The sequence below is a fragment of the Salvelinus namaycush genome, chromosome 3, assembly GCF_016432855.1.
Source record: "Salvelinus namaycush isolate Seneca chromosome 3, SaNama_1.0, whole genome shotgun sequence".
Taxonomy (NCBI): domain Eukaryota; kingdom Metazoa; phylum Chordata; class Actinopteri; order Salmoniformes; family Salmonidae; genus Salvelinus; species Salvelinus namaycush.
Genome location: NC_052309.1, coordinates 88,495,368 through 88,567,456, shown reverse-complemented (window position 1 = coordinate 88,567,456; position 72,089 = coordinate 88,495,368). Strand labels below are relative to the sequence as shown.

Genomic DNA, 72,089 nt, shown 5'->3' with positions numbered 1-72,089 from the left:
TCTCCCCTCTGTCCTCTGGCCTATAGACCTTGTCCTGTAGACAGTACCAGTCTCCCCTCTGTCCTCTGGCCTATAGACCTTGTCCTGTAGACAGTACCAGTCTTCCCTCTGTCCTCTGGCCTATAGACCTTGTCCTGTAGACAGTACCAGAGTCTCCCCTCTGTCCTCTGGCCAATAGACCTTGTCCTGTAGACAGTACCAGAGTCTTCCCTCTGTCCTCTGGCCTATAGACCTTGTCCTGTAGACAGTACCAGAGTCTCCCCTCTGTCCTCTGGCCTATAGACCTTGTCCTGTAGACAGTACCAGAGTCTCCCCTCTGTCACCTGGCCTATAGACCTTGTCCTGTAGACAGTACCAGAGTCTTCCCTCTGTCACCTGGCCTATAGACCTTGTCCTGTAGACAGTACCAGAGTCTTCCCTCTGTCCTCTGGCCTATAGACCTTGTCCTGTAGACAGTACCAGAGTCTTCCCTCTGTCCTCTGACCTATAGACCTTGTCCTGTAGACAGTACCAGAGTCTCCCCTCTGTCCTCTGGCCTATAGACCTTGTCCTGTAGACAGTACCAGAGTCTCCCCTCTGTCACCTGGCCTATAGACCTTGTCCTGTAGACAGTACCAGAGTCTCCCCTCTGTCACCTGGCCTATAGACCTTGTCCTGTAGACAGTACCAGAGTCTTCCCTCTGTCCTCTGGCCTATAGACCTTGTCCTGTAGACAGTACCAGTCTGTCCTCTGTCACCTGGCCTATAGACCTTGTCCTGTAGACAGTACCAGAGTCTCCCCTCTGTCCTCTGGCCTATAGACCTTGTCCTGTAGACAGTACCAGAGTCTTCCCTCTGTCACCTGGCCTATAGACCTTGTCCTGTAGACAGTACCAGAGTCTCCCCTCTGTCCTCTGGCCTATAGACCTTATCCTGTAGACAGTACCAGAGTCTCCCCTCTGTCACCTGGCCTATAGACCTTGTCCTGTAGACAGTACCAGTCTGTCCTCTGTCCTCTGGCCTATAGACCTTGTCCTGTAGACAGTACCAGAGTCTCCCCTCTGTCACCTGGCCTATAGACCTTGTCCTGTAGACAGTACCAGTCTTCCCTCTGTCCTCTGGCCTATAGACCTTGTCCTGTAGACAGTACCAGAGTCTTCCCTCTGTCCTCTGGCCTATAGACCTTGTCCTGTAGACAGTACCAGAGTCTTCCCTCTGTCACCTGGCCTATAGACCTTGTCCTGTAGACAGTACCAGAGTCTTCCCTCTGTCCTCTGGCCTATAGACCTTGTCCTGTAGACAGTACCAGAGTCTTCCCTCTGTCCTCTGGCCTATAGACCTTGTCCTGTAGACAGTACCAGAGTCTTCCCTCTGTCACCTGGCCTATAGACCTTGTCCTGTAGACAGTACCAGAGTCTCCCCTCTGTCCTCTGGCCTATAGACCTTGTCCTGTAGACAGTACCAGAGTCTCCCCTCTGTCACCTGGCCTATAGACCTTGTCCTGTAGACAGTACCAGAGTCTTCCCTCTGTCCTCTGGCCTATAGACCTTGTCCTGTAGACAGTACCAGAGTCTTCCCTCTGTCCTCTGGCCTATAGACCTTGTCCTGTAGACAGTACCAGAGTCTCCCCTCTGTCCTCTGGCCTATAGACCTTGTCCTGTAGACAGTACCAGTCTTCCCTCTGTCCTCTGGCCTATAGACCTTGTCCTGTAGACAGTACCAGAGTCTCCCCTCTGTCCTCTGGCCTATAGACCTTGTCCTGTAGACAGTACCAGTCTTCCCTCTGTCCTCTGGCCTATAGACCTTGTCCTGTAGACAGTACCAGAGTCTTCCCTCTGTCCTCTGGCCTATAGACCTTGTCCTGTAGACAGTACCAGAGTCTTCCCTCTGTCCTCTGGCCTATAGACCTTGTCCTGTAGACAGTACCAGAGTCTTCCCTCTGTCCTCTGGCCTATAGACCTTGTCCTGTAGACAGTACCAGAGTCTTCCCTCTGTCCTCTGGCCTATAGACCTTGTCCTGTAGACAGTACCAGAGTCTCCCCTCTGTCCTCTTGCCTATAGACCTTGTCCTGTAGACAGTACCAGTCTTCCCTCTGTCCTCTGGCCTATAGACCTTGTCCTGTAGACAGTACCAGAGTCTCCCCTCTGTCCTCTGGCCTATAGACCTTGTCCTGTAGACAGTACCAGTCTTCCCTCTGTCCTCTGGCCTATAGACCTTGTCCTGTAGACAGTACCAGAGTCTCCCCTCTGTCCTCTGGCCTATAGACCTTGTCCTGTAGACAGTACCAGAGTCTTCCCTCTGTCCTCTGGCCTATTGACCTTGGCTGAATCTCAAACCGAACACTTTGAGCACTTCGAGCCCTTGATCACTTGATATAACCATTCACAAGTCAATCGAGTCAATCTCAAAGGCTAGTTGTCGAGTCATTGAGGGCTCCACTGTGCCCTTCGGAAGCCTCTTTATTGACTGGGCATCCTATGCCAACCTGGTGCCCTTGGCAGCAACTTCTTCCGATGAATCTTATCATGTTACCTAGCAACAACAGTCCCTACTACATCGCCCTCAAAAAATGTCAGAATAAATCAAGTTATATCAAGAAATCTGTAATTCATTTTGAAGTTTAGTTTCGAGGTCTTAGTCGCGCGATTTTACATCTAGCTAAGGAGTTTAGTGTATTTCTGAAGTTTCATCATGTACACCAAAACCGTCCATTATGAACTAGCTAGCTAAGCCTGAGCCCGTCACTTCATATGAAACCAAACAGAATCTAACCAACCAGCTAGCTAGTGCAACACTAAATTCTATGCTCTTCCATAAGCAAGCTAGCTAGTTAGCTAGCTACTGTAGTAATTTTTGGGGGATCACAATGAACATGTTTTAATGATGCAGCAACTGCCTGTTCTACCCCGAATCAGTACAGTATTGAGTCAGCTGCTGCTGCCCTGTCACGGCTATCGTCGGAAGAAGACCAAGGTGCAGCGTTGTGAGCGTACATATTCCTTTCATTTACGAAAATGTCGCCAACAAAACAACAAACGAAAAAAACAACCGTGAAGCTAAGTGCCACTAACAAAAGTCAACTTCCCACAAAGAAAGGAGGGAAAAGGGCTACCTAAGTATGGTTCCCAATCAGAGACAACGATAGACAGCTGTCCCTGATTGAGAACCATACCCGGCCAAAACATAGAAATACAAAATCATAGAAAACAAAAACATAGAATGCTCACCCCAATCACACCCTGACCAAACCAAATAGAGACATAAAAAGGCTCTCTAAGGTCAGGGCGTGACATGCTCCAACGTTACAACTTAGCGATTGGTGCTTTGGAAATATGCTGAAGTACGGACTGACTGCTGGGAAAATGTCTACAACTTCATCAGAAAGCTGTCAAACTATCCTACATAAGTGATAAGCTACATGCTGTTTACCAGTGCAGCGCCCAACATCCTTAGCTAGCTAGCTAACATTACATCCCTATGTTTAACAGTGCAGTGCCCAACATTCTTAGCGAGCGAGTTAACATTACATCCCTATGTTTAACAGTGCAGTGCCCAACATCCTTAGTTAGCTAGCTAACATTACATCCCTATGTTTAACAGTGCAGCGCCCAACATCCTTAGCTAGCTAGCTAACATTACATCCCTATGTTTAACAGTGCAGTGCCCAACATTCTTAGCGAGCTAGTTAACATTACATCCCTATGTTTAACAGTGCAGTGCCCAACATTCTTAGCGAGCTAGCTAACATTACATCCCTATGTTTAACAGTGCAGTGCCCAACATTCTTAGCGAGCTAGCTAACATTACATCCCTATGTTTAACAGTGCAGTGCCCAACATCCTTAGCTAGCTAGCTAACATTACATCCCTATGTTTAACAGTGTAGTGCCCAACATTCTTAGCGAGCTAGCTAACATTACATCCCTATGTTTAACAGTGCAGTGCCCAACATTCTTAGCGAGCAAGCTAACATTACATCCCTATGTTTAACAATGCAGTGCCCAACATCCTTAGCTAGCTAGCTAACATTACATCCATATGTTTAACAGTGCAGTGCTCAACATTCTTAGCGAGCTAGCTAACATTACATCCCTATGTTTAACAGTGCAGTGCCCAACATTTTTAGCAAGCTAGCTAACATTACATCCCTGTGTTTATCAGTGAAGCTAGCTAGCAGCAGACAGGCTACAACAAGCTAAAACCAGCTGATGGAATCACTGGTGACCAATATACTTGCACATATTTTGTGCAGGTGTAACATTAGAGAGAGATGTCATTTTGTTTTCACTGTCAATGGGAGTGTGTGTCTGTGTCTGCTGCAGGTCCCCAGTACCCGTGTTTCATAGCAAGTGAGTCATGCTACAAGACAGGTCGCGGGAGACAATGGATTTAGAATTTTGGAATATTGATAAGTGACAGTTGGGACATCGTCTCAATGCTCATTTTGGCCAAAACACTGTCAGACTGGAGTGATCACTATCGAACACAACAGCAAGAGGCCACTCAATAAAGGGCTTAGGGGCCAAGTGTTGGGTTTGACATTCAGCCCTCGTCCTGTAGTATTATTAATGACCAGACCACTGGGCTGTTTAGGAAACATGTTGTAGCTCATTATGACTGTGGTGCAGCGGGCAGAACAGAGAGAGACACAGCAGGTTGCTGCCACCGTCCCTGCCCAGCCTCCCTCTGAACAGCAGTACACTGTGAAGAGAATACTAGACTAGTACACACACATCAACACACACACAGATGTGCAGGATCAAAACATGCCAATATGCACACACGCACACACACACCCACACACACACCCACACACTCACACACCCACACACAGATAGGGAGATTTAAAACACAATCATATGCACACACACACACACACTAAATGATGAACACTGAAGAGGCAAGGTCAGCTAGGACCCAGCAGTATGTCGGTGATGGACATCTTTTCAGATACTGCACTAACGCTGGCCACCGAGCAGGGGGTGGTAACAACAGCGTCTGTAAGGTAATGTAGGCTACCCCCTTAGTGGCTTGCTGAACAGCATAGGACGTGATATGATGACCAATACCCTGTGTTATAATCCCCTAGTAAGGACCAGCATGGAGCTGGGAGGAGGATGAAGAGGAGGAGGAGGATGAAGAGGATGCGGAGGAGAAGAGGAGCAGCGAAGAGCGCCTTCTGGCCCGATTGATGCGAGGCCTTCTGCAAGACAAGCTGCTCTGCTCTGCTCTCCCAGGAGGAGGGAAAGAAAACAGGGCGAGAGAGAGAGAGCGGGGGCTGAGAGCGGGGGAGAGAAAAATAAAGAGAGAGAGTGGGAGAATGATAGAGAGGGAGGGCACTAGAGAGAGGAGAGAGAGAGATATATAGAGAGAGAGGGGGAGAGAGAGGGGGAGAAGGATAGAGAGAGAGAGAGACAGAGAGCGGGAGACAGGTGAGAGAGGGAAGAGAGAGAGATAGGGCGATGGGAGGAGTGATAAACACATAGCAGAGATGTTAAAGGTCAAATGTAACATATTCCTGTAATACTAGGCTGTCTGTCGGAGGGGGGGGGGTGAAGGCCACACCACATACACTAGTGCAGCAGCAGCATAAGGAGGGGGGACGTGAGAATCATGCTAATGTTGTTTTAATTACAGGTGGATAAACAACATGATGTACCTGACATTACAGGTGGATAAACAACATGATGTACCTGACATTACAGGTGGATAAACAACATGATGTACCTGACATTACAGGTGGATAAACAACATGATGTACCTGACATTACAGGTGGATAAACAACATGATGTACCTGACATTACAGGTGGATAAACAACATGATGTACCTGACATTACAGGTGGATAAACAACACGATGTACCTGACATTACAGGTGGATAAACAACATGATGTACCTGACATTACAGGTGGATAAACAACATGATGTACCTGACATTACAGGTGGATAAACAACATGATGTACCTGACATTACAGGTGGATAAACAACATGATGTACCTGACATTACAGGTGGATAAAACAACACGATGTACCTGACATTACAGGTGGATAAACAACATGATGTACCTGACATTACAGGTGGATAAACAACATGATGTACCTGACATTACAGGTGGATAAACAACATGATGTACCTGACATTACAGGTGGATAAACAACATGATGTACCTGACATTACAGGTGGATAAACAACATGATGTACCTGACATTACAGGTGGAATAAACAACATGATGTACCTGACATTACAGGTGGATAAACAACATGATGTACCTGACATTACAGGTGGAATAAACAACATGATGTACCTGACATTACAGGTGGATAAACAACATGATGTACCTGACATACAGGTGGATAAACACATGATGTACCTGACATTACAGGTGGATAAACAACATGATGTACCTGACATTACAGGTGGATAACAACATGATGTAACCTGACATTACAGGTGGATAAACAACAGATGTACCTGACATTACAGGTGGATAAACAACATGATGTACCTGACATTACAGGTGGATAAACAACATGATGTACCTGACATTACGGTGGATAAACAACACGATTATGTACCTGACTTACAGGTGGATCAACAACATGATGTACTGACATTACAGGTGGATAAACACACGATGTACCTGACAATTACAAAGTTGGATTAAAACAACATGATGTAAACTATGACATTACAGGTGGATAACAACACATGTACCTGACATTACAGGTGGATAAACAACACGATGTACCTGACATTACCTGATGTGGGTGGATAACAACACGATGTACATGACATTACAGGTGGATAAACAACACGATGTACATGACATTACAGGTGGATAAACAACATGATGTACCTGACATTACAGGTGGATAAACAACACGATGTACCTGACATTACAGGTGGATAAACAACATGATGTACCTGACATTACAGGTGGATAAACAACACAATGTACCTGACATTACAGGTGGATAAACAACATGATGTACCTGACATTACAGGTGGATAAACAACATGATGTACCTGACATTACAGGTGGATAAACAACATGATGTACCTGACATTACAGGTGGATAAACAACATGATGTACCTGACATTACAGGTGGATAAACAACACGATGTACCTGACATTACAGGTGGATAAACAACACGATGTACCTGACATTACAGGTGGATAAACAACATGATGTACCTGACATTACAGGTGGATAAACAACATGATGTACCTGACATTACAGGTGGATAACAACATGAGTACCTACATTACAGGTGATAACAACATGATGTACCTGACATTACAGGTGGATAAACAACATGATGTACCTGACATTACAGGTGGATAAACAACATGATGTACCTGACATTACAGGTGGATAAACAACATGATGTACCTGACATTACAGGTGGATAAACAACATGATGTACCTGACATTACAGGTGGATAAACAACATGATGTACCTGACATTACAGGTGGATAAACAACATGATGTACCTGACATTACAGGTGGATAAACAACATGATGTACCTGACATTACAGGTGGATAAACAACATGATGTACCTGACATTACAGGTGGATAAACAACATGATGTACCTGACATTACAGGTGGATAAACAACATGATGTACCTGACATTACAGGTGGATAAACAACATGATGTACCTGACATTACAGGTGGATAAACAACATGATGTACCTGACATTACAGGTGGATAAACAACATGATGTACCTGACATTACAGGTGGATAAACAACATGATGTACCTGACATTACAGGTGGATAAACAACATGATGTACCTGACATTACAGGTGGATAAACAACATGATGTACCTGACATTACAGGTGGATAAACAACATGATGTACCTGACATTACAGGTGGATAAACAACATGATGTACCTGACATTACAGGTGGATAAACAACATGATGTACCTGACATTACAGGTGGATAAACAACATGATGTACCTGACATTACAGGTGGATAAACACCATGATGTACCTGACATTACAGGTGGATAAACACCATGATGTACCTGACATTACAGGTGGATAAACAACATGATGTACCTGACATTACAGGTGGATAAACAACATGATGTACCTGACATTACAGGTGGATAAACAACATGATGTACCTGACATTACAGGTGGATAAACAACATGATGTACCTGACATTACAGGTGGATAAACAACACGATGTACCTGACATTACAGGTGGATAAACACCATGATGTACCTGACATTACAGGTGGATAAACAACATGATGTACCTGACATTACAGGTGGTTAAACAACATGATGTACCTGACATTACAGGTGGATAAACAACATGATGTACCTGACATTACAGGTGGATAAACAACATGATGTACCTGACATTACAGGTGGATAAACAACATGATGTACCTGACATTACAGGTGGATAAACAACATGATGTTCCTGACATTACAGGTGGATAAACAACACGATGTACCTGACATTTGATTTGGTTTGATTACAGGCATCCCAGCACGGGAGTAATAAGGACATCTGTTGTTCAGGCATATCAATATAAATAATTCCCCAATTAAAAAGCTTTCCATAGGTGATAATAAACACATTCCTGTGACACCAGATCCATAACTCCTTTGCTAATTGAGTGGGGCAAAGTGTAGTTGCTAGGTAAACTATGTGGATTGTGGAGGAATATGACACAGGCTACATCCATAGGTTTGAAGGTACCTGATGCAGTGATAAACGACCTTTCCCGGGGCATAGGAGACGACCATGATGCTGCACCTGCAATGTTTCTCATTTCTGACAGGAACCACAGCTCAGATAACTGCGTATTGAAAGCATTGCGAATGTTCCCATTTCCCCTCGTGTCGCAGAGACATCTGTCCGCATCAGCAGTATCTAGCATTCAGAAGGTGGGTGACAGTCATCATTTTACCCCTGATATGAAATGACAGCGTTTAGCCCCAATTTACATGCCCCCCCCCCCCCCCCCCCCCCCTTCCTCCTCTGCCCAATAATGACCCCATATATTGTGACGCTGCTGAACTGAGGATATAAATATTACTATTTCCAGTGGGCTGGGATAAGGGCAATGCGCCTACACGCTCTGCGGTATTCCAAATGCCCATTACGCAAAAGGAGACCACCGGAAATGTGAAATAAATGCATCCTATGCATTATCCCTGTTGGCCATATCAATTCGTTGCGGTGAATCTATATGACAATAATCCCTATATGATTATGAATATTATCTGCTTGGTCCCGTTACCTATTCCCTTCCCATTGGAATGGGACCAAGCGCTGCTCAAGCAGATTTGCAGGCTAGGCTACGTTTCCTGCAAACTCTCACTCACTCTCACTTGCATAACAAGGTGTGGAAAAGGAGGCTGTAAACCGGTTTCCCGTTTTGCTTACCTGCCCACCGTTTGGTTGGCGAGCTGTCGCATTCGGTTGAATTGCTTCTTCATCTTGTATTTTCTGCGTTAACACCTATGGGGAAAAAGACTCCGCATTTCTCTCAAAATAACGGCCCGAACTCCGCAGTGGCACAAGATAAAATCCACCCTCTCATACTTTCTTTCCCTCATCGCAATTGTTAAAACAGTGAAAATGTGCTGAATTACATATTTTCACTGCATTTTCCCGTATCCATTCGCCTTATACACCCAGCGCAGAGATGCTGGATTAATTCGCCGCTATGGGCAGCAGAGAGTGACAGTGTCATGACACGCGTGCGCGGCAAAGCACTGTGGGTAGTGTATTAAATCGTGAACTGTTCCAGCTCATCTCAGCATCAGTTATTATGGATGACCAAGGGAATGAATAATGTTTCCAATTGAATTATCAATAAATGACATGCATACAGTTATGTTGTAGATAGGACATGGGTCGGTAGGTTATGATAAATGTCATAGGGCCAACTTTTCCAATGTTTAGCCTACATCAAGGGGGGCAAAAAGCAATGGCCAACATGTAACAGTAAAGGCCTGACAACAAGTGTCCTATTGACATGGCTGTTTGTGTCAAACTTGGTCTATTGTAATGTGACATTGTTGTTGCCAGGCATGACAAGAAACTCAGAGTGGTTCCCGAGTGGCACAGTGGTCTAAGGCACTCCATCTCAGTGCTTGAGGCGTAACTACAGACACCCTGGTTTGAATCCAGGCTGTATCACAACCAGATGTGATTGGGAGTCCCATAGGGCGGTGCACAATTGGCCCAGCGACATCCGGGTTAGGCTGGTGTAGGCCGTCATTGTAAATAAGAATTTGTTCTTAACTGACTTGCCTAGTTAAATAAAGGTTAAATAAAGGTTAAATAAAGGTTAAATAAAGGTTACATTTAAAATGTCAAAATAGAACTGAATCAGGATGTTATCCAGATTACACCACCGTCATGTGGTTTCTATGTGTCAGTACACCACCATCATGTGGTTTCTATGTGTCAGTACACCACCATCATGTGGTTTCTATGTGTCAGTACACCACCATCATGTGGTTTCTATGTCAGTACACCACCATCATGTGGTTTCTATGTGTCAGTACACCACCATCATGTGGTTTCTATGTCAGTACACCACCGTCATGTGGTTTCTATGTCAGTACACCACCATCATGTGGTTTCTATGTCAGTACACCACCGTCATGTGGTTTCTATGTCAGTACACCACCGTCATGTGGTTTCTATGTCAGTACACCACCATCATGTGGTTTCTATGTCAGTACACCACCATCATGTGGTTTCTATGTCAGTACACCACCATCATGTGGTTTCTATGTCAGTACACCACCATCATGTGGTTTCTATGTCAGTACACCACCATCATGTGGTTTCTATGTGTCAGTACACCACCATCATGTGGTTTCTATGTCAGTACACCACCATCATGTGGTTTCTATGTGTCAGTACACCACCATCATGTGGTTTCTATGTCAGTACACCACCATCATGTGGTTTCTATGTCAGTACACCACCATCATGTGGTTTCTATGTGTCAGTACACCACCATCATGTGGTTTCTATGTCAGTACACCACCATCATGTGGTTTCTATGTCAGTACACCACCATCATGTGGTTTCTATGTGTCAGTACACCACCATCATGTGGTTTCTATGTCAGTACACCACCATCATGTGGTTTCTATGTGTCAGTACACCACCATCATGTGGTTTCTATGTGTCAGTACACCACCATCATGTGGTTTCTATGTGTCAGTACACCACCATCATGTGGTTTCTATGTGTCAGTACACCACCATCATGTGGTTTCTATGTCAGTACACCACCATCATGTGGTTTCTATGTCAGTACACCACCATCATGTGGTTTCTATGTGTCAGTACACCACCATCATGTGGTTTCTATGTGTCAGTACACCACCATCATGTGGTTTCTATGTGTCAGTACACCACCATCATGTGGTTTCTATGTCAGTACACCACCATCATGTGGTTTCTATGTGTCAGTACACCACCATCATGTGGTTTCTATGTGTCAGTACACCACCATCATGTGGTTTCTATGTGTCAGTACACCACCATCATGTGGTTTCTATGTGTCAGTACACCACCATCATGTGGTTTCTATGTCAGTACACCACCATCATGTGGTTTCTATGTCAGTACACCACCATCATGTGGTTTCTATGTGTCAGTACACCACCATCATGTGGTTTCTATGTCAGTACACCACCATCATGTGGTTTCTATGTGTCAGTACACCACCATCATGTGGTTTCTATGTGTCAGTACACCACCATCATGTGGTTTCTATGTCAGTACACCACCATCATGTGGTTTCTATGTGTCAGTACACCACCATCATGTGGTTTCTATGTCAGTACACCACCATCATGTGGTTTCTATGTGTCAGTACACCACCATCATGTGGTTTCTATGTGTCAGTACACCACCATCATGTGGTTTCTATGTGTCAGTACACCACCATCATGTGGTTTCTATGTGTCAGTACACCACCATCATGTGGTTTCTATGTGTCAGTACACCACCATCATGTGGTTTCTATGTCAGTACACCACCATCATGTGGTTTCTATGTCAGTACACCACCATCATGTGGTTTCTATGTGTCAGTACACCACCATCATGTGGTTTCTATGTGTCAGTACACCACCATCATGTGGTTTCTATGTGTCAGTACACCACCATCATGTGGTTTCTATGGTCAGTACACCACCATCATGTGGTTTCTATGTGTCAGTACACCACCATCATGTGGTTTCTATGTGTCAGTACACCACCATCATGTGGTTTCTATGTGTCAGTACACCACCATCATGTGGTTTCTATGTGTCAGTACACCACCATCATGTGGTTTCTATGTGTCAGTACACCACCATCATGTGGTTTCTATGTGTCAGTACACCACCATCATGTGGTTTCTATGTCAGTACACCACCATCATGTGGTTTCTATGTCAGTACACCACCATCATGTGGTTTCTATGTGTCAGTACACCACCATCATGTGGTTTCTATGTCAGTACACCACCATCATGTGGTTTCTATGTGTCAGTACACCACCATCATGTGGTTTCTATGTGTCAGTACACCACCATCATGTGGTTTCTATGTGTCAGTACACCACCATCATGTGGTTTCTATGTCAGTACACCACCATCATGTGGTTTCTATGTGTCAGTACACCACCGTCATGTGGTTTCTATGTCAGTACACCACCATCATGTGGTTTCTATGTCAGTACACCACCATCATGTGGTTTCTATGTCAGTACACCACCATCATGTGGTTTCTATGTGTCAGTACACCACCATCATGTGGTTTCTATGTGTCAGTACACCACCATCATGTGGTTTCTATGTGTCAGTACACCACCATCATGTGGTTTCTATGTGTCAGTACACCACCATCATGTGGTTTCTATGTGTCAGTACACCACCATCATGTGGTTTCTATGTGTCAGTACACCACCATCATGTGGTTTCTATGTGTCAGTACACCACCATCATGTGGTTTCTATGTCAGTACACCACCATCATGTGGTTTCTATGTGTCAGTACACCACCATCATGTGGTTTCTATGTGTCAGTACACCACCATCATGTGGTTTCTATGTGTCAGTACACCACCATCATGTGGTTTCTATGTCAGTACACCACCATCATGTGGTTTCTATGTCAGTACACCACCATCATGTGGTTTCTATGTGTCAGTACACCACCATCATGTGGTTTCTATGTGTCAGTACACCACCATCATGTGGTTTCTATGTGTCAGTACACCACCATCATGTGGTTTCTATGTCAGTACACCACCATCATGTGGTTTCTATGTCAGTACACCACCATCATGTGGTTTCTATGTGTCAGTACACCACCATCATGTGGTTTCTATGTGTCAGTACACCACCATCATGTGGTTTCTATGTGTCAGTACACCACCATCATGTGGTTTCTATGGTCAGTACACCACCATCATGTGGTTTCTATGTCAGTACACCACCATCATGTGGTTTCTATGTGTCAGTACACCACCACCATGTGGTTTCTATGTGTCAGTACACCACCATCATGTGGTTTCTATGTGTCAGTACACCACCATCATGTGGTTTCTATGTGTCAGTACACCACCATCATGTGGTTTCTATGTGTCAGTACACCACCATCATGTGGTTTCTATGTGTCAGTACACCACCATCATGTGGTTTCTATGTCAGTACACCACCATCATGTGGTTTCTATGTCAGTACACCACCATCATGTGGTTTCTATGTCAGTACACCACCATCATGTGGTTTCTATGTGTCAGTACACCACCATCATGTGGTTTCTATGTCAGTACACCACCGTCATGTGGTTTCTATGTCAGTACACCACCATCATGTGGTTTCTATGTCAGTACACCACCATCATGCGGTTTCTATGTGTCAGTACACCACCATCATGTGGTTTCTATGTCAGTACACCACCATCATGTGGTTTCTATGTGTCAGTACACCACCATCATGTGGTTTCTATGTCAGTACACCACCATCATGTGGTTTCTATGTCAGTACACCACCATCATGTGGTTTCTATGTCAGTACACCACCATCATGTGGTTTCTATGTCAGTACACCACCATCATGTGGTTTCTATGTCAGTACACCACCATCATGTGGTTTCTATGTCAGTACACCACCATCATGTGGTTTCTATGTGTCAGTACACCACCATCATGTGGTTTCTATGTGTCAGTACACCACCATCATGTGGTTTCTATGTCAGTACACCACCATCATGTGGTTTCTATGTGTCAGTACACCACCATCATGTGGTTTCTATGTCAGTACACCACCATCATGTGGTTTCTATGTCAGTACACCACCATCATGTGGTTTCTATGTCAGTACACCACCATCATGTGGTTTCTATGTCAGTACACCACCATCATGTGGTTTCTATGTCAGTACACCACCATCATGTGGTTTCTATGTCAGTACACCACCATCATGTGGTTTCTATGTCAGTACACCACCATCATGTGGTTTCTATGTGTCAGTACACCACCATCATGTGGTTTCTATGTCAGTACACCACCATCATGTGGTTTCTATGTCAGTACACCACCATCATGTGGTTTCTATGTGTCAGTACACCACCATCATGTGGTTTCTATGTCAGTACACCACCATCATGTGGTTTCTATGTCAGTACACCACCATCATGTGGTTTCTATGTCAGTACACCACCATCATGTGGTTTCTATGTGTCAGTACACCACCATCATGTGGTTTCTATGTCAGTACACCACCATCATGTGGTTTCTATGTGTCAGTACACCACCATCATGTGGTTTCTATGTCAGTACACCACCATCATGTGGTTTCTATGTGTCAGTACACCACCATCATGTGGTTTCTATGTGTCAGTACACCACCATCATGTGGTTTCTATGTGTCAGTACACCACCATCATGTGGTTTCTATGTCAGTACACCACCATCATGTGGTTTCTATGTCAGTACACCACCATCATGTGGTTTCTATGTGTCAGTACACCACCATCATGTGGTTTCTATGTGTCAGTACACCACCATCATGTGGGTTCTATGTGTCAGTACACCACCATCATGTGGTTTCTATGTGTCAGTACACCACCATCATGTGGTTTCTATGTGTCAGTACACCACCATCATGTGGTTTCTATGTCAGTACACCACCATCATGTGGTTTCTATGTGTCAGTACACCACCATCATGTGGTTTCTATGTGTCAGTACACCACCATCATGTGGTTTCTATGTGTCAGTACACCACCATCATGTGGTTTCTATGTGTCAGTACACCACCATCATGTGGTTTCTATGTCAGTACACCACCACCATGTGGTTTCTATGTGTCAGTACACCACCATCATGTGGTTTCTATGTCAGTACACCACCATCATGTGGTTTCTATGTGTCAGTACACCACCATCATGTGGTTTCTATGTGTCAGTACACCACCATCATGTGGGTTCTATGTGTCAGTACACCACCATCATGTGGTTTCTATGTCAGTACACCACCATCATGTGGTTGCTATGTCAGTACACCACCATCATGTGGTTTCTATGTGTCAGTACACCACCATCATGTGGTTTCTATGTCAGTACACCACCATCATGTGGTTTCTATGTCAGTACACCACCATCATGTGGTTTCTATGTCAGTACACCACCATCATGTGGTTTCTATGTCAGTACACCACCATCATGCAGTTTCTATGTGTCAGTACACCACCATCATGTGGTTTCTATGTGTCAGTACACCACCATCATGTGGTTTCTATGTCAGTACACCACCATCATGTGGTTTCTATGTCAGTACACCACCATCATGTGGTTTCTATGTCAGTACACCACCATCATGTGGTTTCTATGTGTCAGTACACCACCATCATGTGGTTTCTATGTGTCAGTACACCACCATCATGTGGTTTCTATGTGTCAGTACACCACCATCATGTGGTTTCTATGTCAGTACACCACCATCATGTGGTTTCTATGTCAGTACACCACCATCATGTGGTTTCTATGTGTCAGTACACCACCATCATGTGGTTTCTATGTCAATACACCACCATCATGTGGTTTCTATGTCAGTACACCACCATCATGTGGTTTCTATGTGTCAGTACACCACCATCATGTGGTTTCTATGTCAATACACCACCATCATGTGGTTTCTATGTCAGTACACCACCACCATGTGGTTTCTATGTGTCAGTACACCACCATCATGTGGTTTCTATGTCAGTACACCACCATCATGTGGTTTCTATGTCAGTACACCACCATCATGTGGTTTCTATGTGTCAGTACACCACCATCATGTGGTTTCTATGTCAGTACACCACCATCATGTGGTTTCTATGTGTCAGTACACCACCATCATGTGGTTTCTATGTCAGTACACCACCATCATGTGGTTTCTATGTGTCAGTACACCACCATCATGTGGTTTCTATGTCAGTACACCACCATCATGTGGTTTCTATGTCAGTACACCACCATCATGTGGTTTCTATGTGTCAGTACACCACCATCATGTGGTTTCTATGTCAGTACACCACCATCATGTGGTTTCTATGTGTCAGTACACCACCATCATGTGGTTTCTATGTCAGTACACCACCACCATGTGGTTTCTATGTGTCAGTACACCACCATCATGTGGTTTCTATGTCAGTACACCACCATCATGTGGTTTCTATGTGTCAGTACACCACCATCATGTGGTTTCTATGTGTCAGTACACCACCATCATGTGGTTTCTATGTGTCAGTACACCACCATCATGTGGTTTCTATGTGTCAGTACACCACCATCATGTGGTTTCTATGTCAGTACACCACCATCATGTGGTTTCTATGTGTCAGTACACCACCATCATGTGGTTTCTATGTGTCAGTACACCACCATCATGTGGTTTCTATGTCAGTACACCACCATCATGTGGTTTCTATGTGTCAGTACACCACCATCATGTGGTTTCTATGTCAGTACACCACCATCATGTGGTTTCTATGTGTCAGTACACCACCATCATGTGGTTTCTATGTCAGTACACCACCATCATGTGGTTTCTATGTCAGTACACCACCATCATGTGGTTTCTATGTGTCAGTACACCACCATCATGTGGTTTCTATGTGTCAGTACACCACCATCATGTGGTTTCTATGTGTCAGTACACCACCATCATGTGGTTTCTATGTGTCAATACACCACCATCATGTGGTTTCTATGTGTCAGTACACCACCATCATGTGGTTTCTATGTCAGTACACCACCATCATGTGGTTTCTATGTCAGTACACCACCATCATGTGGTTTCTATGTGTCAGTACACCACCATCATGTGGTTTCTATGTCAGTACACCACCATCATGTGGTTTCTATGTGTCAGTACACCACCATCATGTGGTTTCTATGTCAGTACACCACCATCATGTGGTTTCTATGTCAGTACACCACCATCATGTGGTTTCTATGTGTCAGTACACCACCATCATGTGGTTTCTATGTCAGTACACCACCATCATGTGGTTTCTATGTCACTACACCACCATCATGTGGTTTCTATGTCAGTACACCACCATCATGTGGTTTCTATGTGTCAGTACACCTTTTCTTCCTAACAACCGTTTCCAGGAACCGTATTTCGAGTAGTAGTGCTGATCTAGGATCAGATCCTCCTTGTCCATGCAATCTTATTAGTTATGGTATAAAACAAAACTGATCCTAGATCAGCACCCTGAGAGACTATATAGAAAAAGACCCTGATCTTTTCCAGGCTGCATCACATCCGGCCGTGATTGGGAGTCCCATACGGCGGGTGCACAATTGGCCCAGCGTCGTCCGGGTTTGGCCTAGGGTAGGCCGTCATTGTAAATAACAATTTGTTCTTAACTGACTTGCCTAGTTAAATAAAGGTTGAATGAGATCACAGGTAACCTGGTCCCCAGGCTCCAGATAAAGAGCCGGCTGGTGAATGAGATCACAGGTAACCAGTTTCTCAAGAGGGGGTGCCTGAGTAAATACTGAGAGAGACTTTCCACCAGTATAACCAGTGGTATCTGAGAGAGACTTTCCACCAGTATGACCAGTGATATCAGAGAGAGTCTTTCCACCAGTATGACCAGTGGTATCAGAGAGAGTCTTTCCACCAGTATGACCAATGGTATCAGAGAGAGTCTTTCCACCAGTATGACCAGTGGTATCAGAGACAGTCTTTCCACCAGTATGACCAGTGGTATCAGAGAGAGACTTTCCACCAGTATGACCAGTGGTATCTGAGAGAGACTTTCCACCAGTATAACCAGTGGTATCAGAGAGAGTCTTTCCACCAGTATGACCAGTGGTATCAGAGAGAGTCTTTCCACCAGTATAACCAGTGGTATCAGAGAGAGTCTTTCCACCAGTATAACCAGTGGTATCTGAGAGAGTCTTTCCACCAGTATAACCAGTGGTATCAGAGAGAGACTTTCCACCAGTATAACCAGTGGTATCAGAGAGAGTCTTTCCACCAGTATGACCAGTGGTATCAGAGAGAGTCTTTCCACCAGTATGACCAGTGGTATCAGAGAGAGTCTTTCCACCAGTATGACCAGTGGTATCGGTGTCATGCTGTTCCTAAAGTTTATACGTCACTGGAACGTTTGACTCCACATAAATAGTGGCAGACAGAGGCATTGTTCATTACAGTAATTAAATCCATATAGGTCTTCGGTAATGACCTTGAGTTGTCAGTCAAAGATAATCGTCAGATCCCTGTCTGATGTTTTCATTCCAGGAACACTGTTAATCTCACCAACAACGCAAAAAAACAACAAAGTATATTTAATTTAACTTTTTTTCCATTCTCAAAAAAAAAAAAATGTTTTATAGTTTTATGCTCATTAATCCATTGTGGATTTATGGTAGAACTTTGAGAGTTGATTTTGATATGCCACATCATTTAATTTCTCACACAAGAACATGAATTAAGTCTCTGTAATAGAATGTCACTCATCCAGTCTCACTGTAAGAATAGGTTTTATTACTCAATTATTAACTGAAATTCATTATTACACTTCTCTACCCTCCCTCCCCTCTCCCTCCCCCACCACCTCCCTCCCTCCCCCTCTCCCTCCTCCCTCTCACTGGGAAGAAAGAAGGGAGGGAGGATCCAGAACAGCTGAGGCGGTTGGTTGGTTGCTAACCAACCAGTTCAACAGGAACAACTAGACAAGCAGAGGGAAGAGAGTACACATGGAGGATGGAGACGTTGATAAAGCACATTCCAGAAACCTTGCTCCTTACATAATTAACTAGTTAACACTTTACTGTAAGTTGCTCTGTACCACTTTACTGTAAGTTGCTCTGTAACACTTTACAGTAAGTTTCTCTGTAACACTTTCCATTAAGTTGCTCTGTAACACTTTCCATTAAGTTGCTCTGTAACACTTTACAGTAAGTTTCTCTGTAACACTTCCATTAAGTTGCTCTGTAACACTTTACAGAAAGATGCTCTGTAACACTTTCCATTAAGTTGCTCTGTAACACTTTACAGTAAGTTGCTCTGTAACACTTTCCATTAAGTTGCTCTGTAACACTTTACTGTAAGTTGCTCTCATACAGTGGTAGTAAACTAGTAATAACTACAACTCATGTACTCACATACATTCACTTAGTGACCCAATATACACACTAGAACTCGACAAACAGAACATGAACACAGATATATATATATATATATATATATATACAGGTTATATGACTATGCAACACCTCTCATGTTCACCATGTAGCCTACACAACTATATAGGCCCTGTATCAGATCCTCCAATACTGTACATTCCTTGTCCATTATAAACTGTACACATTGATCCCTTCACAATAGAGAAAGCAGAGCTAACTCTCTCTCCCTGGTGTTGGTATAGCAGGGCCTCTACGTGGTGTCAGTGGTAAGACAACACCTCAGTGTTCCCATGCCCCTAGTCTCTCTTTACAGCAATCAATCTCCAACCCATGCTCATCTTTACCTGCAAGTCGGTCTTGCTCCTTCAACCTGCCAGGGACTCACATGAATTATTTGCCAAGGATACTGAAGGCATTTGAGAGCGCACTTTCTCTCTGTGTCTCGGTGTCTCTTTCTGTCTCGGTGCCTCTCATGTGTCTCTGTGTCAGTCTCTGTTTCTATCTCCCTTTCTCTGTTTGCATTGTCAGAATATACCATGTGCCGGTAGGACATAAAGATACTTTGGCACATGATGTGTTGGTTATCTAGTCCTTCTAATAAAGTAACAGTAGCCTGTACTCGTAAATGTCACTGACGTTCTCATTAAACAGGTAAAACAACTTACAACCAGAAACACACAACAATGGTCTCCATGAGAGGTGCTGGGATTGCAACCCTCACCATTCTTTATTCAGGACTTGTTGCCAACAACATATGGGGCAGTTATATGGTGAGCAGGGGTAGTTATAGACCTATGGTAATGGGTGAATATGGAGGCATGTTCACAGGGGCCTCCTTTTCTTTTGATCTTAGGACCAATATTTCAACCATTGTTAACCAAATCACCATCATAAAGTGTATATATTTAGGAAATAAGACAATGCCTTTTCCATAAACACACACTTTATTGCAGACACCAGAGTGACTGAACCAGTCCTGTTTCATTCAGTGACTTAACTAGATCCTGTCCAGGGCATTGAGGACAAACATGCATACAAGGAACACGCTGTACAAGTTCAAACTATATGGCACTACAATATATATGTATTGACAGAATGGACAAAGTGACATGTTTCAGTTAATTAAGTGCAATAAATTGTCTTCATGAGAGCATGAGTGAAGAGAAAATTAGACCATACAATAACAAGACATAGTGGGTAATGACGATCAAGTAGTGCGTAATGACGCACCATGCATATGCTACAGCCATATGGCTCTGGCTTTGTGGGCTATGCCAATATAATCCAAGGAAGTGTGGCAGCTACCATTGCCATCAATGTGAATATCACAAGCAGAACGACCAAGCAACGTGCCGTTGTGCAAATCCTGATGCGCCGTCTCCTGCGGTTGGGTTGGGGAACAACAGGCATAGTGTCCAGGCTAACCGCATCTTCATCAGCCATGGGTCGGCCCTGGGCACTGATGATGAAAATCTGAGAGTTTCTGTGGTCGGGACTGATCAGTGATAGTATCCGTCGACTCCTGCATCTCTCTGAAATCCACCTAAAGCGTCTCACAATCCAGCTCAGTCCACTTGAATCAGACGGTGAGCTACTATGCCCTGACGCGCGCCGTGCTTCATGGTGATGCTGTGGGTTACCAGGTTCTGGTGGAGGGACAGGGACCTTCAAGGTCTGCCCGCCTCCTTCCTCGGCCTCTTTCCCCGGGCCGAGAGGAACCCCAACCTCCTGTTGCTTCTTGATGAAAGTCAGGTGTCGGCAGACGGGACAGATGATGGTGTCTCTGATGACGCCGTCCCTGTTGATACTGACCAAGGTTTTGACCAGACAGTCGTGGCAGAAAACGTGTCCGCAGCTCAGGGTCCTCTCCGTGCAGGAGAGACTATCATAACACACGGGACACTCTGAGTCCTCCTGGCTCTGCGAGTCCCGTTCCTCCGCTTGATGTCCTTCCAATGGTGTCATCCTGGAGCCTTTACGCGCTGCCTGGCAGTGCTATCTACACCGGTGGTGCACCATGGAATCACCAATAATCCTAATAACAGCTGTTGGCGACACCTCGGGATTTGATTATAGTTCCAACAGCGAGAATAAAGCTGATTTCAATAGGCTAGGATCCCGAACCTACCTGCCTGAAGGTCTGTTGGACTGGCTGAGTGAAACCAAAACACATGCCACTCCTCCCGTACAGGGCAGTGTCTCCCTCTCAGGGAGGGCCGTCATCTATACCCATAGACTACACCTGTGTGACTCGCTGCTCTTCTGGTGCGTTCAGTTTCCCCTGAGTGACAAAATCAGCCAAACAGGATTTGGAATGTTTGAGAAAGAACACTGCAAATGTAATTCCAGTGACAGTCATGTCCCACCATTCTCCAAACCATGCAGTTTGACCCACAGAACAGATTAGCTATGTGTTATTGAGGTTGACTTCATATAAATGCCTTGTAAATAATTTGATATTGGTGCACACCCTTACGAAAAAGATTGCAGTCAGTCTGCAGTATAACTGCTGTTAGAGTGAGTGTAATTGCAGTATGCTGCAAATACTGTGTACCAAATAACACAGTTGTTCTACTGCAGTAATTTTTCCAGTGCATCTGCAGTTAGTTACAGTGCAGTATAACTCACTCATAGTTATTCTGCAATTACTGCGTCCAAAATACCAGAGTCAAATACACGTTTACTGCAGTTTAAAAACTGCAACCCTTTTTTTGTAAGGGCATTGCCAATAAGCTAAACATAGAAGAAATACTGGCCCACTGAATACAACAACAATTTGGCTATATCCACTTAAATACGAAATACATAGTAGCAACAGGCTACTATGGGAAGTGCAGTATTGCTACAACTAGTAGCCTATTAAATTATTTTCTAGGCTGCCTGTGAATGAGGACTTGATAGCCCCTATGCGGCCTCTATGGAGGCTACTGCCTACACATCATCTGACTTCACTGCATTACTAATTTCTCAGCATAATAGCGCCACCTTGTGTTCAGTACGAGGCAAATCAGAGGTCCAACCCTGGAGCGTCACATTTGACGTACGTATGATTTCATCACGTGCCACCGCCTCGGAAGCTACGTTACTTCCGAGAGTCGCGTTGGCGTTTTCTAAATACAGACAGACAGTTCGATGAAAACAGTCCAGGTCAGAAGATGTGGCGACTGTAACTGAATCTGGAGACAGACACACGGATTGGACATGCCCAGGTAAGGACATTGATTTACATATTTACGTTGGTTACTTTACCAAAAGCTAGCTAGCTGGTTAACCTGTGTTTTCGACTTTAGCAGGCTTTGAACGAAGAGCAGCCAGCGGCTCACCAAACCCGTGACAGCTGAAAATAGGTTGTTGAACTTGCCGTTTGGTGCCATATTAGTCTTGCTAGCTAATAATTATGTATTTGATTTAGCGACACTGTGAAATTGACGAGCTAATGGTTTCCTTTTCTGGCTTACTAGTTACACCTGTTTTACTGTGTGGAAACAAACAGTCAGTATCAGACAGTGTTGACGTTCTGTATTTTCTGGTGGATGGATTCGTATGACAAGCCAAAAAGCCGGTTACTACTAACGTTACTAGCCGGTCTCAGCCCTGGAACCAGTTAGAGGTGATTAACGTCAGGACTGAGTGATTACCGGTCTCGTTGCCTGTGGATACCACGTCCTATTTATTCTGCCTCACCTTGTCCTTCACTGACCGTACATGGTCAGCCGACTACTGTAAAATAAATCTTAACTAATGTAATAATGTGGCATTTAGCCTTGAATGTTTCTTGCCACAATTTTCAGGAAATGTAAATGTTGTTTATCATCATAGGGGTGGATGTGTCTTAATTCTACATAGAGTAAGAATTTCACCTCAACTGTAGCTACAGCTTTGTTTTGTGGAGTCTAAGCTGCTTCTGTGAAAGCCAATGTAATGGTGCTAGCCGGTAGCCACATGCAGTTAGCTAGTATAAAAACGGTCTAAGATCTCTACCAAATAGGGCGTTCCCCAGGGTCTCACAACCACCATTCCACCGAGACTGGACGTCACAACAGGGAGTATGTCTGGTCTGCTGCCCAACCTACCTATACACACTGCTACACACAGCGGAGCCCTGAACCCTCAAATAGCCTCTCCCAGGCCTCTGGTGGAAGTGGGAGGATTTTAGTTTTCTGGAAATAACGTAACTCGCAGAGAATTTGGTGTGAGCCCGCGTAGTGCGTCACCCACTCTCACTCTGAGTAAACAGCCAGACAGAGAGATGTCATCTGCATCAGAGGGAAAGAGGAAGCCAAAAGGAGAGTGGACAGGAAAACCACAGACTCCACTACCTTCCTCTGTTGGCTAGTTAGCCTGCCCTGCTCTAAACCATGGGTAAATATAACCATATGGTTCCTCTGCTGTTGGCTTGGTAGTAGAGTCTACATACTGCGGCCCAAATTGTAACCTATTCCCTATATAGTGTGCTTCTAGTAGTGCACTTAATAGTGAGTAGGTTGCCATTTGGGACACGAGCCCATGTGTTCTGCACACCAGGATGCCACCCAACATGCCTGCACTGGAATGGGTACAAAAACAGAGAAAAAAAATCTGTCTACCTTTTCCTGAAGCTGAGTCTTCTGTGCTGAAAATCACTGTCAGTGAGTGAACCTGGTAGTGTCTTTCATATCCTGGTTTGTTGTTTGTAAATGAACACAACACACTACTACTGCCAGCTGAGTGCAACCTAAAGATTAGTCTTATTTATCACCATGGAAACAACAGCTAGTCTGTTATTGAGACTCACATTCAAGTCTTTTGCTTCTCTGTGATAAAGGGATGAATGGAGAGACTTATGTTTTCAAACCTTCCTCTCATAGCTCTGACTGAGATTTCACCTCAGTGGATGTGTTGTTCACGTGGTAGCCTAATAACATTACATCATGTTGGCTATACTATCATCAGCTTAGTTCGGCTAAGTATAGCTAACATGATGATCTATCATTAGCCTAGTTCAGCTAAGTATAGATAATATGATGATCGATCATTAGACCAGTTCAGCTAAGTATAGATAATATGATGATCGATCATTAGACCAGTTCAGCTAAGTATAGCTAACATGATGATCTATCATTAGCCTAGTTCAGCTAAGTATAGATAATATGATGATCGATCATTAGACCAGTTCAGCTAAGTATAGATAATATGATGATCGATCATTAGACCAGTTCAGCTAAGTATAGCTAACTTGATGATCTATCATTAGCCTAGTTCAGCTAAGTATAGCTAACATGATGATCTTTGCTGAACCATGCTAATGATTGTATAGCTAACATGATGATCTATCATTAGCCTAGTTCAGCTAGTATCTTAGACTAGGCTATGTTGACAGTATCAAAACCAATCCTAGTCCAGCTAGTATCTTAGACTAGGCTATGTTGACAGTATCAAAACCAATCCTAGTTCAGCTAGTATCTTAGACTAGGCTATGTTGACAGTATCAAAATCAGTCTTCAGTAAACAATCCAGTTATGTGCCAGTAAATTGCATCACCATACTTCAGTCTCCACCTTGGTGTTGTTGACACTCCTCAGGCCCCCTTAGTTTCCTGAGTGAGTCCTAGTAGTAAGCTAGTGTTGTAACGCCACAGTTTCCTGAATGAGTCCCAGTAGTAAGCTAGTGTTGTAACGCCACAGTTTCCTGAGTGAGTCCCAGTAGTAAGCTAGTGTTGTAACGCCACAGTTTCCTGAGTGAGTCCCAGTAGTAAGCTAGTGTTGTAACGCCACAGTTTCCTGAGTGAGTCCCAGTAGTAAGCTAGTGTTGTAACGCCACAGTTTCCTGAATGAGTCCCAGTAGTAAGCTAGTGTTGTAACAACAGTTTCCTGAGCTGCAAAACACACGCACGCTCTGCATACCATACATACACCTAGAGTAATGTGCGAGAGAACAGCTATTCTCCCTTTGACCCCATGACCCCTGGGACCTGTCTAACTGACAGATGACTCTCCCTTGTTAACTGAATTAAAAGCCATTTGACATTCTGTTTAGCAGAGTGCAGTATAGAGGACGCTGCTGGTGTTGGGGTGGCTGACCAGACCGCTGACCCATCCGTCTGTTAGAGTGCTGGCCTGCTGTTGGGGTGGCTGACCGCTGTGCTGACCCATCCGTCTGTTAAAGCTACAATATGTCACAAAGCTACAACATTTTTTGGGGGGCGACCTGACCAAATTCACATAGAAATGTGAGTTATAGATCTGTCATTCCCGTTGAAAGCAAGTCTAAGAAGCAGTAGGTCTGTTCTATCTGTGCTATTTCTATGCTTCCCGTTCTGAATTAACGTTTATGCGTCTTTTACTTTCGGTTTTGTACACCAGCTTCAAACAGCTGAATATACAATATTTTTGCTTACAGAAAATATATTTCACAGCGGTTTAGACAGTACAATGATTCTCTACACAATGACTGCTTGTTTTGTCACATAAACTGAAATTAGGCAAACTATTAGAATTTTAGCAACCAGGAAGTGGAGGAGCGAGTTCTGCACAGTAACTTTAGAGTGCTGGTGTTGGGACGGGTTGAAGCGACTGACCCATGCATGCTGGAAATCCCTCTAAACCAGAGATGATCACTAGTAGCCTTGCCTATTCCTGGAGCCACTGGGAGGGCTGGGGACTCCCTGCTGTTCAACCTCACACAGCACACACACACTGAACCAAACAGACGCGTGGGGGTTTAATCACAGGGTAGACATCCTCCCTCTGCGGTGGCTTTGGCCCAACCACAGCTTCATTCATAACACTGCTGATTTCCACACTACTTCTGTTCCATGTGTTTATGATTGGCATTCAACACACACAATGGCCATGAATGGAAGTGAATGAAGCTTTTTTGAAAACATGTCCAGTCTGCTGTGGCCCATGTCAAACAAACAGGGTTAGAAGTTTTAATGAGGAGGCCCTGGTCTGTATGAAGGGGCTCTGGGGGGCCTACTGGGGGCATCCTACATCTCGTTACTGAGGAGTTGGTCTACCAAATGGCTGGTTGTCACCCAGGTGTTGCTGCTGGGTCACTGTATCAGGCCCTTGTTGTTAGAAGAGAGGTGGAGGGAGGCTGAATTGAAGTCAGTGGGTCTTGAATAACTGTGATGACAGCCAGCCAGACTCCTGACAGCCAGCCAGGCCGCCTGACAGCCAGCCAGGCCGCCTGACAGCCAGCCAGGCCGCCTGACAGCCAGCCAGGCCGCCTGACAGCCAGACAGACTCCTGACAGACAGCCAGGCCGCCTGAGCATAAGATTAAGTACTTTTATTTTATTTTTGCAATGAATTAGTCTGCTACTTTTCTTGGGTAAGAATAAACCCTATGTTTGGTTTTCTGCCATTCAAATGTTTCGACCTACTTTCAGGATACGTCTGTCTTTAAACTAGCTTCAGGTGACCATGTTGTTCTCCTCTTCAGGTTGTTCTACCATGGACACAGACATGATACCAACGTTCACTTCAAAAGACCAGGAGATCGACTACTGGAAGGCCTTGTCCCTCAAGTATAAGAACAGGTATGTTCATGTCAACCGATCTAGGCTACTCATAGCTCAGTTAACTAAATCAGTGATTTATACATGGTCAAACATTGAGTTTCAGAAGATTAGACTCAGCAGTTTGTCATTGGATCTGTTGAACTACTCTCCTCTACATACATGTTCCAAATTGAAACTCAAGCTAGGCACAGTCTTTCACTTTGACGTCTTCTCAGTAATATAATTATACCTGACCAGGAAACCACATGGCTTGCTCTCGGCTCTGTTACATAAAGCAAGGCTTTTATGTTTGCTCATAACGTCTGGAAGATGAATAACAAGGTTATGTCATAACAGTCATGTGATCATCTGACACATGGCCTGTTCCTCTATAGGCCTTTGTTAACGTTACCATCGACACAGGAAGCAATGGATTCATTGGCCTAAATTAGGCCGAGTAAGTTTAGGTCTAGTTGTTCTTAGTGCTGGGGAGTCATCATTAGTGCACACCGTAGCAAAACGTGTTGTAATGGAACACATTTGCAAGGAAAATTAGCATTTCTTATTGTACTGGTTCAGGTAGTAGCCTACCTCCCCGTTTCAGTCCCTTTTCTTCCTTTTGGTTTCTATTGAATATGACTCTGTCACTTTTACAGATATCCTATATCCAGCAGGGTGTTCTAGAACAGATATCCTATATCCAGCAGGGTGTTCTAGAACAGATATCCTATATCCAGCAGGGTGTTCTAGAACAGATATCCTATATCCAGCAGGGTGTTCTAGAACAGATATCCTATATCCAGCAGGGTGTTCTAGAACAGATATCCTATATCCAGCAGGGTGTTCTAGAACAGATATCCTATATCCAGCAGGGTGTTCTAGAACAGATATCCTATATCCAGCAGGGTGTTCTAGAACACATATAGCCTATATCTAGCAGGGAGTTCTAGAACACATATAGCCTATATCCGGCAGGGTGTTCTAGAACACGTATAGCCTATATCCGGCAGGGTGTTCTAGAACACGTATAGCCTATATCCGGCAGGGTGTTCTAGAACACGTATAGCCTATATCCGGCAGGGTGTTCTAGAACACGTATAGCCTATATCCGGCAGGGTGTTCTAGAACACGTATAGCCTATATCCGGCAGGGTGTTCTAGAACACGTATAGCCTATATCCGGCAGGGTGTTCTAGAACACGTATATCCGGCAGGGTGTTCTAGAACACGTATATCCGGCAGGGTGTTCTAGAACACGTATAGCCTATATCCGGCATGTTACTAGATCAACATGATACAGGTCTACATTATTAACTATGTTACTAGATCAACATGATACAGGTCTACATTATTAACTATGTTACTAGATCAACATGATACAGGTCTACATTATTAACTATGTTACTAGATCAACATGATACAGGTCTACATTATTAACTATGTTACTAGATCAACATGATACAGGTCTACATTATTAACTATGTTACTAGATCAACATGATACAGGTCTACATTATTAACTATGTTACTAGATCAACATGATACAGGTCTACATTATTAACTATGTTACTAGATCAACATGATACAGGTCTACATTATTAACTATGTTACTAGATCAACATGATACAGGTCTACATTATTAACTATGTTACTAGATCAACATGATACAGGTCTACATTATTAACTATGTTACTAGATCAACATGATACAGGTCTACATTATTAACTATGTTACTAGATCAACATGATACAGGTCTACATTATTAACTATGTTACTAGATCAACATGATACAGGTCTACATTATTAACTATGTTACTAGATCAACATGATACAGGTCTACATTATTAACTATGTTACTAGATCAACATGATACAGGTCTACATTATTAACTATGTTACTAGATCAACATGATACAGGTCTACATTATTAACTATGTTACTAGATCAACATGATACAGGTCTACATTATTAACTATGTTACTAGATCAACATGATACAGGTCTACATTATTAACTATGTTACTAGATCAACATGATACAGGTCTACATTATTAACTATGTTACTAGATCAACATGATACAGGTCTACATTATTAACTATGTTACTAGATCAACATGATACAGGTCTACATTATTAACTATGTTACTAGATCAACATGATACAGGTCTACATTATTAACTATGTTACTAGATCAACATGATACAGGTCTACATTATTAACTATGTTACTAGATCAACATGATACAGGTCTACATTATTAACTATGTTACTAGATCAACATGATACAGGTCTACATTATTAACTATGTTACTAGATCAACATGATACAGGTCTACATTATTAACTATGTTACTAGATCAACATGATACAGGTCTACATTATTAACTATGTTACTAGATCAACATGATACAGGTCTACATTATTAACTATGTTACTAGATCAACATGATACAGGTCTACATTATTAACTATGTTACTAGATCAACATGATACAGGTCTACATTATTAACTATGTTACTAGATCAACATGATACAGGTCTACATTATTAACTATGTTACTAGATCAACATGATACAGGTCTACATTATTAACTATGTTACTAGATCAACATGATACAGGTCTACATTATTAACTATGTTACTAGATCAACATGATACAGGTCTACATTATTAACTATGTTACTAGATCAACATGATACAGGTCTACATTATTAACTATGTTACTAGATCAACATGATACAGGTCTACATTATTAACTATGTTACTAGATCAACATGATACAGGTCTACATTATTAACTATGTTACTAGATCAACATGATACAGGTCTACATTATTAACTATGTTACTAGATCAACATGATACAGGTCTACATTATTAACTATGTTACTAGATCAACATGATACAGGTCTACATTATTAACTATGTTACTAGATCAACATGATACAGGTCTACATTATTAACTATGTTACTAGATCAACATGATACAGGTCTACATTATTAACTATGTTACTAGATCAACATGATACAGGTCTACATTATTAACTATGTTACTAGATCAACATGATACAGGTCTACATTATTAACTATGTTACTAGATCAACATGATACAGGTCTACATTATTAACTATGTTACTAGATCAACATGATACAGGTCTACATTATTAACTATGTTACTAGATCAACATGATACAGGTCTACATTATTAACTATGTTACTAGATCAACATGATACAGGTCTACATTATTAACTATGTTACTAGATCAACATGATACAGGTCTACATTATTAACTATGTTACTAGATCAACATGATACAGGTCTACATTATTAACTATGTTACTAGATCAACATGATACAGGTCTACATTATTAACTATGTTACTAGATCAACATGATACAGGTCTACATTATTAACTATGTTACTAGATCAACATGATACAGGTCTACATTATTAACTATGTTACTAGATCAACATGATACAGGTCTACATTATTAACTATGTTACTAGATCAACATGATACAGGTCTACATTATTAACTATGTTACTAGATCAACATGATACAGGTCTACATTATTAACTATGTTACTAGATCAACATGATACAGGTCTACATTATTAACTATGTTACTAGATCAACATGATACAGGTCTACATTATTAACTATGTTACTAGATCAACATGATACAGGTCTACATTATTAACTATGTTACTAGATCAACATGATACAGGTCTACATTATTAACTATGTTACTAGATCAACATGATACAGGTCTACATTATTAACTATGTTACTAGATCAACATGATACAGGTCTACATTATTAACTATGTTACTAGATCAACATGATACAGGTCTACATTATTAACTATGTTACTAGATCAACATGATACAGGTCTACATTATTAACTATGTTACTAGATCAACATGATACAGGTCTACATTATTAACTATGTTACTAGATCAACATGATACAGGTCTACATTATTAACTATGTTACTAGATCAACATGATACAGGTCTACATTATTAACTATGTTACTAGTTCAACATGATACAGGTCTACATTATTAACTATGTTACTAGATCAACATGATACAGGTCTACATTATTAACTATGTTACTAGATCAACATGATACAGGTCTACATTATTAACTATGTTACTAGATCAACATGATACAGGTCTACATTATTAACTATGTTACTAGATCAACATGATACAGGTCTACATTATTAACTATGTTACTAGATCAACATGATACAGGTCTACATTATTAACTATGTTACTAGATCAACATGATACAGGTCTACATTATTAACTATGTTACTAGTTCAACATGATACAGGTCTACATTATTAACTATGTTACTAGATCAACATGATACAGGTCTACATTATTAACTATGTTACTAGATCAACATGATACAGGTCTACATTATTAACTATGTTACTAGTTCAACATGATACAGGTCTACATTATTAACTATGTTACTAGATCAACATGATACAGGTCTACATTATTAACTATGTTACTAGTTCAACATGATACAGGTCTACATTATTAACTATGTTACTAGATCAACATGATACAGGTCTACATTATTAACTATGTTACTAGATCAACATGATACAGGTCTACATTATTAACTATGTTACTAGTTCAACATGATACAGGTCTACATTATTAACTATGTTACTAGATCAACATGATACAGGTCTACATTATTAACTATGTTACTAGTTCAACATGATACAGGTCTACATTATTAACTATGTTACTAGATCAACATGATACAGGTCTACATTATTAACTATGTTACTAGATCAACATGATACAGGTCTACATTATTAACTATGTTACTAGATCAACATGATACAGGTCTACATTATTAACTATGTTACTAGATCAACATGATACAGGTCTACATTATTAACTATGTTACTAGATCAACATGATACAGGTCTACATTATTAACTATGTTACTAGATCAACATGATACAGGTCTACATTATTAACTATGTTACTAGATCAACATGATACAGGTCTACATTATTAACTATGTTACTAGTTCAACATGATACAGGTCTACATTATTAACTATGTTACTAGATCAACATGATACAGGTCTACATTATTAACTATGTTACTAGTTCAACATGATACAGGTCTACATTATTAACTATGTTACTAGTTCAACATGATACAGGTCTACATTATTAACTATGTTACTAGATCAACATGATACAGGTCTACATTATTAACTATGTTACTAGATCAACATGATACAGGTCTACATTATTAACTATGTTACTAGATCAACATGATACAGGTCTACATTATTAACTATGTTACTAGATCAACATGATACAGGTCTACATTATTAACTATGTTACTAGATCAACATGATACAGGTCTACATTATTAACTATGTTACTAGTTCAACATGATACAGGTCTACATTATTAACTATGTTACTAGATCAACATGATACAGGTCTACATTATTAACTATGTTACTAGATCAACATGATACAGGTCTACATTATTAACTATGTTACTAGATCAACATGATACAGGTCTACATTATTAACTATGTTACTAGTTCAACATGATACAGGTCTACATTATTAACTATGTTACTAGTTCAACATGATACAGGTCTACATTATTAACTATGTTACTAGATCAACATGATACAGGTCTACATTATTAACTATGTTACTAGTTCAACATGATACAGGTCTACATTATTAACTATGTTACTAGTTCAACATGATACAGGTCTACATTATTAACTATGTTACTAGATCAACATGATACAGGTCTACATTATTAACTATGTTACTAGTTCAACATGATACAGGTCTACATTATTAACTATGTTACTAGTTCAACATGATACAGGTCTACATTATTAACTATGTTACTAGTTCAACATGATACAGGTCTACATTATTAACTATGTTACTAGATCAACATGATACAGGTCTACATTATTAACTATGTTACTAGATCAACATGATACAGGTCTACATTATTAACTATGTTACTAGATCAACATGATACAGGTCTACATTATTAACTATGTTACTAGATCAACATGATACAGGTCTACATTATTAACTATGTTACTAGATCAACATGATACAGGTCTACATTATTAACTATGTTACTAGATCAACATGATACAGGTCTACATTATTAACTATGTTACTAGATCAACATGATACAGGTCTACATTATTAACTATGTTACTAGTTCAACATGATACAGGTCTACATTATTAACTATGTTACTAGATCAACATGATACAGGTCTACATTATTAACTATGTTACTAGATCAACATGATACAGGTCTACATTATTAACTATGTTACTAGTTCAACATGATACAGGTCTACATTATTAACTATGTTACTAGATCAACATGATACAGGTCTACATTATTAACTATGTTACTAGATCAACATGATACAGGTCTACATTATTAACTATGTTACTAGATCAACATGATACAGGTCTACATTATTAACTATGTTACTAGATCAACATGATACAGGTCTACATTATTAACTATGTTACTAGATCAACATGATACAGGTCTACATTATTAACTATGTTACTAGATCAACATGATACAGGTCTACATTATTAACTATGTTACTAGTTCAACATGATACAGGTCTACATTATTAACTATGTTACTAGATCAACATGATACAGGTCTACATTATTAACTATGTTACTAGATCAACATGATACAGGTCTACATTATTAACTATGTTACTAGATCAACATGATACAGGTCTACATTATTAACTATGTTACTAGATCAACATGATACAGGTCTACATTATTAACTATGTTACTAGATCAACATGATACAGGTCTACATTATTAACTATGTTACTAGATCAACATGATACAGGTCTACATTATTAACTATGTTACTAGATCAACATGATACAGGTCTACATTATTAACTATGTTACTAGTTCAACATGATACAGGTCTACATTATTAACTATGTTACTAGATCAACATGATACAGGTCTACATTATTAACTATGTTACTAGATCAACATGATACAGGTCTACATTATTAACTATGTTACTAGATCAACATGATACAGGTCTACATTATTAACTATGTTACTAGTTCAACATGATACAGGTCTACATTATTAACTATGTTACTAGATCAACATGATACAGGTCTACATTATTAACTATGTTACTAGTTCAACATGATACAGGTCTACATTATTAACTATGTTACTAGATCAACATGATACAGGTCTACAGTCCTGCACATGTTCAGGTGGTTCTGTTTTCCCAGGCTCTGTAGAACCAGACCCTGTCAGTGTTGACATAACACATTCTAGAGTATAGGCCTAGTGTGTGTTCATGAGGAGGTCCCAGATGGCACTGCTACGCTACACACACACACACAATAACATACACACACAAATAATTTTATATTATAACTTACGCCTATTTAGCACACAACATGCGCGCTATGCACACACACACGTACACATGGATTTTGTATTGTAGAGTAGTGACCTGAGTGAACACACTTAATGTGTTGCGAAATCTGGTGTGTAATGTGATGTTTTTTATTGTATATAACCGCCTTAATGTTGCTGGACCCCAGGAAGAATAGCTGCTCTCTTGGCAGGAATTAATGGGGATCCATAATAAACCCCAGGAAGAGTAGCTGCTGCCTTGGCAGGAACTAATGGGGATCCATAATAAACCCCAGGAAGAGTAGCTGCTGCCTTGGCAGGAACTAATGGGGATCCATAATAAATACAAATACTTGTTTGTACACAGAGGTATTTTGGTCATATTGTCTGAAAACCGTAATGTTGTCAGAGCCAGAGGGAAGGTAACCGAAGCCAGTCCAGTCAGAGCCATAGTTGAACAGGGCTGTTCTGTGGCCAAACTGGCCATGTGTGCTGATGAAGCAGCCTGGCTATGTGTGCTTCTAGTATGGTAACTATGTGTGTTTTTGGTGCGGTAACTGTGTGTGCTTCTGGTACGGTAACTATGTGTGGAATGAGCAGGGAAACCCAGTGAGGCCAAGGATGGTACAGTGGCTGCCTGTTAACCGACCCCAGAGCTGTCTAACCCTGTTAATGTGTGTGTGTGTCACTCAGACCTTTTCAGTTCAAGGTTCATCCCTGGTCAGTGGAACTATGTATCTGTAACCTGGTCCCAGATCTGTTTGTGCGATCATCTCAACTCCTTGTCATGCCAAACAGTGGTCCTTTGTAGCTCAGTTGGTAGAGCATGGCACTTGTAATGCCATGGTAGTGGGTTTGATTCCCGGGACCACCCATATGTAAAATATATGCACACATGACTGTAAGTCACTTGGGATTAAAACGTCTGCTAAATGGCATGTTATTATTTTATAGCACAAACAGATCTTGGTCCAGGCTAACATATCTGACTACCAGATTAGTATACCATGCCCTAGGTTCTCACACCTTAACCAACCATTCTAATTCAATTCAGTGGAGCCACCTGACTGAATGAATGGCATGGAAAGTCTGCATTCATTCAGCTCTAGCATGGCATTGGCCTTTGTCATGACAGATGAGTCAGGGGCCATGCAGAACCATTCTAGTTGCATTACATCTATGACCAGACAGATAGTAAGTTCTAGGTGTTTTATGTCTATGGACAGACCGATGATAGACTGATATACAGCCACATGGGACAAGAGAAAGTGCTATGCTACAATCCAGGAGTCCAGGCCTTTCAGCTAGGCTTATCTGTAGATATTACTGGACTGTATTACTAAGTTGTATCTAGCACTTTATAACAGAGACAGTACCTCAGGTCTGATAGAGCTTTATGACAGAGACAGTACCTCAGGTCTGATAGAGCTTTAAGATGGTACCTCAGGTCTAAAAGAGCTTTATGACAGAGACGGTACCTCAGTAGGTCTGATAGAGCTTTAAGACAGACAGTACCTCAGTAGGTCTGATAGAGCTTTAAGACAGACAGTACCTCAGTAGGTCTGATAGAGCTTTATGACAGAGACGGTACCTCAGTAGGTCTGATAGAGCTTTATGACAGAGACGGTACCTCAGTAGGTCTGATAGAGCTTTATGACAGAGACGGTACCTCAGTAGGTCTGATAGAGCTTTATGACAGAGACGGTACCTCAGTAGGTCTGATAGAGCTTTATGACAGAGACGGTACCTCAGTAGGTCTGATAGAGCTTTATGACAGAGACGGTACCTCAGTAGGTCTGATAGAGCTTTATGACAGAGACGGTACCTCAGTAGGTCTGATAGAGCTTTAAGACAGAGACGGTACCTCAGTAGGTCTGATAGAGCTTTATGACAGACAGTACCTCAGTAGGTCTGATAGAGCTTTATGACAGAGACGGTACCTCAGTAGGTCTGATAGAGCTTTATGACAGAGACGGTACCTCAGTAGGTCTGATAGAGCTTTATGACAGAGACGGTACCTCAGTAGGTCTGATAGAGCTTTATGACAGAGACGGTACCTCAGTAGGTCTGATAGAGCTTTATGACAGAGACGGTACCTCAGTAGGTCTGATAGAGCTTTATGACAGAGACGGTACCTCAGTAGGTCTGATAGAGCTTTATGACAGAGACGGTACCTCAGTAGGTCTGATAGAGCTTTATGACAGAGACGGTACCTCAGTAGGTCTGATAGAGCTTTATGACAGAGACGGTACCTCAGTAGGTCTGATAGAGCTTTATGACAGTACCTCAGTAGGTCTGATAGAGCTTTATGACAGTACCTCAGCAGGTCTGATAGAGCTTTATGACAGTACCTCAGCAGGTCTGATAGAGCTTTAAGACAGTACCTCAGCAGGTCTGATAGAGCTTTAAGACAGTACCTCAGCAGGTCTGATAGAGCTTTATGACAGAGACAGTACCTCAGCAGGTCTGATAGAGCTTTATGACAGAGACGGTACCTCAGGTCTGGTAGAGCTTTATGACAGAGACAGTACCTCAGGTCTGATAGAGCTTTATGACAGAGACCGTACCTCAGGTCTGATAGAGCTTTAAGACGGTACCTCAGGTCTAAAAGAGCTTTATGACAGAGACGGTACCTCAGGTCTGATAGAGCTTTATGACAGAGACGGTACCTCAGGTCTGATAGAGCTTTAAGACAGTACCTCAGCAGGTCTGATAGAGCTTTAAGACAGTACCTCAGCAGGTCTGATAGAGCTTTATGACAGTACCTCAGCAGGTCTGATAGAGCTTTATGACAGTAGCTCAGCAGGTCTGATAGAGCTTTAAGACAGTACCTCAGCAGGTCTGATAGAGCTTTATGACAGAGACGGTACCTCAGGTCTGATAGAGCTTTATGACAGTAGCTCAGCAGGTCTGATAGAGCTTTATGACAGTAGCTCAGCAGGTCTGATAGAGCTTTATGACAGTAGCTCAGCAGGTCTGATAGAGCTTTATGACAGTAGCTCAGCAGGTCTGATAGAGCTTTGACAGTAGCTCAGCAGGTCTGATAGAGCTTTAAGACAGTACCTCAGCAGGTCTGATAGAGCTTTAAGACAGTACCTCAGCAGGTCTGATAGAGCTTTAAGACAGTACCTCAGCAGGTCTGATAGAGCTTTAAGACAGTACCTCAGCAGGTCTGATAGAGCTTTAAGACAGTACCTCAGCAGGTCTGATAGAGCTTTAAGACAGTACCTCAGCAGGTCTGATAGAGCTTTAAGACCTCAGCAGGGGTTTGTCATTAGCTGATACAGATGGCTCCTATATGCCTGCTGCTGTTCCGTGTGTTCTGAGAGGGGTGAGGGGTAAAGGGATCTGGAGACAGGATATTATGAGTTAAGAGACCGGGTGTGTTCAGACATGCTCCACTGACCACACAGGGTAGGTCTGTCTGACTGTCCAGGGGATGTGACTACCACTCATTACAATTAATCATTAAATAACAGTCCCTCCCGTGTGTCCTCCAGCTACCATGAGGAGCTGGTGGAGTTGCAGGAGAGACAGTGTGGTAGTGTCTGACTGGGTGTAACAGTCCGTTCTCTCCCGTGTCTTCCTCAGTTACCATGAGGCCCAGGAGGAGTTGCTGGAGTTCCAGGAAGGGAGCAGAGAGCTGGAGGCAGAGTTAGAGGCCCAGCTAGGACAGGCTGAACACCGCCTCAGAGACCTGCACACAGAGAACCAAAGACTGAAGAGCGAGTTGGACAACCTCAAGGTAACACACGCAGGAACAGACACACACACACACACACACACAGACCGAGGGGTTAGAACCAAACACTGAAGTGCGAGCTGGATAACCTCGAGGTAAATGTTGTACCTCTTGGTGTTGGATTTTAACAAATATGTGAAACGGTTGGGATTCGGTTTGGCAAACACTGTTCCTGGGGATTCGGTTCGGTAAACACTGTTCCTGGGGATTCGGTTCGGCAAACACTGTTACTGGGGATTCTGTTCGGCAAACACTGTTCCTGAGGATTCGGTTTGGCAAACACTGTTCCTGGGGATTCGGTTCGGTAAACACTGTTCCTGGGGATTCGGTTCGGTAAACACTGTTCCTGGGGATTCGGTTCGGCAAACACTGTTCCTGAGGATTCGGTTCGGTAAACACTGTTCCTGGGGATTCGGTTCGGCAAACACTGTTACTGGGGATTCTGTTCGGCAAACACTGTTCCTGAGGATTCGGTTTGGCAAACACTGTTCCTGGGGATTCGGTTCGGTAAACACTGTTCCTGGGGATTCGGTTCGGTAAACACTGTTCCTGGGGATTCGGTTCGGCAAACACTGTTCCTGAGGATTCGGTTCGGTAAACACTGTTCCTGGGGATTCGGTTCGGCAAACACTGTTCCTGGGGATTCGGTTCGGTAAACACTGTTCCTGGGGATTCGGTTCGGCAAACACTGTTCCTGGGGATTCGGTTTGGCAAACACTGTTCCTGAGGATTCGGTTCGGCAAACACTGTTCCTGGGGATTCGGTTCGGCAAACACTGTTCCTGGGGATTCGGTTTGGCAAACACTGTTCCTGGGGATTCGGTTCGGCAAACACTGTTCCTGGGGATTCGGTTTGGCAAACACTGTTCCTGGGGATTCGGTTCGGCAAACACTGTTCCTGGGGATTCGGTTCGGTAAACACTGTTCCTGGGGATTCGGTTCGGCAAACACTGTTACTGGGGATTCTGTTCGGCAAACACTGTTCCTGAGGATTCGGTTTGGCAAACACTGTTCCTGGGGATTCGGTTCGGCAAACACTGTTCCTGGGGATTCGGTTCGGTAAACACTGTTCCTGGGGATTCGGTTCGGTAAACACTGTTCCTGGGGATTCGGTTCGGCAAACACTGTTACTGGGGATTCGGTTCGGCAAACACTGTTCCTGAGGATTCGGTTCGGCAAACACTGTTCCTGGGGATTCGGTTCGGCAAACACTGTTCCTGGGGATTCGGTTCGGCAAACACTGTTCCTGGGGATTCGGTTCGGCAAACACTGTTCCTGGGGATTCGGTTCGGCAAACACTGTTCCTGGGGATTCGGTTCGGCAAACACTGTTCCTGGGGATTCGGTTCGGCAAACACTGTTCCTGGGGATTCGGTTCGGCAAACACTGTTCCTGGGGATTCGGTTCGGCAAACACTGTTCCTGGGGATTCGGTTCGGCAAACACTGTTCCTGGGGATTCGGTTCGGCAAACACTGTTCCTGGGGATTCGGTTCGGCAAACACTGTTCCTGGGGATTCGGTTCGGCAAACACTGTTCCTGGGGATTCGGTTCGGCAAACACTGTTCCTGGGGATTCGGTTCGGCAAACACTGTTCCTGGGGATTCGGTTCGGCAAACACTGTTCCTGGGGATTCGGTTCGGCAAACACTGTTCCTGGGGATTCGGTTCGGCAAACACTGTTCCTGGGGATTCGGTTCGGCAAACACTGTTCCTGGGGATTCGGTTCGGCAAACACTGTTCCTGGGGATTCGGTTCGGCAAACACTGTTCCTGGGGATTCGGTTCGGCAAACACTGTTCCTGGGGATTCGGTTCGGCAAACACTGTTCCTGGGGATTCGGTTCGGCAAACACTGTTCCTGGGGATTCGGTTCGGCAAACACTGTTCCTGGGGATTCGGTTCGGCAAACACTGTTCCTGGGGATTCGGTTCGGCAAACACTGTTCCTGGGGATTCGGTTCGGCAAACACTGTTCCTGGGGATTCGGTTCGGCAAACACTGTTCCTGGGGATTCGGTTCGGCAAACACTGTTCCTGGGGATTCGGTTCGGCAAACACTGTTCCTGGGGATTCGGTTCGGCAAACACTGTTCCTGGGGATTCGGTTCGGCAAACACTGTTCCTGGGGATTCGGTTCGGCAAACACTGTTCCTGGGGATTCGGTTCGGCAAACACTGTTCCTGGGGATTCGGTTCGGCAAACACTGTTCCTGGGGATTCGGTTCGGCAAACACTGTTCCTGGGGATTCGGTTCGGCAAACACTGTTCCTGGGGATTCGGTTCGGCAAACACTGTTCCTGGGGATTCGGTTCGGCAAACACTGTTCCTGGGGATTCGGTTTGGCAAACACTGGATTACAGTTCCGGAACATCAGTTGACGTCAGCCATTCACCAGGGACTGGAAACAGGAAACAGGGCTCAACCACTACACCTGGATGTCAGAGTAAAGCCACTCCTGGATGTCCCTGCTGCCTGCCAGAGAGAGAGAGCTGCATGTGTTGGCTGGCTGACCAGCATATCACTGGTTAGATCACTCGTGCTGGCCAGCTATATCACTAACCAGGATGTAGATCATTGGGATAATAGAACATGATGCTAACCAGGATGTAGATCACTGAGATAATAGAACATGATGCTAACCAGGATGTAGATCACTGGGATAATAGAACATGATGCTAACCAGGATGTAGAGCACTGAGATAATAGAACATGATGCTAACCAGGATGTAGAGCACTGAGATAATAGAACATGATGCTAACCAGGATGTAGAGCACTGAGATAATAGAACATGATGCTAACCAGGATGTAGTGCACTGAGATAATAGAACATGATGCTAACCAGGATGTAGATCACTGAGATAATAGAACATGATGCTAACCAGGATGTAGAGCACTGGGATAATAGAACATGATGCTAACCAGGATGTAGTGCACTGGGATAATAGAACATGATGCTAACCAGGATGTAGTGCACTGAGATAATAGAACATGATGCTAACCAGGATGTAGATCACTGGGATAATAGAACATGATGCTAACCAGGATGTAGAGCACTGAGATAATATAACATGATGCTAACCAGGATGTAGATCACTGGGATAATAGAACATGATGCTAACCAGGATGTAGAGCACTGAGATAATAGAACATGATGCTAACCAGGATGTAGAGCACTGGGATAATAGAACATGATGCTAACCAGGATGTAGAGCACTGGGATAATAGAACATGATGCTAACCAGGATGTAGAGCACTGAGATAATAGAACATGATGCTAACCAGGATGTAGATCACTGGGATAATAGAACATGATGCTAACCAGGATGTAGAGCACTGAGATAATAGAACATGATGCTAACCAGGATGTAGAGCACTGAGATAATAGAACATGATGCTAACCAGGATGTAGATCACTGGGATAATAGAACATGATGCTAACCAGGATGTAGAGCACTGAGATAATAGAACATGATGCTAACCAGGATGTAGAGCACAGAGATAATAGAACATGATGCTAACCAGGATGTAGAGCACTGAGATAATATAACATGATGCTAACCAGGATGTAGATCACTGAGATAATAGAACATGATGCTAACCAGGATGTAGAGCACTGGGATAATATAACATGATGCTAACCAGGATGTAGAGCACTGGGATAATAGAACATGATGCTAACCAGGATGTAGAGCACTGAGATAATAGAACATGATGCTAACCAGGATGTAGAGCACTGAGATAATAGAACATGATGCTAACCAGGATGTAGAGCACTGGGATAATAGAACATGATGCTAACCAGGATGTAGATCACTGAGATAATAGAACATGATGCTAACCAGGATGTAGAGCACTGGGATAATAGAACATGATGCTAACCAGGATGTAGTGCACTGAGATAATAGAACATGATGCTAACCAGGATGTAGAGCACTGGGATAATAGAACATGATGCTAACCAGGATGTAGATCACTGAGATAATAGAACATGATGCTAACCAGGATGTAGAGCACTGAGATAATAGAACATGATGCTAACCAGGATGTAGAGCACTGAGATAATAGAACATGATGCTAACCAGGATGTAGATCACTGAGATAATAGAACATGATGCTAACCAGGATGTAGAGCACTGGGATAATAGAACATGATGCTAACCAGGATGTAGATCACTGAGATAATAGAACATGATGCTAACCAGGATGTAGAGCACTGAGATAATAGAACATGATACTAACCAGGATGTAGATCACTGAGATAATAGAACATGATGCTAACCAGGATGTAGATCACTGGGATAATAGAACATGATGCTAACCAGGATGTAGAGCACTGAGATAATAGAACATGATGCTAACCAGGATGTAGATCACTGGGATAATAGAACATGATGCTAACCAGGATGTAGAGCACTGAGATAATAGAACATGATGCTAACCAGGATGTAGAGCACTGAGATAATAGAACATGATGCTAACCAGGATGTAGAGCACTGAGATAATAGAACATGATGCTAACCAGGATGTAGATCACTGAGATAATAGAACATGATGCTAACCAGGATGTAGATCACTGAGATAATAGAACATGATGCTAACCAGGATGTAGAGCACTGAGATAATAGAACATGATGCTAACCAGGATGTAGATCACTGGGATAATAGAACATGATGCTAACCAGGATGTAGAGCACTGAGATAATAGAACATGCTGCTAACCAGGATGTAGAGCACTGAGATAATAGAACATGATGCTAACCAGGATGTAGATCACTGGGATAATAGAACATGATGCTAACCAGGATGTAGAGCACTGAGATAATAGAACATGATGCTAACCAGGATGTAGAGCACTGGGATAATAGAACATGATGCTAACCAGGATGTAGAGCACTGGGATAATAGAACATGATGCTAACCAGGATGTAGATCACTGGGATAATAGAACATGATGCTAACCAGGATGTAGATCACTGGGATAATAGAACATGATGCTAACCAGGATGTAGATCACTGGGATAATAGAACATGATGCTAACCAGGATGTAGAGCACTGAGATAATAGAACATGATGCTAACCAGGATGTAGAGCACTGGGATAATAGAACATGATGCTAACCAGGATGTAGATCACTGAGATTAAATAACACATGCTTCTTTATGATGAGGTGCTGTCTTTCATGACCATTTCCTTCTGTCTGTGGGATAACCATATTCATGTGTGTTAGACAGCCTGTTAGACTACATATGGCAGCAACATGTGAGTGTGCAGTAGACTAGACTACAGTTCTATGATCGGGCAATGGAGGACTGTGATTCATGTGAGGGCCGGTGGAGCTGGGGGCCGGTGGAGCTGGGGGCCGGTGGAGCTGGGGGCCGGTGGAGCTGGGCTAGCCTTGCTGTTGACCCAGACTTTAGGTTGGCTTGATTCTGACACCTATGAGCCATTCTTCACCCCTCGCCAGAGAACAAAGGAGTTGTAGAGTCTATGAACACCGAGAATGTTAACATTAAGTTGGCATGTCAACACTCCCTTCCACCTGTCACCTCGGTCATCAATGCAACCATCTCCACACACTCATTCCCTCTCTCGCCCCCCGCAGGAGCAGCAGTATGCTCAGAGCTATAAGCAGGTCTATATGTTGTCCTAACGTTGTTCTCTCCCTGTAGGAGAAGTTGGAGCAGCAGTATGCTCAGAGCTATAAGCAGGTCTATATGTTGTCTGAACGTTGTTCTCTCCCTGTAGGAGAAGTTGGAGCAGCAGTATGCTCAGAGCTATAAGCAGGTCTATATGTTGTCTGAACGTTGTTCTCTCTCCCCCTGTAGGAGAAGTTGGAGCAGCAGTATGCTCAGAGCTATAAGCAGGTCTCCATGTTAGAGGATGACCTGGGACAGACCAGAGGAATCAAGGAACAGCTTCATAAATACGTCAGAGAACTGGAGCAGGCCAACGATGACCTGGAGAGAGCCAAGAGGTCACTATATACCACAGTAGAACGTTACTAACACAGCCATTCAAATGTTTTGAGTTCAGGCCTGGGTTGTAGGCTAAGTGGATGCTGCCTGGTAGCTGTGCCTCAGTATCAAATGAATTGGTCACATACACATATTTAGCAGATGTCATTGTGGGTGTAGTGAAATGCTTGTAAAGAGAGTGTTACTCCACTCAGTGTTAACCCAGTTATCCAACCCACACAGATACTGTACATTTTTCACCTGTTTCTGCTACTAACCGTTGTCCACCCCAACTCTTCTCCTCCTCCCTCCATCAGGGCGACCATCGTATCTCTGGAGGACTTTGAGGGTCGTCTGAACCAGGCCATAGAGAGGAATGCCTTCCTGGAGAGTGAGCTGGATGAGAAGGAGTCTCTACTGGAGTCAGTTCAGAGACTGAAGGATGAAGCCAGAGGTATGAAGACATGAAACACCTACCTCTATCTCAGACCGACCCTTTCTGTTATGGGTAATACTGCTGTATTAAGTCAGCTGGATGAGAAGTAGTCTAGTGGTCTCAGTAGAGACTGAAGGATGAAGCCAGCGGTTTGGATGGGGGTAACCCCTAACTCCCTGTTCCCCTAACTCCCTGTCCCCTACTAATCATGTGCTTGATGATAGTAGACCAGTGTAATCAGATGTAGTGATAGTACTGGAGTATATGAAATAGTTGGAGCTGTCTGGCTGGTACTTGAGGAGAGGGTTGTGAAACACTGCTCTATCCATATGGTAGAATCATGTCTGTATTGGTGTGACTGATGCCTCAGACCTGAGACAGGAGCTGGCGGAGAGGGAGAAGACTGCAGACGGAATGTCATGTCTGTATTGGTGCTTGTATCTCATGTCTGTCTATCTGCCCCCCAGACCTGAGACAGGAGATGGTGGTGAGGGAGAGGACTGCAGACAGGATGTCAGCCCCCAGCTCCCCTACCCTGGACATGGACAAGATGGACTCTGCTGTCCAGGCCTCCCTGTCCCTGCCTGTCACCCCTGTAGGGAAGGGCATGGAGCACCCGTTCATCAACCCTAAATCATCAGGTAGGTCAACAGCCGTGTCTTCTAACAGACCTGGGTGGAAATAGTGTTCCTTGTCTTTCAAATACTTTACATGTGCTTTATTGAGCTTGCTGGGTGCAATGGAATCCATGGAAGAGTCTCAAAAGTCCCTCCAGGCAGTCTCAATTCAATGCTCAAAGTGTTTTGAAAGTATATAAATACTATTTGAACCCAGGTCTGTTATTTAGTTCCTTCACTTTTGGAGCTGTACCTCCGTGTGAAAGTTTATAGGTATCTGTCATGTACTAAACACTCCTCTCCGTCTCTCCTCTCCTTCTCTCCTCTCCTTCTCTCCTCTCCTTCTCTCCTCTCCTTCTCTCCTCTCCTTCTCTCCTCTCCTTCTCTCCTCTCCTCTCCTTCTCTCCTCTCCTCTCCGTCTCTCCTCTCCTCTCCTCTCCGTCTCTCCTCTCCTCTCCGTCTCTCCTCTCCTCTCCGTCTCTCCTCTCCTCTCCGTCTCTCCTCTCCTCACCCATCTCCTCTCTCTTCTCCTCTCCTCTCCTCTGGCCCCTCTCCTCTCTTCTCTCCCGTCTCCTCTCCCGTCTCCTCTCCTCTCCTCTCCTCTCCTCTCCTCTCCTCTCCTCTCTCTTCTCCTCTCCTCTCCTCTCTGTCTCTCCTCTCCTCTCCTCTCCTCTCCTCTCCTCTCCTCTCCTCTCCTCTCCTCTCCTCTCCTCTCCGTCTCCTCTCCTCTCCTCTCTGTCTCCTCTCCTCTCGTCTCCTCTCCTTTCCTCTCCTCTCCTCTCCTCTCCTCTCCTCTCCTCTCCTCTCCTCTCCTCTGTCTCCTCTCCGTCTCCTCTCCGTCTCCTCTCCGTCTCCTCTCCGTCTCCTCTCTGTCTCCTCTCTGTCTCTCCTCTCTGTCTCTCCTCTCTGTCTCTCCTCTCCTCTCTGTCTCTCCTCTCCTCTCTGTCTCTCCTCTCCTCTCTGTCTCTCCTCTCCTCTCTGTTTCTCCTCTCTGCCTCTCCTCTCTGTTTCTCTTCTGTCTCTCCTCTCTGTTTCTCTTCTGTCTCCTCTCTGTCTCTCCTCTCTGTTTCTCTTCTCTGTCTCTTCTCCTCTCTGTCTCTTCTCCTCTCTGTCTCCTCTCTGTCTCATCTCCTCTCTGTCTCTTCTCTTCTCTGTCTCCTCTCTGTCTCATCTCTTCTCTGTCTCTCCTCTCTGTCTCTCCTCTCCTCTCCTCTCTGTCTCTCTCTCCTCTCTCTCTCTCCTCTCTGTCTCTCCTCTCTGTCTCTCCTCTCTGTCTCTCCTCTCTGTCTCTCCTCTCTGTCTCTCCTCTCTGTCTCTCCTCTCTGTCTCTCCTCTCTGTCTCTCCTCTCTGTCTCTTCTCTGTCTCTTCTCTGTCTCTCTGTCTCTTCTCTGTCTCTCTGTCTCTTCTCTGTCTCTCTGTCTCTTCTCTGTCTCTCTGTCTCTTCTCTGTCTCTCTGTCTCTTCTCTGTCTCTCTGTCTCTCCTCTGTCTCTCTGTCTCTCCTCTGTCTCTCTGTCTCTTCTCTCCTCTGTCTCTTCTCTGTCTCTTCTCTCCTCTGTCTTCTCTGTCTCTTCTCTGTCTCTGTCTCTCCTCTGTCTCTTCTCTGTCTCTTCTCTGTCTCTTCTCTGTCTCTTCTCTGTCTCTTCTCTGTCCCTCTCTGTCTCTTCTCTGTCTCTTCTCTGTCTCTTCTCTGTCTCTTCTCTGTCTCTTCTCTGTCTCTTCTCTGTCTCTTCTCTGTCTCTTCTCTGTCTCTCTGTCTCTTCTCTCCTCTCTCTTCTCTGTCTCTCTTCTCTGTCTCTCTTCTCTGTCTCTCCTCTATGTCTCTCCTCTCTGTCTCTCCTCTCTGTCTCTCCTCTCTGTCTCTCCTCTCTGTCTCTCCTCTCTGTCTCTCCTCTCTGTCTCTCCTCTCTGTCTCTCCTCTCTGTCTCTCCTCTCTGTCTCTCCTCTCTGTCTCTCCTCTGTCTCTCCTCTCTGTCTCTTCTCTTCTCTGTCTCATCTCTTCTCTGTCTCTTCTCTGTCTCTTCTCTTCTCTGTCTCTTCTCTGTCTCTTCTCTCTCTCTGTCTCTTCTCTGTCTCTGTCTCTCTGTCTCTTCTCTGTCTCTTCTCTCCTCTCCTCTGTCTCTTCTCTCCTCTCCTCTGTCTCTTCTCTCCTCTCTGTCTCTCCTCTCCTCTTCTCTGTCTCTTCTCTGTCTCTTCTCTGTCTCTTCTCTGTCTCTTCTCTGTCTCTTCTCTGTCTCTCTGTCTCTCCTCTCTGTCTCTCCTCTCCTCTCTCTTCTCTGTCTCTCTTCTCTGTCTCTCTTCTCTGTCTCTCCTCTCTGTCTCTCCTCTCTGTCTCTCCTCTCTGTCTCTCCTCTCTGTCTCTCCTCTCTGTCTCTCCTCTCTGTCTCTCCTCTCTGTCTCTCCTCTCTGTCTCTCCTCTCTGTCTCTTCTCTCCTCTCTGTCTCTTCTCTGTCTCTCTGTCTCTTCTCTCCTCTGTCTCTCCTCTGTCTCTTCTCTCCTCTGTCTCTCCTCTGTCTCTCCTCTCCTCTGTCTCTTCTCTCCTCTCCTCTGTCTCTTCTCTCCTCTGTCTCTCCTCTCCTCTCCTCTGTCTCTTCTCTCCCATGTCTCTTCTCTCCTCTCCTCTGTCTCTTCTCTCCTCTCCTCTGTCTCTTCTCTCCTCTCCTCTGTCTCTCCTCTGTCTCTCCTCTCCTCTCCTCTGTCTCTCCTCTGTCTTCTCTCCTCTGTCTCTCCTCTCCTCTCCTCTGTCTCTTCTCTGTCTCTTCTCTGTCTGTTCTGTCTCTTCTCTGTCTCTTCTCTGTCTCTCTGTCTCTCCTCTCCTCTCCTCTCCTCTCTCTTCTCAGCTCCTCTCCTCTCTCTTCTCAGCTCCTCTCCTCTCCTCTCTCTTCTCAGCTCCTCTCCTCTCTCTTCTCTTCTCTCTCCTCTCCTCTCCTCTCCTCTCCTCTTCTCTTCTCTCTACAGTGTTAACAAATGGCTCTGGGCCTGGCGGCTCACCTCTGACCCCATCAGCAAGAATCTCTGCTCTTAATATCGTTGGGGACCTTCTTAGAAAAGTGGGGGTAAATATCAGACTTTTGTTTCTTGTAGCAATGTTTTCCATTGCTATGTATCCATCGTCTGAAGCTAATGTTGACGACAAAACATTATGAACACTCTTCTTGAGTGAACCCAACAGTTTGGCTTCCGTCTCCTCTCTTGACAGCAGAGTATATTGGAATGGTGTCTGTCACCTGAATTAAAGGTTACAACAGAATCCACAGCTTGTGATTAGTCTAATGTAGGCCATGTTTGTCTGTCCTTAGGCGCTGGAGTCCAAGCTAGCTGCATGTAGGAACTTTGCCAAGGACCAGGCGGTGAGGAAAACCTACTCCACGTCGTCCAGCAACATGATCACTGGGAACGGAAACCTCCTCAACAGCAACGCCACCAAGTTCTCCCACTCACTACACACCACCTACTACGACAAAACGTGAGTTCTGTCTTTCTCTCAGGAGTATTCCTACTGGTCCATCTACCTCTCTGCTTGACTTCCTGTCTGCAGTGTTAGTGTGACTCACTCCGAGACAGTAGAAGAAGTGACAGGCTGAATGGACTCTATCCCATTTTGAGTCAGAGTTGGTCTAACCAGAGTATGTAGAGAATACCCAAACAGCTTTCTATTTGATATTGTGAATGAACTAACTTCTGTCTTCTTGGTTTCTCTCTGTCTGGTGTTGTCCCCCACAGGGCTGTGAATGGACTGGACCCCAGCACCCTGACTGCCCTGGCATCGCCCCGGACTGTCTCCCCTCCTGGCATGCTGCCTCTCACCGTTTAGCATGGCCCCAACCTCTGTACAAGCTCCCCGCAGAACAAGGGTACCCCTCATCCTTCACCCCAACCTCACCCCCTCCGTCACCCCAAATCTCTGTACAACTCCTGTACACCCCGCAGAACACTGAGAGGAGAGAACACTTGAAGAACCGTTACTGTGTGTGTGTGTGTGTGTGTGTGTAGGAGAGACACTTGACTGAATGATTGAAAAGGTCTCACTCACCTATGAGTGGGGTTGGATGCTGAGTGTGTTTGTGTGTATTTAACATACAGGCACATGCCTCTGCCTGAGCTGTTCTTTGCTCATGTGGATGATGTGTTGGTGACCTCTGTGCTCTGGAGTGTCTCCATTTTGGCTCCATCAGTTTATCAGTTTCACTCTATAACAGCAACTGTACCTGACAAAGGTCCCCAACGGACTGCAGCTTCCTTCCTCTTAACCTTTTATTTTCTTCTCTGAATGAATTGCACAATTACAAATAATGTATATTTACAGTGTTGTATTTAAAAATGAAAAGGGACTTTTTGCAAAGTTAGGTGATTTCATCATTACTGTATGTATGCTTTAAGATGCAATATTTCCTGTTTGTTTGTGTTTATGTTATGGGGTCAGATGGAGTTGATGACCCTTAACCCCCATGTCCAGAAGAATGACTGAATTCACTTTTATTGTGTTCAGGCTGTGATCAGAACCATGTTCTCTTATTGGGCTGCATCTCAATAGTCCAGTTAATAGCCTCATCTCCTCATCTCAATAGCACAGTTAGTCTTGGAGAGAATGAGAAAACAGGACCGGTAAAAGCAATATGGATGATCTATCTCTACCCGAAATGAGCTTTCACCTGTAATTTCCTTCCCATCAGTGCAGAGGAGGGAAAGGAGAGAAGACGAGGAAACCACTTTATACTATTGAGATGCACCCCCACAGTCCCTATTGTCCTGGGTGTGGGCTGACCAGACAGAACAGACCGGTCAGCTGGTGGACCATCTGTAGTCTGGTAGGGAGGGAGGGACCTCCCTGTTAAATAGCCTGGAAACATCGGCTGCTGTCCTCTTCATTAATGAAGTTAGGTCCGCTTCACCACAGACTACCGTTCTAATGGCACCCTATTCACTATCTAGTGCACTCCTTTTGACCAGGGACCATGGTGCGCTGGTCTAAAGTAATGCACTACATAGGAATAGTGTCATTTTGGACTCAGTCCTTCTTTATATAAGCCTTGGATGGATGGCCGGTGATGTTCAGGGAAAGACTAAGTCCTTACTACTTTATATAAGCCTTGGATGGATGACCGTGTATTTACATGAGGTTGGTATCGTGTTATATTAAATTAATCCTCTTTCCCTGATGCGTAACTAGTATCAGACAAAACTGTTGCTTATAGAAACAAACAAGTCAACCCTGAGCACAGCAGTGTGTCAGACAACTTATTCACATTGAGAGAGATATATATATATATACTGTACTGTATACTGAGATGTGTGTATATATACTGTACTGTGCACCTGTTGGTGGTTGAATCTCATCCAGCTAACACCCTGTCTACCATAACCTGCAGCAACAATAACCCAGCAGTCCAACCATCTAACAGGTAGGGTGAAGTTGCCTTAGATGCTGACCCTGGGTCAGTTTTTCCCTTTACCCCACTAATGGTTAAGTTTAGGATTGGGGAGGGGAAGCTGATCCTAGATCTGTACTTGGGGGAAACCTCACCCTAGAGCTACCTAACAGTGGGTCACGCTCATCCCTTTTTCTAGACTAGATCCTAGCCTGGTTAAACCAGACTTAATGTTGTGTTCACCATGAGGGGAGTGCTCAGTCTAGTTTTAATCGGGCTAAAAATGCTCATCTTTGACTAATATGCAAATTGTTATTGGTGACCATTTTGTCACGTTGGCTCCTGTCCTGTCGATGAAACGTTTGTAATAGAGAACCTCATAGAGAACTGACATGCCTCTTCCTGGTTTCTGTCGTTGATATTCACTTGTGATGTATTTTCCATCCCCCATTCTGTCTTATCTCCATCTGGGGTTAATAGTGCTCCCTCCTATCACAGCCTTAAATGAAAAGCCTTAAGGACAGTTTCCCAGACACAGATTAAAGCTGCAATAAATAGCTTTTTGGGTGCCCTGACCAAATTTAAATAGAAATATTATAGATCTGTTATTTCCATTGAAAGCAAGTCTAAGAAGGTGATAGATCTGTTATATTTCTATGCTTCTGCTTTTTATAGTTTTGTTTTTTGGTTCTTTTACTTTGGATTTTGTACACCAGCTTCAAATCAGCTGAAAATACAATGTTTTTGGTTATGGAAAATATATTTCACAGCGGTTTAGATGCTACAATGATTCTCTACACTATACTTGCTTGTTTTCTCACAATTTGAAATTCGAATTCAAGCAACCAGGAAATGGCGGTGTGATATCTGCATAGTGCATCTTTTAAGCCTAGTCTTGGATTTAACACTTTCAATGGAGATTCTCCATTCAGAATGATTTAGAATCCAGCACTAGGCTTAATCTGTGTCTGGGGAAACTGGTCCTAAAACTATTCTAGAACTATCATTTTGGAGTGCTTGCTTACTCCCATGGTCTATGATGTCACCCACCTCTACCATGTCACTCTGTCAGCCTGTTGCTGTGTCCCCATATATACAGGTTTGGAACTAAGCATTGTAACTCTGCCTAACAACACATTTGTACATACCAACGTTTGTCATTATTACAGTTCTATTTATTTCAGATGTCTTTATGGCATGTTTAAAATGAAGAACCTGAGTTTTACTATTGTACATCAGTCCAAGATCACATATGATGATGTACAATTGGTTGTCCAGTCTGTTCGATAAAACAAAATAAAGATATTGAAAAATAAGTACTGAAACGTTGTTGTACATCACTCGGGATGCAGCTTCTCATGAAGAAGTGAACCTAAAGGTAATGTTTTCCTGACTTGTTGGTTTGAGAGGATAGAAAGAGCCGTATTATAGGAGTTATCCTCCCACTGTTATTGGCTACAAACACACAATGCTGTCTCTTTCCAGATGGACACCCCCCCAACACACGTACTGTACAGATCTGCTGAACACACGGGGACAATTGCAACCCAAGAAAATAAAGGGAAATATCCAGAATACTGTTGTCACAGTTATCAAATAAAATGTTCTTGTAAACAGGCTATTGGCATTCTGTGTTTGCGTGCAGTCTCCCTCTCACTCTGCTTGCTGTAGGCTCCTCTTGCTGTCATGTTGAAATTTGTACTGTCTTTGGTGAAATTACTCGGGGGGGTTTACAAGCCGAGAGACGCAGTTAAAAGATTGATGCATAACCAGAAGAAGCGAGAGGGATAACAGACATGTCTTCTCCAGCAGGTGGCGATGTTGCGTTTCTTTCGCTCACCAAGTGAGGAGATTTTGAATAAAAGTCAATGAGTGTCGAATTTGGTAAACATACATTTGAATTGATTATTTGCTACATGAGGTTTATTTTTTAATCAAATACTTATTTCGTAATGCTTAGGTTAAGTGTACGGATATAATTAGGAAACGTGACATCTGGCAAATTTGAGAAAAAACACTTTTGGAGTTGTCTCAAGATGGCTATGCATATTCATGATCTCGTGAACAAGTGATCAACAACAATGGACGTGACGGATAGAAGTAGTCACTACAGGTGTGATCATGCTTTACGTCAAAAGTTGCCTGAAGCTGATTGGAAAATGCTATTCCCTGACAAGTTATTCAGAAGAAAATCCTAGGGGACAGAGTCTAATTTACATAACCAACCTTAACTTACCAGTGTTGACCCTAAACAAACACATTTACAAACTACTTGTTTAAAGTGTTATTACATCCATGGTGTTATTGTTTTTACAGAAGCTTGTAAATCAATTAACCTGATAATGATCCACATCATATGGGTAGAAAAACTATGTGTGGTATGCAGCAAAACAACTATATATTTTTTTGTTTGGTCCATCCTGTTCTGATCTAATGAGATGGATGTAGGATCTTCTCCGACCTAGAATCTAGGCCTTTCCCAGTAATGAAGGACAGAAAGCATACTACATACTACATACTCTGGTTATATTTACGGAGAGCAATTTCCATTTAATAACAGGTAGCGTCCATTTATTTATAGTAATTGTGTTAATTATTGATTTCTTCCGTGGAAAAATAGAATGTATAAAAATGGAAAATATACCGAAAACAAAATCAAGCAGAGATTTACGACTATTTAACCATGTTAATCATTGCTGAAACATGCAAACTACAAACATTAAACCAGTTAAAGATAATGAATACATGACAATGAAATACAAATATATTTTATTAAAAACAATTCAGACAAAAGTGGCCAACAACGTGAGTGTGACGTAAAATCACTACTTTACGTACCCCAGGGCATTGTGAAGCAGAATGACGCTCGTAGGTACCCCGTCTAACTGGGTGTGGGGACAGACAATTGTAAATGGCTTTACTTTCATCAAAGTGCAGTACATATTCACAGAATCCAGGCAATGTAAAAGATAAACAAATTATTTTCTACTTCAGTCGTGCTTCTACAAAAACTACAGATATAACTGGGTGATCAATAAATCATGGGATTTATGTCAGTTGCTAGGTCGTAGCAGGTGAAGGATTCCTTGTCTAATGATTATGCCAGCTAGCTATGGCTCTATACAGAAGAATCGAGCTAACTTAAAAATAGCTTGCTAAATAACTTAGCTTGGGTGCTTCTACACCTGCATTGCTTGCTGTTTGGGGTTTTAGGCTGGGATTCTGTACAGCACTTTGAGATATCAGCTGATGTAAGAAGGGCTATATAAATACATTTGATTTGAGCGTAATCGATTTCTGTAAATAGCATCAAACTACAAAGTTAGAGTTGTAGAAAACTCTTAATAACAGTGATTTGGACATTAGCTTTCAAAAACGTATTCCAAAGAAGAAAATAGCTTGCTACCTAGCCAGAAAATAAAGACATTTTAATTTACTCGCCTTGACAGCTGGGTTTTTATGTTGGACATGCGCAATAAGGACATACGCAAGCAGATTGCGCACGTCGTGTTTCGTAACAGGTTGTACCAGGAACGTCACTGCGGGCCAGTGAGCGGACTGTTACAAAACGCAGTCAAGCCTATAACATTGTTGAGCCATCCGTTCTTCAGTTTCCTCCTGAATTTCTGTACGCGAATACACAACACTTTACGGTATCGCGTGTTTTCTGGTAGGGAAACTTACGTATGTTATACTTGAAAAGATCGGAGAAAAGTTTTCTGAAGTTAGAGCACATTTTGTCATTTACTGTAAGGATCTGTTCAGAAAAGTTACAATAATTTATCATGCAAATATGGTTTGAAAACTCTTGTTATGTGTAACGACATAGCGATAGCCTACCCATTACCAAGCCCAAATAAGAAGTGCGAGTAATCTATTTTGTAATGACGTGTTATTCAGAAGTAAATGTTCACAGCAAATGTGTTGCATTGAGTATCCTATGTAGCCGCAACATGATTTTAGATAGATGCGCTTGCTGAACGCAACAACTGCTTTAGAAATTCGACGTACTTCTTATTAATGTGCTTGCGGGAAATCTGACACTTGTCATGTGCATGCTGAAAGCACATACGTTATCAATCAAGTTTATTTTTTTATATAGCCCTTCGTACATCAGCTAATATCTCGAAGTGCTGTACAGAAACCCAGCCTAAAACCCCAAACAGCTAGTAATGCAGGTGTAGAAGCACGGTGGCTAGGAAAAACTCCCTAGAAAGGCCAAAACCTAGGAAGAAACCTAGAGAGGAACCAGGCTATGAGGGGTGGCCAGTCCTCTTCTGGCTGTGCCGGGTGGAGATTATAACAGAACTATGCCAAGATGTTCAAAAATGTTCATAAGTGACAAGCATGGTCAAATAATAATCATGAATAATTTTCAGTTGGCTTTTCATAGCCGATCATTAAGAGTTGAAAAACAACAGGTCTGGGACAGGTAGCGGTTCCATAACCGCAGGCAGAACAGTTGAAACTGGAATAGCAGCAAGGCCAGGCGGACTGGGGACAGCAAGGAGTCACCACGCCCGGTAGTCCCGACGTATGGTCCTAGGGCTCAGGTCCTCCGAGAGAAAGAAAGAGAGAAGGAGAAAATTAGAGAGAGCCAAGATTTTCAAAATGTTCATAAATGACAAGCATGGTCAAATAATAATCAGGAATAAATCTCAGTTGGCTTTTCATAGCCGATCATTAAGAGTTGAAAACAGCAGGTCTGGGACAGGTAGGGGTTCCGTAACCGCAGGCAGAACAGTTGAAACTGGAATAGCAGCAAGGCCAGGCGGACTGGGGACAGCAAGGAGTCATCATGCCCGGTAGTCCTGACGTATGGTCCTAGGGCTCAGGTTCTCAGAGAGAGAGAAAGAAAGAGAGAACGAGAGAATTAGAGAGAGCATACTTAAATTCACACAGGACACTGGATAAGACAGGAGAAGTACTCCAGGTATAACCAACTGACCCTAGCCCCCCGACACAAACTACTGCAGCATAAATACTGGAGGCTGAGACAGGAGGGGTCAGGAGACACTGTGGCCCCATCCGAAGTTATCCAACTATAGAATGTGCAGGTTCCTGTTTGATACTATTCATACTATTTGTACTGCAACCAATATTAGCTTAAAACCCAAAGCATTTCAATGGTCATCGACTTTCTAGATGGGTCATTCCACGAATAGAGTGCCTTTTGCTTTCCTTTGATATTTTACATAGGAATTGTGCGCCAATATTGAATTTCAAAAACCTGCTAAATAAAGTGCCTCCTTTTAATAGAAACCACATGGGAAAATTAATTAAATCAGATTTATAATATGAATTAAGACTTTCTAAAATGCCAAAAATCTGCATTTGTACATGTCCCTTCTCATGTTTTTCTGACATGTAGGAAGATTTTAAGCCAACATTTTTAACAAGGGGTCTAAATGGATTCAGAACATAATAAATGGGGTCTTATTTTCAGAGGTGACTGAGGCCATGTCAGCGGTGTGGATCAGCTCCTCGCTACTGAGGTCCAGGGCAGCTCACCTCAGACAGCTCAGTGTGTTCTCTAGAAGGGCTGTGTTACAACCTCTACAGGTGGTCTCCTCACTACACAAGACACCTGGGAACCCAACCTGGCTCTGGTGCTGTAGGTAGGTCAGCTCTCTTGACATTGTCATACATAAACAGACTAACTGGATTATTTCTCTGTCATTTTGCAAGTTGAGATTCCTTTCTAAAGCCCACCTTTGACATAGATTGTAGATGACATTTTGTCATTCAGACCTATAGAGCACACCACTAGTGGGGTCAATCCCATTTCAATGTAGTCAATTACAGTCGCAGTGATCGCTATGATCCGTCAACTGTAGAGTATGGACCTGATGGCCTGTATGTGTCTTGACTAGTATTCAGACTGAGGGTAATGTCTTTCAATGCCTGCTGAGCCATGTTCAAGTCACTGCATACTATAGAAACAATCCTTTTCAGAAACATGTTTTTAAAATATGTTTTTACTTAGATTGTCCAACTCAGTTTCTGCTTTGTCTTGGCTGTAAGGAACCGGGTTCAGTGTGGTTGTCTTGGCTGTAAGGAACGGGGTTCAGCGTGGTTGTCTTGGCTGTAAGGAACGGGGTTCAGCTTGATGGTCTTGGCTGTAAGGAACGGGGTTCAGTGTGGTTGTCTTGGCTGTAAGGAACGGGGTTCAGCGTGGTTGTCTTGGCTGTAAGGAACGGGGTTCAGCGTGGTTGTCTTGGCTGTAAGGAACGGGGTTCAGCGTGGTTGTCTTGGCTGTAAGGAACCGGGTTCAGTGTGGTTGTCTTGGCTGTAAGGAACGGGGTTCAGCGTGGTTGTCTTGGCTGTAAGGAACGGGGTTCAGCGTGGTTGTCTTGGCTGTAAGGAACGGGGTTCAGCGTGGTTGTCTTGGCTGTAAGGAACGGGGTTCAGCGTGGTTGTCTTGGCTGTAAGGAACGGGGTTCAGCGTGGTTGTCTTGGCTGTAAGGAACGGGGTTCAGCGTGGTTGTCTTGGCTGTAAGGAACGGGGTTCAGCGTGGTTGTCTTGGCTGTAAGGAACAGGGTTCAGCGTGGTTGTCTTGGCTTTAAGGAACGGGGTTCAGCGTGGTTGTCTTGGCTGTAAGGAACAGGGTTCAGCGTGGTTGTCTTGGCTGTAAGGAACGGGGTTCAGCGTGGTTGTCTTGGCTGTAAGGAACGGGGTTCAGCGTGGTTGTCTTGGCTGTAAGGAACGGGGTTCAGCGTGGTTGTCTTGGCTGTAAGGAACAGGGTTCAGCGTGGTTGTCTTGGCTGTAAGGAACGGGGTTCAGCGTGGTTGTCTTGGCTGTAAGGAACGGGGTTCAGCGTGGTTGTCTTGGCTGTAAGGAACGGGGTTCAGTGTGGTTGTCTTGGCTGTAAGGAACGGGGTTCAGTGTGGTTGTCTTGGCTGTAAGGAACGGGGTTCAGCGTGGTTGTCTTGGCTGTAAGGAACGGGGTTCAGCGTGGTTGTCTTGGCTGTAAGGAACGGGGTTCAGTGTGGTTGTCTTGGCTGTAAGGAACGGGGTTCAGTGTGGTTGTCTTGGCTGTAAGGAACGGGGTTCAGCGTGGTTGTCTTGGCTGTAAGGAACGGGGTTCAGTGTGGTTGTCTTGGCTGTAAGGAACAGGGTTCAGCGTGGTTGACTTGGCACGGCACATGTTTGCACGTATCCATTATCTCTGGTTTCCCCTCTGAAAGACTTCACGTGTCCTGTGACCTGATGGGAGAATAGTGAGTGAGTGAGGTGGGCCGTATCTGTGCTGTTTTCCCAACGCCTCCTGAGAGAACAGTGGAGAGGGGGAGAGAACAGTGGAGAGGGGGAGAGAACAGTGGAGAGGGGGAGAGAACAGTGGAGAGGGGGAGAGAACAGTGGAGAGGGGAGAGAACAGTGGAGAGAACAGTGGAGAGGGGTCCACTATGAAACCACAGTCAGGGAACACTACAGGAGGTTGGGTCTGAGATGTTTCAAAAGAGACTACTGTCATGGATAAGGAACTCTCACAGTCAACTCTACTGTCTGTAAACCAAACCTATCCCTCTGTTTCTACTCCCTCTCTCTGTACCAACCCATCCCTCTGTGTCTGGGCGGCAGGTAGCCTAGTGGTTAAGAGCAATGGGCCAGTAAGCAAAAGGTCTCTAGTTTGAATCCCAAGAGCCGACTAGGTGATAAATCTATCGATGTGGCCTTGAGCAAGGCATTTAACCCTAATTGCTCATGTAGGTCTCTCTGGATAAGAGCGTCTGCTAAATGACTAAAATGTAAATGTCTACTCCCTCTCTTTTTACCAACCCATCTCTCTCTGTTCCAACCCATCGCTGTCTGTTCCAACCCATCGCTCCTGTTCCAACCCATCGCTCTCTGTTCCAACCCATCGCTCTCTGTTCCAACCCATCGGTCTCTGTGTTCCGACCCATCGGTCTCTGTGTTCCGACCCATCGGTCTCTGTGTTCCGACCCATCGGTCTCTGTGTTCCGACCCATCGGTCTCTGTGTACCGACCCATCGGTCTCTCTGTGTACCGACCCATCGGTCTCTCTGTGTACCGACCCATCGGTCTCTCTGTGTACCGACCCATCGGTCTCTCTGTGTACCGACCCATCGGTCTCTCTGTGTACCGACACATGTCTCTCTGTGTACCGACACATGTCTCTCTGTGTACCGACACATGTCTCTCTGTGTACCGACACATGTCTCTCTGTGTACCGACACGTCTCTCTGTTGACCGACCCATGTCTCTCTGTGTACCGACCCATGTCTCTCTGTGTACCGACCCATGTCTCTCTGTTGACCGACCCATGTCTCTCTGTGTACCAACCCATGTCTCTGTGTTTACTCCCTGTTTATCTCTCTATCAGACTTTGGTCAACTACAGTACATATGTCAAATACTTGAGCTGAATTAATTTGGTTGTGTCTACTGTAGTTTGCCTGGTACAATGGAACCAATTAAATAGTCCTCGATGTCCAAACTCCAAAGTGTTATCAAGTGCACCTAAAAACAGCTTCCAAGTATTTCCCACATGTATTTGACCCAGGTCTACTCTGTATACTGTTTACGTCTGTCCCTCAACAGGTCCCTCCATGTGGACAGTCCCCCCCTGATCCCAGGGCAGAGCGTCAGCTACGTCCATGGGGCCTCCTCAGTGTCCCTGCTGGGCCAGACGGTGGGTCAGAGTCTTCAGGCTGCAGCCGACCGCTGGCCCCACAGAGAGGCCCTGGTCTTCCTGCAGGATGGAGTCCGTAAGACCTTCTCCCAGTTTCAGGAGGACGTAGGTCTTTCATCCACCCTCTCTTCTAATCTATTTCATCATATCTAGAGACCATTACTGTCAGGCCATTAACTCTGTTCAAAGCACATTTAGCAGGCCTATCTGTCAGTGTATTTGATTGGTGGTTTACCAAATAGTAACATAACTATTATGTGTCAGTGCATTTGATTGGTGGTTTACCAAATAGTAACATAACTATTATCTGTCAGTGCATTTGATTGGTGGTTTACCAAATAGTAACATAACTATTATCTGTCAGTGCATTTGATTGGTGGTTTACCAAATAGTAACATAACTATTATGTGTCAGTGTATTGTTGGGAAACTATTGACTACCACTAGTTAAACATCTAAGCAGACAGATAGTAACATGGAATAAATAGGGAAAATCTGTCCCTGAGGCCCTGAGGCCTGCTAACTAGGTCATCCATGGTGAAACACCCTGAGGCCTGCTAACTAGGTCATCCATGGTGAAACACCCTGAGGCCTGCTAACTAGGTCATCCATGGTGAAACACCCTGAGGCCTGCTAACTAGGTCATCCATGGTGAAACACCCCGAGGCCTGCTAACTAGGTCATCCATGGTGAAACACCCCGAGGCCTGCTAACTAGGTCATCCATGGTGAAACACCCCGAGGCCTGCTAACTAGGTCATCCATGGTGAAACACCCCGAGGCCTGCTAACTAGGTCATCCATGGTGAAACACCCCGAGGCCTGCTAACTAGGTCATCCTTGGTGAAACACCCTGAGGCCTGCTAACTAGGTCATCCATGGTGAAACACCCTGAGGCCTGCTAACTAGGTAATCCATGGTAAAACACCCTGAGGCCTGCTAACTAGGTCATCCATGGTGAAACACCCTGAGGCCTGCTAACTAGGTCATCCTTGGTGAAACACCCTGAGGCCTGCTAACTAGGTCATCCATGGTGAAACACCCTGAGGCCTGCTAACTAGGTCATCCATGGTGAAACACCCCGAGGCCTGCTAACTAGGTCATCCATGGTGAAACACCCCGAGGCCTGCTAACTAGGTCATCCATGGTGAAACACCCCGAGGCCTGCTAACTAGGTCATCCATGGTGAAACACCCCGAGGCCTGCTAACTAGGTCATCCATGGTGAAACACCCCGAGGCCTGCTAACTAGGTCATCCATGGTGAAACACCCCGAGGCCTGCTAACTAGGTCATCCATGGTGAAACACCCCGAGGCCTGCTAACTAGGTCATCCATGGTGAAACACCCTGAGGCTTGCTAACTACCATGGTGAAACACCCTGAGGCCTGCTAACTACCATGGTGAAACACCCTGAGGCCTGCTAACTACCATGGTGAAACACCCTGAGGCCTGCTAACTAGGTCATCCATGGTGAAACACCCTGAGCAGCCTGCTAACAAGGTCATCCATGGTGAAACACCCTGAGGCCTGCTAACTACCACGGTGAAACACCCTGAGGCCTGCTAACTACCATGGTGAAACACCCTGAGGCCTGCTAACTAGGTCATCCATGGTGAAACACCCTGAGCAGCCTGCTAACTAGGTCATCCATGGTGAAACACCCTGAGCAGCCTGCTAACTAGGTCATCCATGGTGAAACACCCTGAGGCCTGCTAACTAGGTCATCCATGGTGAAACACCCTGAGGCCTTCTAACTAGGTCATCCACGGTGAAACACCCTGAGGCCTGCTAACTATGCCATCCACGGTGAAACACCCTGAGGCCTGCTAACTAGGTCATCCACGGTGAAACACCCTGAGGCCTGCTAACTAGGCCATCCATGGTGAAACACCCTGAGGCCTGCTAACTAGGTCATCCATGGTGAAACACCCTGAGGCCTGCTAACTAGGTCATCCATGGTGAAACACCCTGAGGCCTGCTAACTAGGTCATCCATGGTGAAACATCCTGAGGCCTGCTAACTAGGTCATCCATGGTGAAACACCCTGAGGCCTGCTAACTAGGTCATCCATGGTGAAACACCCTGAGGCCTGCTAACTAGGTCATCCATGGTAAAACAACAGAAACATAAACAGCTTTGTAATAATATATTCCATTACATTTATACACATACTCATAAACACAAAGTGCAGAATGCCTTTACATATAGGGATATCATCCTGTATATTACTACCTGGGTCATGGTCTCCCTCCTCCCCAGGTTGACCAGGCTGCTGCAGGTCTCCTGGCCCTGGGTCTGAAGAGAGGGGACAGACTAGGAGTCTGGGGGCCCAACACATACCACTGGATCCTGTTTCAGTTTGCCACAGCCAAGGCTGGCATCATACTGGTGAAGATGAGCTGTGATATTAGATTCTAAAATGAATATGTATTATCTGTTAGGATCTATTGTTCCTGATATTAAAGTATTGTTCTAATCTCTCCAGGTGTCAATAAACCCAGCCTATCAGCTGAAGGAGCTGGAGTACACCCTGGGGAAGGTTTGTTCTTGTCCAGAACCGTGTTGTTTTACACTTCCTGGATTGACTGAATGAATAGCTGATCCTGACCCTGGTGCTGTCTGTGTCCCACCCAGTTTAAGACCCAGTGGTTCTGTCTGTCTCTGTAGGTGCAGTGTAAAGCTGTGGTGTGTCCCACCCAGTTTAAGACCCAGAGGTTCTGTGACACGCTGAGACAGATCTGCCCAGAGATGGACACAGCGGAGTCAGGGGTCTTTAGGAGCTCCAGGTATGTTAATATTTTACTACTGCATCATGACTGAGTCAACATACAGGTATGTTAATATTGTACTATTGGACCATGAGTGAGTCAGCATACATATTGTACTACTGCATCATGACTGAATCAACAGATGTGTATGTTAATATTTTACTACTGCACCATAAAGTAAACCAGTAACTAGCAGGATAAACCAGTAATATACTAACATATAGCATAGGTCTACAGACAGTTACCGCAGACAGTTACCGCAGACAGTTGCCGCAGACAGTTGCCGCAGACAGTTGCCGCAGACAGTTGCCGCAGACAGTTGCCGCAGACAGTTGCCGCAGACAGTTACTGCAGACAGTTGCCGCAGACAGTTACTGCAGACAGTTACCGCAGACAGTTACTGTATAAGGGCAGCAGGTAGACTAGCGGTTAGAGTGTAGGGGCAGCAGGTAGACTAGCGGTTAGAGTGTTGGGGCGGCAGGTAGACTAGCGGTTAGAGTGTTGGGGCAGCAGGTAGACTAGCGGTTAGAGTGTTGGGGCGGCAGGTAGACTAGCGGTTAGAGTGTTGGGGCGGCAGGTAGACTAGCGGTTAGAGTGTAGGGGCAGCAGGTAGACTAGCGGTTAGAGTGTAGGGGCAGCAGGTAGACTAGCGGTTAGAGTGTAGGGGCGGCAGGTAGACTATCGGTTAGAGTGTTGGGGCAGCAGGTAGACTAGCGGTTAGAGTGTTGGGGCGGCAGGTAGACTAGCGGTTAGAGTGTAGGGGCGGCAGGTAGACTAGCGGTTAGAGTGTAGGGGCGGCAGGTAGACTAGCGGTTAGAGTGTTGGGGCACTGCCCCTATCCGATGTATGTGACAATAAAACATTTTTGTTTTAATAACACTGCTATACACTCTCATGGCCCTAGCCTCCCTCCACAAACCCTGGCATTACCTGGCTCATATCAAACACAGTAGAAGGGCTACACAGGAACTATGCTGGATTGACTCTGAATAAGAAATATTACCACCGGAGGATGTCTATTTACCTGTACCTGTAAATGGAACCTCATTATCTGTGTATGGTGATGGTGACAGACAGGGACAGTAGTGGTCCTAATGAAGGCTGTTACTGTAATGTTACTGTAATGTACCTGTCATTGTGTTACTGTAATGTAATGGTCATTGTGTTACTGTAATGTACCTACTGTGTTCCTCCTGCCAGACTACCAGACCTGTGTATGGTGATTGTGACAGACAGCAGACAGACAGGGACTGTACATGTAGAGGATGTGATGCAGGCTGGAAGCAGACAGCACCACCAGGAGCTGCAGGAGCTGCAGACCAAACTGTCCTTCGACGACCCCATCAACATACAGTTCACATCCGTGGGTATCCTGTTGAAAAGAAGTAGAAGAATACTTTACGCCTGATTTCCTGGACACAGATTGAGCCAAGTCTTGGACAAAGAGGCACTTTTCATAGTGATCTCCATTGGACTAGGCTTAATATGTATCTGGGAAATCAGCCCTTACACATCCCCACACCCGAGGTAATGGAAGAACAGGATCAGCTGCAATGCAGCGCCCCCTGGAGCAGTAATACTGTACTGCACAGCTCACACATCAATACATTATTATCAACACAGTGTGTCATTACCCTCACCTACACACAAAACACATATCAATACATTATTATCAACACAGTGTGTCATTACCCTCACCTACACACAAAACACAACAGGTATTCATTGTTTATGTCTGAGTATTTAGTCTGTCTGTCTGATGTCTACTGGTCTGTAGGGAACAACAGTATTAGTCTGTCTGATGTCTACTGGTCTGTAGGGAACAACAGTATTAGTCTGATGTCTACTGGTCTGTAGGGAACAACAGTATTAGTCTGATGTCTACTGGTCTGTAGGGAACAACAGTATTAGTCTGATGTCTACTGGTCTGTAGGTAACAACAGTATTAGTCTGATGTCTACTGGTCTGTAGAGAACAACAGTATTAGTCTGATGTCTACTGGTCTGTAGAGAACAACAGTATTAGTCTGTCTACTGGTCTGTAGAGAACAACAGTATTAGTCTGTCTGATGTCTACTGGTCTGTAGGGAACAACAGTATTAGTCTGTCTGATGTCTACTGGTCTGTAGGGAACAACAGTATTAGTCTGTCTGATGTCTACTGGTCTGTAGGGAACAACAGTATTAGTCTGTCTGATGTCTACTGGTCTGTAGAGAACAACAGTATTAGTCTGATGTCTACTGGTCTGTAGGGAACAACAGTATTAGTCTGATGTCTACTGGTCTGTAGGTAACAACAGTATTAGTCTGATGTCTACTGGTCTGTAGAGAACAACAGTATTAGTCTGATGTCTACTGGTCTGTAGGGAACAACAGTATTAGTCTGATGTCTACTGGTCTGTAGGTAACAACAGTATTAGTCTGATGTCTACTGGTCTGTAGAGAACAACAGTATTAGTCTGATGTCTACTGGTCTGTAGGGAACAACAGTATTAGTCTGTCTGATGTCTACTGGTCCGTAGGGAACAACAGTATTAGTCTGATGTCTACTGGTCTGTAGGGAACAACATTATTAGTCTGATGTCTACTGGTCTGTAGAGAACAACAGTATTAGTCTGATGTCTACTGGTCTGTAGGGAACAACAGTATTAGTCTGTCTGATGTCTACTGGTCTGTAGAGAACAACAGTATTAGTCTGTCTGATGTCTACTGGTCTGTAGAGAACAACAGTATTTGTCTGATGTCTACTGGTCTGTAGAGAACAACAGTATTAGTCTGATGTCTACTGGTCTGTAGAGAACAACAGTATTAGTCTGTCTGATGTCTACTGGTCTGTAGAGAACAACAGTATTAGTCTGATGTCTACTGGTCTGTAGAGAACAACAGTATTAGTCTGATGTCTACTGGTCTGTAGGGAACAACAGTATTAGTCTGTCTACTGGTCTGTAGAGAACAACAGTATTAGTCTGATGTCTACTGGTCTGTAGGTAACAACAGTATTAGTCTGATGTCTACTGGTCTGTAGAGAACAACAATATTAGTCTGATGTCTACTGGTCTGTAGAGAACAACAGTATTTGTCTGATGTCTACTGGTCTGTAGAGAACAACAGTATTAGTCTGATGTCTACTGGTCTGTAGGGAACAACAGTATTAGCCTGATGTCTACTGGTCTGTAGGGAACAACAGTATTAGTCTGTCTGATGTCTACTGGTCTGTAGGGAACAACAGTATTAGTCTGTCTGATGTCTACTGGTCTGTAGAGAACACCAGTATTAGTCTGTCTGATGTCTACTGGTCTGTAGGGAACAACAGTATTAGTCTGTCTGATGTCTACTGGTCTGTAGGTAACAACAGTATTTGTCTGATGTCTACTGGTCTGTAGGGAACAACAGGAAGTCCTAAAGGTGCCACCCTCTCCCACCACAACATCGTCAACAACGCCTATTTGGTGGGTCTACGTCTGGGATTCAACTGGAGGGTCAGTGGAGACATACGACTATTATTATCTGTCTCTCTCTGTCGCTCTCGCTGTGTCTCTCTCTCTCTGTGGCTCTCTCTCTCTCTGTGGCTCTCTCTCTCTCTGTGGCTCTCTCTCTCTCTGTGGCTCTCTCTCTCTGTGGCTCTCTCTCTCTGTGGCTCTCTCTCTCTCTGTCGCTCTCTCTGTGTCTCTCTCTCTCTGTGGCTCTCTCTCTCTCTGTGGCTCTCTCTCTCTCTGTGGCTCTCTCTCTCTGTGGCTCTCTCTCTCTCTGTGGCTCTCTCTCTCTCTCTGTCTATGTGGCTCTCTCTCTGTGGCTCTCTCTCTGTGGCTCTCTCTCTCTGTGGCTCTCTCTCTGTGGCTCTCTCTCTCTCTGTGGCTCTCTCTCTCTCTGTGGCTCTCTCTCTCTCTCTGTCTATGTGGCTCTCTCTCTGTGGCTCTCTCTCTGTGTCTCTCTCTCTCTGTGGCTCTCTCTCTGTGGCTCTCTCTCTCTGTGGCTCTCTCTCTCTCTGTGGCTCTCTCTCTCTCTGTGGCTCTCTCTCTCTCTCTGTCTATGTGGCTCTCTCTCTGTGGCTCTCTCTCTTTCTACTTTTCTCTTTCTCATGTAACCTCTGCTCTTTTTGCTTCCCCCTCAGCCTATAAGAGCGTGTGTTCCTGTACCCCTGTACCACTGCATGGGCTCAGTGTTAGGAGCGATGTGTTTGGCACTGCATGGCATCACCCTGGTCTTCCCCTCTGCTGGGTACAACAGTCGTGCCAACCTGGAGGCCATCCAGAATGAAAGGTGGGGGTGTAGTAAAAAAGTTTAGGAACCGCTTCTTTAAGTGACTTACACATCCTGGAGTCTTACAATAGAGATATTTCATGTCAGTCTGTTGTAATAAGAATAATATAAATGGCTGCCACTGAGCACATTGAGAATGAACCTCTGTAGAACACTAAATACCTCTTCATATGTTCTCTGTTTCAGGTGTAATTTCCTCTACGGAACTCCTACCATGTACATTGACATGCTTGGACAGCCTGACCTACACAAGTATGACCTGTCATCAGTTGAATCTGGTGAGAGATTTAAAGTTTATGTTTGTGTAGAATGTTGTTTGTTGGCTGGCTGGAAATAAATACAAATAAACTTAATTGTTATGGTAAAGTGTAAGCTTAAAGGGGCAATCTGATACATCCATTCTTTGGACTTTTAAATTAAATTCATGTACCCATTGATTCTTGAAGAATATAACATACTAATGCCAGCTTAGTTCAGCTGTCGTACCCCACCATAACCAAAAATACAAGTCTGTTTTACTCCAATGTTTGAAAACATTGTAACCGTTAGTCTGGAGCCCTGTTTTAACCATGTTTTGAGGCTCTTGACTATCATTTTCGGTTGGTGTCTCTGGTGCCGCTATCATTTTAAGTCGGTGTATCTGGTGCCGCTATCGTTTTCAGTCGGTGTCTCTGGTGCCGCTGTGGTTTTCAGTCGGTGTCTCTGGTGCCGCTGTGGTTTTCAGTCGGGGTCGCTGGTGCCGCTGTGGTTTTCAGTCGGGGTCGCTGGTGCCGCTGTGGTTTTCAGTCGGGGTCGCTGGTGGCGCTGTGGTTTTCAGTCGGGGTCGCTGGTGGCGCTGTGGTTTTCAGTCGGGGTCGCTGGTGGCGCTGTGGTTTTCAGTCGGGGTCGCTGGTGGCGCTGTGGTGTTCAGTCGGGGTCGCTGGTGGCGCTGTGGTGTTCAGTCGGGGTCGCTGGTGCCGCTGTGGTTTTCAGTCGGGGTCGCTGGTGCCGCTGTGGTTTTCAGTCGGGGTCGCTGGTGCCGCTGTGGTTTTCAGTCGGGGTCGCTGGTGGCGCTGTGGTTTTCAGTCGGGGTCGCTGGTGGCGCTGTGGTTTTCAGTCGGGGTCGCTGGTGGCGCTGTGGTTTTCAGTCGGGGTCGCTGGTGCCGCTGTGGTTTTCAGTCGGGGTCTCTGGTGCCGCTGTGGTTTTCAGTCGGGGTCGCTGGTGGCGCTGTGGTTTTCAGTCGGGGTCTCTGGTGCCGCTGTGGTTTTCAGTCGGGGTGGCTGGTGGCGCTGTGGTTTTCAGTCGGGGTCGCTGGTGCACCAATATCTTGTCACTCAATAGAAACATTTTTTAATCGTGTTATAAAGTCATTCACTGTGGTTTACGGAGATGGTATGATTAAAGAATAACATTTTATCATCAAACATGTCCAAGCAGTACTGCATGATTCAGGTCATTTTCATCTACAACTCAAACCATTCACTAAGTACTGTTGCAACCTCGGACAACATTTTCCAGAGAAGCCCAATTCAACCACTGGCAAAATCCTCTGACAATGATTTCAAAATAATACACAATTAAATTAAACACAGATGACCCTTACTAATTAGGAAGCTGTCTGATATGTTGTGATGGACTGTCATTATAAATGCTTCACAGGAACCTGGTCAAATGATGTTTGTAGTGTGGCTAGCCACTGAATGACTCTGAATTCACTGTCAGCATGCAGTCAAAAGCTACCAACCACTTTTGGAGATAACTAGTGTTTTCAAATCGTATCCTGATGTCGACAGCAGATATGAGTTGTCTTCATAATATGGCTAACCTAGCTAGCTTACATACATTTAGAGAAAACAAATTATATTAAGTGGCTAGCTAACTAGCTCAGCTAGCTAACTAGCTAGCATTAGCAATGTTTGGTGGTCAATGAGACTGAGAGCTAGCTAACCAGCTGAGTTAGCAAACAATGTAACAAAATAATAATTTAGAAAAATCCCCCAAAAGGCTCTGCATTTCAGGAATCACAGTAGCAAGCATTGGAACGCTGCGATTGGTTGCCCAAAATTCTGGGGTGAGGCTTAGCGAAGCGTCAATTAGCTTATTGTTGCTATATTTTTTATTTTATTGTCAAACTAGGGCTCTGGAAATGTCAGATGTTTTGCTCAGTAGAGATCCATTGGCCTACATGTTTGTGTGCACTAGCTAATAGGCTAATTAATTTGGGACTAATTCACCACTAAATGAAATCTCAAAACACATTAGCTAGATCGCTAACTGTGAATATTGCTGATGTTTAGCCGTGTAATTGATTCATCGCAGTAAATTGAATGCCCTAAAAACATTCCAGTGTTAGTCTCCTAGGACTCAGCGCCAACGTGTACCTCACGCTCTCTGCAGAAATGTAGTTTTTTAAAACAGTGCCTATCGCTCAATATTGTGAGTTGAGAAATAGTGATCATACCCCCAGAAAGCTGAGACCCTTCCCCTCTTCAACTAACACCATTTTTTCAAAACCATGTTTTTCCTGCAACTGCATTTTGAAAGAAAGCGTTTTTCTCTCTCTTTTACCAAAAGAGTTGCGGGGTGTCAATTTGTTTTATTTTTCAACTGCAGATTGCCCCTTTAATAGTAATATAGTGTATTAGTAATACAGTAATAGTATTTGTGCCTAGGAAGGGTGGTGGTTGATTAATATGCTGTATAAAGCAGTAGTATAGTATTTGTGCCCCGGTAGGATGGTGGTTGTGATTTCTGTTGTTGTGTTCCAGGGTTTATGAGTGGGTCTCTTTGTCCTTCTGAAGTCATGAGGAAACTCAAAACTGATATGAATGTCAATGATATGATAGTAAGTTCTTCCCATCTATTTCTCTCTGAGTGTATAATACACTTTATAATCTGTATGGGATAACATAATGTTCCCTTGTTAACACCAGATAGGCTATGGGACCACAGAGAACAGCCCTGTAACATTCCTTGGTTTCCCGCGAGACAACGAGGAACTGAAGACAGAGACAGTAGGATGTATCCTGAACCACACTGAGGTATCAATCCTTAACTGACACCAGACGTGTGTGTGTGTGTGTGTGTGTGTGTGTGTGTGTGTGTGTGTGTGTGTGTGTGTGTGTGTGTGTGTGTGTGTGTGAGGAGAGAGACAGAGAAGATGGTCATGTGTCTACTGTCAGGGTCCTAATTCAAGTGAGAGGAGAGAGACAGAGAAGAGATAGTCATGTGTCTACTGTCAGGGTCCTAATTCAAGTGAGAGGAGAGAGACAGAGAAGAGATAGTCATGTGTCTACTGTCAGGGTCCTAATTCAAGTGAGAGGAGAGAGACAGAGAAGAGATGGTCATGTGTCTACTGTCAGGGTCCTAATTCAAGTGAGAGGAGAGAGACAGAGAAGAGATAGTCATGTGTCTACTGTCAGGGTCCTAATTCATCAACATGCTGTATGTGTAACGTTTATATTTCTCCTTTAAAACACATATGAAACCAGACCTGTGTTATTCTGGCCAGGCGAAGGTGGTGGATGTGTCCTCTGGAGAGGTGGTTCCTCTGGGGGATCCAGGAGAGCTGCTGATCAGAGCTTACTCTGTTATGCTGGGGTACTGGGACGACCCAGACAAGACCAGTGAGGCTATCACCAAAGACCGCTGGTACAGGACCGGGTAAGAAATTAGAGATTCAGAGACCCCAGACGGGGACCCCAGACAGGGACCCCAGACAGGGATGACAACAGATGAAAAGTTAGAGTGAACATCAACTGTGAATGTCTCTCCACAGTGACTTAGCCAGTCTGGACAGGTTTGGGTACTGCCGTATAGTGGGACGTATAAAGGACATGATCATACGTGGAGGAGAGAACATCTACCCTGCTGAGATAGAGCAGTTCCTTCACACCCATCCCAACGTACAGGAGGCCCAGGTGAGAACCACACCCATCCCAAAGTACAGGAGGCCCAGGTGAGAACCACACCCATCCCAATGTACAGGAGGCCCAGGTGAGAACCACACCCATCCCAAAGTACAGGAGGCCCAGGTGTTTATTGTCTCTACCTGTCCTGTCCACCTCTTTCTCCCCAGGTGTTATATTATCTCTACCTGTCCACCTCTCTTTCTCCCCAGGTGTTTATTATCTCTACCTGTCCTGTCCACCTCTCTTTCTCCCCAGGTGTTTATTATCTCTACCTGTCCTGTCCACCTCTCTTTCTCCCCAGGTGATAGGCGTGAGAGATGAGAGATTGGGGGAACAGCTGTGTGCCTGTATCAGACTGAAGGAGGGACAGGACTGTAGCAGAGAGGAGATCAGAGACTTCTGCAAGGGACAGGTGAGACAGAAAGGAACCAGTCCCCTGGGGATTGAACACGGGGCTCCTGCAAGACATAAGATAGTTATCACACTGAGTTGAAGTCGTTTTAACTAGATGCTTATCCCACTGAGTTGAGGTCGTTTTAACCAGATGCTTATCCCACTGAGTTGAAGTCGTTTTAACTAGTCTTTAGGTCATCCCACTGAGTTGAAGTCGTTTTAACTAGTCTTATGTGAACGAGAAGAGTAACTCTTTGAACTTGTTCCAGATTTCTCACTTCAAGATCCCCCACTATGTGGTGTTTGTGGACAGCTATCCACTGACTGCCTCTGGAAAGGTAGGATGGCTTCATGACAACATTAAACAAATCAGGTCATTCAGGTTAATGATATTAATACCAGCACAGACTAATGTGGTGATCACCTCTGTGTTTCTCCTTTCCTAGATCCAGAAGATCAAACTGAGGGAGGAGATGGAGAAGAAACTGGGTCTGTGATGGACAGAGGGTCCTAGACAGACTGTGTTGGTTCCAGCTGGAGAGAGATTGGTTGCAAAGGGTCTGTGTCTGTTACAGCAATATATTGCTGTATTTCAATAAAACCAAGAACAAAAATAAAGTCTAAGCTCTTATGTTACGGTTCATGAGTGATGTGCAACAGAAACTCTTTCAGTACTTATTTTTCAATATCTTTATTTCGTTTTATCGAACAGACTGGACAACTAATTGTACATCATGATATGTGATCTTGGATAGTAAAATTCAGGTTCTTCATTTTAAACATGCCATAAAGACATCTGAAATAAATAGAACTGTAATAATGACAAACGTTGGTATGTACAAATGTGTTGTTAGGCAGAGTTACAATGCTTAGTTCCAAACCTGTATATATGGGGACACAGCAACAGGCTGACATAGAGCTCAGAGTGATGTGTTAAAGGTGGGTGACATCTGTGATGACCCTCCCACTCCGTCTGCCGTATTCCTTCTCTTTGCTCTCGTTTTCCTTATTAGGATGCCGGTGGGCGGAGCCGGGAGAGTCGTCAGCGACATGGGACACACCTGGGCCCGGGTGTGTCCCAGGATAAATACACCACTTCCTCATTCATGGAGGAGACTCCATGCAGACACCTTTATAGATTTTGTTGTGGTATTTTTGTGGCCTTTTGGTTGTTTGCTTTGGCACCTTTCAACACCCCACATTTATGCATGCAAAACACTCACACTACTGAAAATTGTATTCACTTTACTTTATTTAATAGATATATTTTGTTATTCGTTGTCTCCCTTTTGTTACGAACTTCGAGCCGGTTCGTGACACATCATAGACCATGGGATAAGCAAGCACTCCAAATGACAGTTGTAGAATTCTGGAAGAGGTGGAATAGTTAGGTTTAAGGCCAGTTTCCC

The 72,089-nt window shown here is 44.0% G+C and overlaps 2 protein-coding genes across 3 annotated transcripts; both read left to right on the top strand.

The window, feature by feature from the left end:
• The first annotated feature begins 22,770 nt into the window (after positions 1 to 22,770).
• ndel1b (nudE neurodevelopment protein 1-like 1b) lies at positions 22,771 to 52,034 on the top strand. Its single transcript, XM_038986757.1, has 9 exons — positions 22,771 to 22,877; positions 27,093 to 27,189; positions 38,199 to 38,352; positions 44,169 to 44,317; positions 44,615 to 44,751; positions 45,201 to 45,374; positions 48,308 to 48,405; positions 48,649 to 48,815; positions 49,073 to 52,034. Exons 2-9 carry the CDS (start codon positions 27,104 to 27,106, stop codon positions 49,161 to 49,163), a joined length of 1,056 nt encoding a protein of 351 aa, XP_038842685.1. The 5' UTR covers positions 22,771 to 22,877; positions 27,093 to 27,103; the 3' UTR covers positions 49,164 to 52,034.
• Positions 52,035 to 54,171: 2,137 nt separating this feature from the next.
• On the top strand, positions 54,172 to 71,285 carry LOC120041848 (medium-chain acyl-CoA ligase ACSF2, mitochondrial-like). Of its 2 annotated transcripts, none has more exons than XM_038986719.1 (17): positions 54,172 to 54,388; positions 56,165 to 56,336; positions 59,282 to 59,477; positions 61,630 to 61,758; positions 61,856 to 61,909; positions 62,038 to 62,156; positions 63,339 to 63,501; positions 65,520 to 65,615; positions 66,248 to 66,396; positions 66,583 to 66,674; positions 69,145 to 69,221; positions 69,310 to 69,417; positions 69,888 to 70,039; positions 70,155 to 70,296; positions 70,589 to 70,699; positions 70,950 to 71,018; positions 71,127 to 71,285. In XM_038986719.1, the coding sequence occupies exons 1-17, from the start codon at positions 54,178 to 54,180 to the stop codon at positions 71,175 to 71,177; spliced, it is 2,091 nt and encodes a 696-aa protein (XP_038842647.1). In that variant the 5' UTR covers positions 54,172 to 54,177; the 3' UTR covers positions 71,178 to 71,285. The 2 variants fall into 2 exon arrangements, with proteins under 2 accessions (XP_038842647.1, XP_038842652.1); XM_038986724.1 differs by having other exon boundaries at positions 54,374 to 54,467.
• The last annotated feature ends 804 nt before the right edge of the window (positions 71,286 to 72,089 follow it).

What these genes read in the sequence shown, in the direction of transcription:
- LOC120041848 (XM_038986719.1), top strand. Translation starts at nt 54,178, where the DNA reads ATGTTGGACATGCGCAATAAGGACATACGCAAGCAGATTGCGCACGTC. An exon ending in CCAAGGCTGGCATCATACTG is followed by an intron (nt 61,759 to 61,855) that starts GTGAAGATGAGC and finishes TAATCTCTCCAG; the next exon opens with GTGTCAATAAACCCAGCCTA. An exon ending in GAGGCCATCCAGAATGAAAG is followed by an intron (nt 66,397 to 66,582) that starts GTGGGGGTGTAG and finishes TCTCTGTTTCAG; the next exon opens with GTGTAATTTCCTCTACGGAA.
- ndel1b (XM_038986757.1), top strand. Translation starts at nt 27,104, where the DNA reads ATGGACACAGACATGATACCAACGTTCACTTCAAAAGACCAGGAGATC. An exon ending in CATCAACCCTAAATCATCAG is followed by an intron (nt 45,375 to 48,307) that starts GTAGGTCAACAG and finishes TTCTCTCTACAG; the next exon opens with TGTTAACAAATGGCTCTGGG. An exon ending in ACCACCTACTACGACAAAAC is followed by an intron (nt 48,816 to 49,072) that starts GTGAGTTCTGTC and finishes TGTCCCCCACAG; the next exon opens with GGCTGTGAATGGACTGGACC.